General features: G+C 37.9%; 3 protein-coding genes across 3 annotated transcripts in view; 2 read left to right on the top strand and 1 right to left on the bottom strand.

The window, feature by feature from the left end:
* LOC149830753 (derlin-2) overlaps positions 1 to 1,409 on the bottom strand; it is a 19,138-nt gene extending 17,729 nt beyond the window's left edge. Inside the window, exons 1-2 of the mRNA XM_090011864.1 lie at positions 1,130 to 1,409; positions 845 to 944 (exon numbers count right to left, since the gene is read on the bottom strand). Coding sequence (XP_089867990.1) covers positions 845 to 944; positions 1,130 to 1,228 — 199 coding nt within the window. The 5' untranslated portion in view covers positions 1,229 to 1,409. The remainder of the gene's footprint in view (positions 1 to 844; positions 945 to 1,129) is intronic.
* A 20,221-nt stretch (positions 1,410 to 21,630) lies between these two features.
* On the top strand, positions 21,631 to 29,117 carry LOC149830752 (uncharacterized). Its single transcript, XM_090013471.1, has 7 exons — positions 21,631 to 22,062; positions 22,966 to 23,106; positions 23,204 to 23,569; positions 23,944 to 24,189; positions 27,589 to 27,681; positions 27,860 to 28,060; positions 28,659 to 29,117. The coding sequence occupies exons 1-7, from the start codon at positions 21,742 to 21,744 to the stop codon at positions 28,872 to 28,874; spliced, it is 1,584 nt and encodes a 527-aa protein (XP_089869597.1). The 5' UTR covers positions 21,631 to 21,741; the 3' UTR covers positions 28,875 to 29,117.
* Positions 29,118 to 53,912: 24,795 nt separating this feature from the next.
* LOC149830751 (uncharacterized) lies at positions 53,913 to 59,296 on the top strand. Its single transcript, XM_090013470.1, has 6 exons — positions 53,913 to 54,125; positions 55,778 to 56,396; positions 56,869 to 56,969; positions 57,611 to 57,694; positions 58,049 to 58,159; positions 58,964 to 59,296. The coding sequence occupies exons 2-6, from the start codon at positions 55,778 to 55,780 to the stop codon at positions 59,003 to 59,005; spliced, it is 957 nt and encodes a 318-aa protein (XP_089869596.1). The 5' UTR covers positions 53,913 to 54,125; the 3' UTR covers positions 59,006 to 59,296.
* Positions 59,297 to 72,089: the final 12,793 nt, after the last annotated feature.

The raw sequence follows: 72,089 nt of genomic DNA, 5'->3' as shown, positions 1-72,089 counted from the left end.
CCAAATGTGAACTTTGTGTTCGGTATATTTTGACGGTCGATCAATTAGCAGGTGTCCTCACCAAGCCATTGACATCAGTTCGGTTTGTTGCCTTATGATTCAAGCTTCGTATGTGCCACCGCCCATTCAGCTCGCAGGGGCATGTTAGAGGAACCGGATCCAATCCATACCTAAATGGATTAAGCCTACACGATGGGAAAGACCTCTCCCACATGGAAACCTCTATACATGTTGGAAAAGGTTTCTCTCGTAAAGAAACCAATCAAGATAAGAATGAAGAAATTAGGAAGGTTCAAGAAGATAAACAATCCTTGGTTGTTAAGGATTCCTTAGATGAAAGGATTTCCAAAAATCATGTAAACTCATAATTATTTAATGGAACCTCTCCTCCCTCTAAAACTGGTTGAGAGAGAAAGAGGAGAGAACCTTCCCGTGGGCATAGGCCTGACAAGCTGAACCACGTCAAACATTGCTGTGTGTGCGAGTGCATTGTGTAAATGTGTGTGCCATTTCAATAAGTATCGAAAACCCAATTTGCAATTACTTGGAGTTCCGTCCAGAAACAGAAAAGGAGAAACTCCAGAAGAACGCATCCCATGTAAAAGAAAAAAATACAAAATGCAATATGCATGGAAAACTAAATCAGAACAATGTGGGTAACAGGGAAAAAAATGCATCTCCAGATAACATGCATTAAAAATGCCAAATTTTCTCACATGCATCACCAAGAGAAGAAGGTAAAAAAATTAAAAATAAAATAAAAAAACCAATATGCTCAACCAGGAATCTCAACCTTTAGCAACAAAAGTCACGAAGTCCTAAAATCTCATGGAATGGGAATTACCCATCTTCCGGAAGTAGAAGAAATTGGTGATGAGGCGCCAGAACTCATACTGCTTCACGATCAGTCTGGGGTTCAAGTACAAGTTATACGGCGATATGATCTGAACAACGCCAAGAACCCAATATCACAAAATCAACAAAAAAGGGGGGGAGGATCAAAGAGAAAAACAAGGATTCTAGAAGAAAAGGAGAAAAAAAAAACTCAAATTTCCCCTCTTAAACGATCATAAACGAAGCCCAAGACCCACAGAGAAATCCACTAAAGGGCGGGCCGAGAAGAGAATACCTCCAGAGAACAACCGACGGTGGTGACAATGGCGGCAGTGAGGTACGATCGAGTGATGATGGGCATTTGCTTGTACCAATCCTCCACCGCCTGAGCCATCCCTCGATCAAATTAAGTAAGGGAAAATCGAGACAAAAAAAAAACAAAAAGAAAATTCGATCGCCGGATCAGAATGGGGCCTCGGTTGAGAGTGAAGGAATTCAACCAAAGTAAACGAATTTCTGCGAATTGAGAGAGAGAGAGATGCTCCACAAAAAAACGAAATACAAACAAAATAACTGTAACAAAAAAAAAAGAATGAATTTTCATGATCCCATTCCCATATCTTCGAAACAATTTTACCAAAATATTCTCCGAAGAATGCCTTCCCTCGGTGCCAGCTTTGGTTGGTGCGAGGGTGATAACGTCATTTTAAGTGACGAAAGCGCCCCCGTCACTTTCGCAGAAATGTCGTTGAGGTCCATCCGTGACCCACCCAACACTCCAACAGCCAACAGTCCCTCCCTCAAGGCATCGGACCCAAGACCAAAAGAGGCTTTGCTTGTGAGGGTGAGGCTTTGAACGGACTCCCTGTTGGTCAACCGAGTCTGGGTTAGATGAAAAGCCCTAAAAAAGACCCAACCAGGGTCACTGGAATCGCGATGATACATCTCGGAAAACATTTTTGAGACGAGAAACACTGCATTTTTTTAAATGCTTGAATTTCACTATGCATTGTATTTCGGGAATCGAGGTATGCACAGTGAGGGTGAGTTCAAGAGAGACAAAGGATAGATTGTGGTGCTTTAGAATCACCTTGATACACTTATCAATCTCACATCTAAAACGCAGGCATTAGGTTTATCTAGCTCCTCTTAGGTAGTCGGTTATCAATTTAATTGTCTTCTTTGTATTTTTAAATATGAGTTGTGAGTCCACCACTATTATAGTACTCTGGGCCGTTGGATTCTTTGATAAGATTCAAATAACTAACTCTAAATCCACCAATACATGATTTCATACTTTGGATCCAGTATTTAGATCCAAAATACCTATATGATATAAGTTTCATATGCGAGACCCTATAGCTACACTTGATCCAATACCATAATCAAACATCTTTCACTTAGTCATATGGGACGAACACCGACATTATATCATAAATTGTGCATCATGTATTGCATATAACACTTTATGATAAAATATGCATCAAATAAACTTGCACAATTTCTTAGGTTATATTAATATTTAAATATGATATTTTTCTCACATGATATGGGTTATTTTTCACATAATCATGTAAATATTTTCATCGTTTAATCTACGAGTATAAGGTTTTCATATATGTTATAGGTTATTTTTCACGTAGCCATGTGTATCTTTTCATCATTCATAGGCAAGTATAAGGTTTTCAATGATGCTATAGGTTATTTTCCACATACTTATGTGTGTTTTCCTTTATTTTTAAGTATGGTATTTTTCACACATGCTATGATTATTTCTCGCATAGTGATGTAGTCTTTTCATCATCATATGAACCATGATTCTTTTCACATATAGTATGAATTTAGTCATAAAATCATCTTTTTATGCACTAATTTCATATAACTATATGAGTTTCTTATCATGTCAAAATTTTAAATTATAACCCTTAATGTGCAATATTATATTTAAACAAATATATCATATTGGAAGATTAGAGTGAAGGACAAGTTGTCGCGTACTCAGAGTGACTCTTACTCATTACGATCATTGGGGGATCCTGACTTTAATATGTTTTAGACGTGTAAACTTTAAACTTTTGTTTTGGATCATTACTATTTCAATGACTTGTAAATATTTTGGAATGAGATAAACTCGTGGATGTTGTCTTTTCTCTTATGCGATAATTAATATATGATTGTAAATCTCAACTTTTATTTAATTGCTCAACTGTCTTAACCCTTAAATAAATTTTGTCTTTCTCATTTTTATATGTAATTTTTTCTATAGTAATAACCTCAATGGGGTTGAGTCTATGAATGGTTTCATACTGTATCTGATACTGAGAGGCTAATATACGTTCGTGCTTGCACTCAAACGGGTTGTCCAGTATTTAAAATGATTAGAATGTGGCTCTAGATGAACTCATTAACATTTTACTTTTGAGAGTCTTGAGAAAAGTTTTAAAATGTTAGATTTTTTAGAGACGTTACATGATCACCCTCTATCTTGGGGACCTGGCCTATCAGTTGTAGGGCCCAAAGCCTGATGGAGGGCAATCAGGTGCTTAATGTACAAATATTTATGCAATCATATTACTCTTAGCATTGGCAAATTGGTCTGCATTCATGGACTAATTTATCCCTACCCCCTCTAACTAAGAAAAAATGATTCAAAGACAAGCATCAAGGGTTCCTTGAGAATTGGTTTTGTGAATCGTTTAAGCTAAGGGTGTAAATGGGTCAGGTTTACCCAAACCCAACCCATATCAAACCCTATAGGGTCTGATATGGTGATAAATAAGATTTGATGAAGACCTAACTTCGAACCCGAAGGTCCAATTACTCTGCATGGATAAGGATCAAGAGCGACAATTATTTTTCAAAGAGACAAAATCTTGCCGCTATTGATAAAGCAAGAACAACAAGATTTTTGTCTTCACTAATTGATAGGTAATAGTAGAGATATAAATATCTCATCATTAATAGCTTATTAATAACAATGAGCTAGATATCCCCTGGAATGCTTTGCCTAGGCACACATCTCGCCATTATAGGTTTTACTCTTTAATGATAACAACTATGTCACCATTATAGAGTTTATAAATAATGGTGAGAGTACCTGGCCATTAGATATTATTGTTAAAATATTTTATGACTATATTTAATTGTCACAAGATCTCATTGTGACAATATCTTATATACAATGCTCGATGTTAAGAAAAAACAAAGAACAACAAAAATGCATGAAAAAATTTAAGACTCGGAAAGATACGTCATCACCTGCACTTAGACAAAAGTGATGCAACACCAAATAAACTACATGCATAATGCACATTTTTGAGTAAGCATATGAAATTTTTTGATTGGTTGAAGGATGCGAAGTTTCTCGATGATTATGCATCTATCAATGGGCGATGCGTAAACATAAGTGATACTAAATTTTTAGGGATGAAGAGTTATGATAGCCATATCTTCTTTTAGTGCTTACTTCTTATTACAGTTTGTGAATATCTAAATCAGACAACTGGTATGCCTTTAATTTGTTTGAGCGATATGTTCAGATTATTGTGTGTAAGGACGTTGAAAAGTGATGCTTTAATGCAAATAAAGAAAAATATTTCAATAATCTTATGCGCTTTGGAGAAGATATTTTCATATGTATTTTTACCGTCATGGTGCACCTAGCTATTCATCTACCACGTGAAACCGAACTTGCTAGACTAGTACAATATCATTAGATGTATCTAATTGAGAGATTCCTTGGTAGATTAAAGCAAATTGTGATGAATAGAGTGTGTTAGAAAGCTTTCATTGTTGAGGCATATATTTCAACAGAATATGCGACCTTTTGCATAATGTATCTTAGTGGTATTGATAGTAGATTAAACCATTGAGATTGGCATGATGATATGCCCAACATAGCAAGGTCACCCGGTTTGTCTTTATTCTAATATGACATTCGCATGAAATCCGAAGGCGGTTTACCAACTATACTTTTAGATTTAGAACATGCGAGAGCTCATCAGTATATATTGAACAACTGAATTTAATTTGAATCGTATCTAAGAGAATATAAATAGATAATCCATGGCTTGTGCAATAATGTTCAAGAAGCTATAATATGACATGACCAGAAGTTCGTAAGTTAGTTTTTACAAGCTTATAAGGATGCTTCTCTAGAATTACAAAGTCTCATAAGAGAACCTGAGTGTGAATCACAACCCTATCGAACTTGTGATGTGAATGGAATAAGATTTCATACAGTCTTAAGGTCAAGACCGTAGTTTTTAGAATAATGGGGTAATTGTTATATGTGCACGTGATGCAGGAAAGCTTAATATAAAATATTATGGTGTTTTAAAAGATATTATCAAATTTAAATATATAAGACCAAATTAGGTGTATATGTTTAGATGTGATTGGTTTGATAATAGGCAAATGCGTAAGGATGAATACTTTACATGTGTCAACATGTCTCGCTGAGCATATTAGGAGGATCCCTTTATTTTTTTCTTTCAAGCTATGCAAGCATTTTATATTAGAGATTCCACAAATAGCAAAATACATATAGCACAAAAGATAATACCAAGAAATATGTATGAGATTCTATCATTTCCAGCTAAACGAAATGAAGAACAAGACAACGATATGTATCATGAGGTCGATTGCAGAGGGGTTGATTCGTTACTTTACCACACCATTGACGAAGATCTCATGTCATTACACCAAGATGATTCAGATGATCGATTGAAAGAGTTTTGATAGTTAATATTCTTATATGATTAAGAGAATGCCGTTACACTAAGTTTTTCACCAAAGACTATTGGATGATAAATATTGGATATATATTTATAAGTAAATAAATTTTTATAATTTTAGATTTTCATCTATTAATTATTCTTTCTTTAGTTAACAATGAGTGTTGAAGAAAAATTCAACGAATAGAATAAAACAAATGATCCTCCATACCAGTGGATCATTTTTGTACCTCTAGAGGTATCATAAGAGGGTACATTTTTTATTCTATAAGTTTATTTATTTTTATATAGTATAATGTTAATCTAATAAATTCTTAATTTGTTAACGTTCTATAAAAAGATGCACACCAATTCAGATTGCAATATATTCATCTATAGCGAAACAGAAGACACCTTTGTAAGTAACTCACACATTGTTCATGTGAATATTAGAAGTCAATATGTTTATTGTAGACTTGAAGAGAATATAGAGGGTTTGTATTTGAAGTGTGTTTGTTACAGGCTTGGAGAGGATATAATTTCTAAATTCTATTTATTTATTCGTTTATATGAATATTCGAAGTGTATACATTTGTTGCAGACTTGGAGAGAATGTAAGGAGTTTATATTTGAAGTGTGTTTATGGCAGGCTTAAAGATGATACAATTTTTAAATTTGCTTTGTTTACTTATTTTTGTGAATATTAGAAGTGTATATGTTTGTTGCTGGCTTGAAGAGGATGTAAGGGTTTTGTATTTGAAGTGTGTTTGTTAAAAACTTGGAGATGATACAAATTTTAAACTCTCTTTGTTTACTTGTTTATGTTAATATTAGAAGTGTATATGTTTGTTGCAGGCTTCGAGATGATGTAGGGGTTTGTATTTGAAGTGTGTTTGTTGTAGGCTTGGAGAAGATATAATTTTTAAACTCTTTTTGTTTACTTGTTTATGTGAATATTAAAAGTGTATAACAGGCTTAGAGGGGATAAAATTTCTAAACTCTCTTTGTTTACTTATTTATGTGAATATTAGAAGTGTATGTGTTTGTTGCAGGCTTCGAGATGATGTAAGATGTGTAGCGGGTTTGTATTTGAAGTGTGTTTTTAAACTCTCTTTGTTTACTTATTTTATTTTAATGTAGAAAAGAAAATTGAAAACTATTTTTTTATTTTTTTTCTTACAGGTTTATAACCTATAATGGTGATATCCCTATCTTGCCATTATAGGCGAGATTTCTGTTTTGCCAACCTATAATGATGAGTAAATTCATGTCATTATAGCGTATAACGATAAGTTAATTAGCCCCGTTATAGCCTATAATGGTGAGTTAATTTGCCTCATTGCCTATAACAACAAGTTATGGATCTCGCCATTATAAGCTATAAAAGTGAGAGTATCTTGCTGTTAAAACATCTTCACCATTAAAGATTGCCACATCATTATTAGTGTTCTTAGTTCTGACAATATTCTTCACTGGTGTCGGTTCATCCTTTAATGACAAGCTATAAATGTTACTGTTATTACTTACCCAAGATCAATTCTTTTCGGCAACTTATCAGCGAGAAATAGGTCAATAGAGCGAGATATGTCACCACTATTGACCTATATCTTTGTAGTGTTTATACATGGATTCAGGGAGTTTGTAAAATTTTATGCCAGAATTGGGCCCGACCCAAGTTTCAATTAATTATGACCTACAAATTTTCAATGTAAAAATAATAAAAAAATATTATTTTACTGGTTATGGCCCAGGTTTGGTTCATGGAGTTCTTATCGGGTCCAAAGGTACGGTTTCTCTTATGGTGGGTATGATTAGACCAAACTCTGAACCCGATACTATACTCGAAAATCAGAGCCAGGTCTGGTTTCACCTGGTTCTAAACGAAACCTAACCTGTTGACACCCCAGTTTCAGCTGAACACAATTAGTAGGGATGTCTACAATAGTATTGGGAGAGCAGATCCAGCGGCCCAATAAAAAGGATGGCATACATTCATTCATGGGAACCCCTTCCAAAGAATGGATGTATGGCATCCAATGATGGGACCGAGAAACATGCAAGGCATTTGGTCCTATCCACCCGATGGAGCATTTATAGCGCCTAGGTTTCGATAACACGGATCCCATCATTCAATCTTAATCATCCAGCCGTTGATTGGATGACTGGGATTGAATGTATTCCGATTTCAAATGATGGGGGAACCGTGTTCAGGTCCCGGAAAGAAAAAGATAAATGCCAAGAGAGCATCAGCAGATGAGGCCAATTGAATTGGCAGGGTGCAACGCAATCATCCCCACTATGCATCTCACTTTGATGGAGATGTGAGTGGGCCCCACTCTCACAGTTCACAAGTGAGACGTGAGGTGGGTATTGAATGTAACCATATGGCCAGCCAGAGAGGATTGGGTCCAAAGAGAGCCTTGGACAGAAAACACACGAACGGCACCTGAATGCATGCAGTCCATCATCAATCATGGAGATGAATGGCACTCAAAAGGTTGGTTTTTACCCACCAAAATATTCTAATGCCGTTTACTTTATAGATGAATGGACGGCTGAGAATCGCCCCAAGTGTTTGGTGCCTTGGACGGATTTTCTGTCCAAGGCACGCACGTTGGACCTCCTCCGCTCTCACTGATGACTCCCGCTTATATCATCGTTCGTTGATCTATAATTAATTAAACAAGGAGCAGAATGCCAGCAGCTTTCACGTACCCACCACCACCACCCAAGTAACCCAACATTTGTTCATAAGGAGAGAATGTGAACCCTGCTCAACAAAGGAGCATATATATGATATGTTTCTCTCTATTTTTTTGAGAAATCAATCAGAAAGAGGGCAAGTTTCAAGGTATAAGTACCAGATGTTGACAGACTCGGGGTCTTTTCTCACCGTGAGCTTCAAATTTGTAGTGGCGATCAAAATTTAACTTATGACACACCAAAACTGGAAAAAAACAAAAAATAACATGTCTTGCATATGCACACAAAGAAAGTAACCATAATCAGCTTGTCTGCATATTTACAATTTTTGCTTCACTTCATAAAAAATGCATTGTTTAATGTAATTAATTGAACTTAGCATGTCGAAATAACTTCCTAACACCATCGGAATGCATGGTAACATCCGGGCAAGCAAAAGTAAATACACTACAAAAAAAAACGTCAATTAACGATGGTAATTTGCGATGGATTAGCGAGAGAAAATGAGTCATTCCTAAAATTGAAATTACTTGCAGGATTAGCGACAGAATAATATCCATTGCGACGGATATTATTTCGTCGCAAAATATGTCAGAACTTAGTGATGGATATTATTTCGTCGCTAATTAGCGTCGGTGTTGACGACGAAATTGTTTCGTCGTGAATCCGTCGCTATTTTTCGATGTAAAACACCCATCTAGAGTACGAAATTGTGTTTGCTCTCTCTCTCTCTCTCTCTCTCTCTCTCTCTCTCTCTCTCTCTCTCTCTCTCATCCGCGCTGCTCTCCCCGACCACCTCTCTTTCTCTGGCGACCACCCGACCCTCTCTGCACCCGCTATTCCACTGACCACCCCCGCACTGCTCGCTCCGACCACCTCCCGTTCTCCGGCGACCACCCCAGCCACCTCCCGCTATCCGGCGACCGCTCCGTCCACCTCCCGCTATCTGACGACCGCCCTGGCGATCTTCGCACCTACTCTTCCGTTGACCACCCCCGTGCTGCTCTCCGACGACCGCCCCAGCCATCTCCGCCCCCGCTCTTCGACGACCCATCGATAGAAAAGTACGTCAGTGAGCTCACCTCCCATACCCGCACCTCCCCTCTGTCCCTCTTTCTAACTTGTCGGCAGGGGACCCGCCCCCCTACCATTGGTATTTTCCGATAGGGGATCCGGTCCCCCTGCCACTGTTATTTTTCGGAAGGGGGGCAGACCTCCCTACACTTGTTTAAGCAAGGGCGGCAAGGGATCGCCCACCCCCCCTGCCGTTGTTATTTTATGTTAGGGGGGCAGACCCCCCTGCCCTTGTTTAAGCAAGGGCGGCTGGGGATCCGCTCCTCTGCCGTTGTTATTTTTCAGCAGGGGGGCAGAGCCCCCCTGCCCTTGTTTAAGCAAGGGTTGCAGGGGATCTACCCCCCTTGCCGTTCTGTTTGCTCGGCTGGCAGGGGCGGGAGCCCCCCTGCCGCTAGTACTTTCCAGCAGTAGGGGGATCTGACTGCAGGGGCGGAGCCCCCCTGCACTTGTTTAAATCAGTATTTTCTAGCCTTAATTTTTCTCGGGTTTTATATTTCAAAAAAAATTATTTTTTTTTAAATTAGTGACGGATTAGCGATGGATAATTTTAGCGATGGATATTATCCGTCGCTAATCCGTCATCAATTTAAATCAGTCGATGGTTTGCGACAAAATTTAAGTTGTCGCTAATGTTAATCGCCAAATTGGCGACGGACACGTATCCCTCATTACAGCTTAGCGACAAATTAAATTCCGTCACATAACCAAATCAGTCTCTATTTAACGACAGATTAGCGACGGACATGATCCGTTGATAATCTATCGCTAATTAGCGACAGATAAATTCTGCCGCAGTTTAGCGACTAGGATTATGCGACGGATGTTATTCGTCGCTAAGCCACCGCTAAACACGTTAGCGATGGATGTTGCGACGAATAGCATCCGTCGCTAATACGCATTTTTCTTGTAGTGTGAATTTAACTAAGTATAGTGCCTCTGTATCCCTCTGCAACAGTATTGACCATAGCATCTCACCAACACAATGTGCAAAAAGATCCTATTGTAGACTAGGAAGCTGCAAGAAACCTGTATCATTCAGATCTATGCATTACGAATAAATAAAGCCAATGCAAGACTCAATTTTTATTTGTGAAGAACATGAACTGCATGGCTTCTCAAAGTCGAGCATGAAAAAGAAATAAGGAAAGAGAATACCCATCTCAAGTCTCAACCACGTGTTGCATTGGCAAAAATTGTTGCTTATCATTCAATTCAATGAACTAAGAGTCTTTTTTCATCGCTCATCGAAATTGAATTAACTAGAGTAATACAATAAAAAATAAACAATTAAAGAAAAAAAAAGCAAAAAGCACAAAGCATGCTCCCAGTGACTTTCACTATATTTTCGTGGGCATGCATTTGCTTAATTAATTACCGGCTGATTCGATGAGTCAGCTTTAATATAATTTTCATAAATTCACCAATACCTTTGATGGCAATTATCTACAATATCAAAGCCAAAAAGAACAATTAAAAGGAAAAATTGTTTAAATAAGGGGTCTAGGTTGAAGAGGAATCATGTTCAACTTCTTCCGTCCACTCCAATCTGAGTTCGCTCCAAGACTTGGGTCTCACCCCAAACGTAAAGAATATGAGCATCTCCAACAGCTGAAAAAATTTGACCTCATCTAGCAACTCGTTCAAGACACCATTCACTATACAGTAGTTGTTATTGTAAGGGAGCGATGGTGTGTAGCGTGCATGGCACGAGACACCAACAGCCCAGCGTCCTGCAATGACACCACCAAATTTTGGCAAATGACTCTTTGTGCCGTGAGCCCTTGCATGGATCTGCTGGTTGAACATCAAGCACCCTATGCATATCTCAGCGAACTCATTGTAGAGGATAAAGCAGAAACAAACTGACGAGTCGAGTCTTCCCCACAAGTGTGAATCGATGGAAACAATGCAACGATGACAGTGGAAGAAATAAAAAAATAAAACCAACAATGCACACAACGATTTGCGTGGTTCCCTCTCAACTGAGGTACGTCCACGATGACCGATAGGTCAGCACCTTCCACTATCTTCTTACAAAAATTACAAAGTGACCAAAAGGCACAAGCCTTACAAACACACGAGGTGTAACAAATAAACAAGAGGATATACCTCACAGAAGAACAAGAAACGAATAATCTGAATAACCAACTTGACGAATTTGTTCTGAAAGAAGTGAAGCAACACTTCTTGCTCTTGTTCTCTTCGCACCCTTTCGATGCCCTTAAAGTGTTTCTCACTCTCTCTCTCTCTCTTTAATGTTCTGAGTGCACCAGACAACGCTTTGTTTTCCCGCTCATCCATCCCTTAAGTAGAGGATGAGACCCACAATAAATGTGAAAAGACTAAATGTCTTGCACAGCTTACGAAGCGCTAGGAGCGCCAATTGCTATTCCAGCAATATCCGCAAATCACCATGCTGTGATGCCACAAATCGCTATCCAGCGATGATCACAAACCGCCATGCGGTGATGTCACGAACCGACTTCCAGCTGAAGCCACAAATCACTATCCAGCGATACCCAAATCGCAGTCCTGCTGACAACACAAATTGTTATTCCGCGATAACCACAAATCGCTATTCAGCGACACTCCAAATCGTTGTCCTGCTGACAGCACAAATCGCTATCCCGCGATAACCACAAATCGCTATTCCAGCGATAACCACAAATCACTACCCTGCTGACAGCACAAATCGCTATCTCGCGATAACCATAAATCGCTATTCCAGTGATAACCAGAAATCGATATCCAGCGAATATGACAAATCGCTATTCCAGCGAATACGAAGTTGACTTACACAACTCCAAACCCAAACCATAAATCGCTTATCCACAAACTCTGAACAACTGAATCGTCATTCAGCTGAGAAGGACTTCTACAAATCGTTGTACAGCAAATACGAAACCGTCCTCAACAAGATCAGGCGACGTGCTTGAAAGAGACTGCAGCAAATAGGGCTTGGAGTGCGGAGAATCTGAATAAGGAGAGAAACCCAATAATTCTCCCCCTTCTCGACTTATGTGGAAGCTTCTTCCATTCCTGCTAGGAATTGACACTTCTCATGTTTGTCATTGGGCAATGATTTGGTCAGCATATCTGATGTGTTGTCATCAGTATGCACTTTCTCCAGATGCAGTAATTTTTTATTCAAGACATCCCGAATCCAGTGATATCGAACATCGATATGTTTTGATCTTGAATGAAATGAGGAATTCTTGCTCAAGTGAATCGCACTCTGACTATCACAGTGAAGAATATACACTTCTTGCTTCAAGCCCAACTCTTGCGAGATTTTCTCCACCCACAACAACTCCTTGCTAGCTTATGTAATGACGATGAATTTAGCCTCTGTAGTGGAAAGAGCTACACACTTCTGCAATTTTGAGTGTCATGCAACTGCTCCCCCTGCAAAGGTAACCAAATACCCAGAAGTAGACTTTCTACTGTCTACATCACCAGCCATATCAGAATCTGTGGACCCTTCAAGAATAGGTTCACCCTTTCCAAAGCACAGACTCAATTTCGAAGTGCCCTGAAGATACCTGAGAATCCATTTCACTGCTGCCCAATGTTCCTTCCCTGGATTTGACAAAAACCAACTTACGATTCTAACAACATGAGCTATGTCTGGTCGAGTACATACCATAGCATACATCAACGAACCTACTGTCGAAGCATAGGAAATTTTCTGCATCTCGATTCCTTCTTCATCATTTGCAGAACATTGCCTTGAGCTGAGTTTGAAGTGACCTGCAAGTAGACAATTAACAAGTTTTGCCTTGTCCATGTTGAACCTCTCAAGAACCTTTCTGATATACTTCTCTTGCGATAACCAGATCAGCCCATGTGATCTGTCACGAACGATTCTCATCCCAAGAATCTGTTTTGCTTGACCTAAATCCTTCATGACAAAGGTCTTACTCTACTCCAGTTTCAACTCGTTTATCATGCTGATGTCTTGGCCCATAATCAGCATATCATCCATATAAAGTAAGAGAATGGTAAAATTACCAATTGAAAATTTCTTCATAAACACACAATGGTCCGTGGAGGTTCTTGAATATCCATGCTCAGTCATGAAGGAATCAAATTTCTTATACCACTGCCTTGGTGCTTGCTTTAATCCATACAAGCTCTTCTTCAGCTTGCAAACAAGGTGCCATTTACCCTTGTCAATGAAGCCTTCAGGTTGCTCCATATAAATTTCTTTCTCCAAGTCATCATGCATAAATGCAGTTTTCACATCAAGTTGCTCAACTTTCAAATTCATGCTTTCTGCTATACCGAGCACAGTTCGGATGGAGGACATCTTCACAACTGGCGAGAAGATCTCGTCAAAATCAACTCCCTTCTTCTGAGCAAAACCTTTCACTACAAGTCGTGCCTTGTACCTAGGTTGGGAGTTGTTTCCATCAGTGTTCTGCTTGAAGACCCACTTGTTCTTCAACACCTTGTTCCCTTTAGGTGTCTTTACCAGATTAAAGGTGTGATTCTCATGCAATGAATCCATCTCTTCTTTCATTGCCTTAAGCCACTCAACTTGGTTTGCATGCTCCAAAGCTTATTCAAAAGTTTCTGGCTCACCTTGATCTGTAATCATCATATACTCATTTGATGAGTATTTCCTGAATGATTGTTTCTTCCTGGTAGACCTTCTTATCGGAGTATGAGGAAGTGGCTCTTGGGGTGCTGACTCCCCCTCAACTTCTGTCTCAGCACTTCCTTCCTCTGCATCATCCTGAGGAGATGGCATCTCCTCCACAGGATCCTGAACAGCCGATGCATCAATGGGATCTATGTCAACAAGATCACCTTTACTGGACTCTGATGGCTCAGACTAACCAATGTCTTCAATGGTCTGATCTTCCAAGAAGACAACATCTCGACTTCTGACCACTTTCTTATCAACAGGGTCATACAGTCTGTAGCCAAACTCTTCATGTCCTAGCCAAGGAAGATGCACTGCTTGGATTTTGGATCAAGCTTGGACCTCTTTTCCTTCGGAATGTGAACAAATGCTCTGCAGCCGAATACTCTCAAGTGTCTATAGAAAGGTTCTTTCCCAATCTAAGATTTCTCTGGAACATCTCCCTTTAAAGGAATAGAAGGAGACAAGTTAATGAGATAAACTGTTGTCCTCATTGCCTCCCCCCAGAAAGATCTTGACAATTTAAAATGAGACAACAAACATCTGATTCTCTCAAGAATGGTGCGATTCATCCTCTCAGCAACCCCATTCTGTTGATGTGTCATCCTCACGGTCCTTTCATGCTTGATGTCGTGATTGGTGCAATACTGATCAAATGACCCAAGGTATTTGTCATCATTATCCGAGCGAACACACTTCAACTGCCTGCCAGTTTCTCTTTCAGCCATGACCTGAAAATGCTTGAATATATCTAGAACTTGGTCTTTAGTTCTCAGAGTATAAGCCCGGACTTTCCTTGAGTAATCATCAATGAAAGTCACAAAGTACAATGTATCACCAAGTGTCTTGACCTTCAGGGGTCCGCATACATCAGAATGTACAAGATCTAGAACATGAGATTTTCTAGATGCAATGCTTCTATGGAAAGAAACTCGATTATGTTTACCATGGAAGCAATGAACACATGGTTCTAACAATGTACCTGTTGCAACTGTCAGGAGCTCTTTCTTGATCAGAACTTGCAACCCCTTCTCGCTCATATGACCGAGCCTCCTATGCCATAACTCTGTGGATGAGTCAGTCTCTACAGCATTCACAACACACTTGCAGATTTTCGCTTGCAAAGTGTAAAGGGAACAAGCCTTTGTCACTCTGACTACCATCAAAGAACCTTTGGTTAAATTCCACCTTCCATCACTGAAGGTGTTATAGCCCTCATCATCCAACTTTCTGGCAGAGATCAGATTCAGTCGGATGTCTGGTACATGCCTCACGTCTTTCAGCAACAACTTGCAGCCAACGCTTGTTTCTAAGAAGATATTGCCTATGCCAACAATCTTTGACACATCTTCATTTCCCATTCGGACATTTCTGAAATCACCTTGCGAATAAGAAGTGAAGAAATCAGCCCGTGAGGTAACATGAAATGAAGCTCCAGAGTTAATCACCCAATCAGTCTCCTGACCGATCAAATTTATGTTGGTGCCATCACAGACAACCATGAGCTCTTCTTCTGTGACTGCGGCTGTGACACCCTGCTTCTTTTTTGGACTCCTCTCTGCTCTGCTCCTTGAACTTGAGCTTTCTGCACTCTCTATTCATATGCCCCTTCTTGTGGCAATAATAGCACTCGACGTCCTTTTTTTAGCTCGAGTGGCCTTTGGATTGGCCACGGAAGTGCGGGGTCTTGCTCTTACTCTTGCCTCTCCCTCTATTTTCAACCACAAATGCCTCGGAGGTAGAAGCAACACCTGATGACCTTCTTCTGGTCTCTTCATTCAACAGGCTGCTGGTAACTTGGCTCATAGTTACCGTTTCATTAAGTGCAGAGTTACTAACAGTAACCACCAAAGTTTTTCAACTCTCAGGAAGGGAACTGAGGAACAACAAAGCTTGTAGCTCTTCATCAAAAGCAATCTTCATCGTGACCAACTGATTCACGATGCTTTTGATGTCATTCAAATGCTCTGCGATAGAGCTACCCTCTTTATACTTGAGGTTTAGAGGCTTTCGAAATAGAAAAGCTTTGTATACTGTTGTCTTTCTGTCGTAAAGGCTTTCTAGTTTGGTCCAAAGACCATGCGTCAAAGTTTCTATAGAAACATGATGAAAGATATTGTCGTCTATCCACTGCCGAATGAAACCGACCGCCTTTCGATCTAGCTTTTTTCATTAGTCGTCTTTCATCTCTTCTGGTTTGTTGTTGACACCCTTAATGGGTACATCCAGATCTTTACAAACTAAGAGGTCTTCCATCTTAGTTTTCCATGTCATCTAGTTTGTGTCATTCAAACTGATCATATGCCCGACAACGTTGTTCTCCATGACTTCACACACAAATATACAAACCAAAGCTCCAATACAAGATGCTGGGGATAAAGCAGAAATAAACTAACAGATCGAGTCTTCCCCACAAGTGTGAATCGATGAAAATAATGCAACGATGATAGTGGAAGAAATAAAAAAATAAAACCAACAACGCACACAACGATTTGCGTGGTTCCCTCTCAACTGAGGTACATCCACGATGACCGATAGGTCAGCACCTTCCACTATCTTATTACAAATATTACAAAGTAGCCAAAAGGCACAAGCCTTACAAACACACGAGGTGTAACAAATAAACAAGAGGATATACCTCACAGAAGAACAAGGAACGAATAATCTGAAGAACCAACTTGACGAATTTGTTCTGAAAGAAGTGAAGCAACACTTCTTGCTCTTGTTTTCTTTGCACCCTTTCAGTGCCCTTAAAGTGTTTCTCACACTCTCTCTAATGTTCTGAGTGCACCAGACGACACTTTGTTTTCTCGCTCATCCATCCCTTAAGTAGAAGATGAGACCCGCAATAAATGCGAAAAGACTAAATGTCTTGCACAACTTACGAAGCGCTAGGAGCGCCAATTGCTATTCCAACAATACTCGCAAATCACCATGCTGCGATGCCACAAATCGCCATGCGGTGATGTCACGAACCGACTTCCAGCTGAAGCCACAAATCGCTATCCAACGATACCCAAATCGCTACTCCGCGATAACCACAAATCGCTATTCAGCGACACTCCAAATCGCTGTCCTGCTGACAGCACAAATCGCTATCCTGCGATAACCATAAATTGCTATTTCAACGATAACCACAAATCGCTATTCAGTGAATACGACAAATCGCTATTCCAGCAAATACGAAGTCGACTTACGCAACTCCAAACCCAAACCACAAATCGCTGATCGACAAATTCTGAACAGCTGAATCGTCATTCAGCTAAGAAGGACTTCTACCAATCGCTGTCTAGCGAATACGAATCCGTCCTTAACAAGATCAGGTGACGTGCTTGAAAGAGACTGCAACAAATAGGGCATGGAGTGCTGCGAATCTGAATAAGGAGAGAAACTCAACACTCATGCAAACCTGCTTCACCGGGGATCAAGTCCACTAAAACAAGCAAGAAGGTGGTAGCCCGTGCCAGTGCGTAGAGGTTGTTGGCAAACTCACGCCTGGTTATGGTGTAAGGCCACCTGTGGTGACCTTGGAAGGCCTCAATTTGTGGGAAGCAAATCAGCTCATCGTGTCGGGGTTGCATGTGGTTGAGGGAGTGTGCTCGCTGCGCTTGCAAAGTTCGGCTTTGCAGCTGCAGACTATGGCTCGTGGGTGGAGTGCTGGTTGGGGGGTGCCCTGGGCTACGTCGTTGCCGACCTTGGCACGAGCGTGTACCACTGGGCCATTGACAACTACGGTGATGCCACAACCTCATTTTTTGGCTCACAAATTGGAAAGCAGATCGAGTCATGCTGAACATGAGCTTTTTTCTCATGCCAACATCGTGGTCGTCTGTTTGCATTTTGGATGAATGCCACGTAGCATATAACTGTTCTGTTTAACTTTTCAAAATACAAAACGAACGGCCACGATATTGGTACGAGCAAAAAAGCTCATGTTCAGCATGACCTGATTTGCTTCCCGTCGATCTTAGGGAGGGATCGTTGGGCACAAGGCGACGAGGGGAGATGGTGGTGGTGCCAATGGCGGCAAGCCCAAGACTAGGGGAGGCCACAGTTTGTTGTGGTTCACCACGTATTGAAACAGAGGCTCACACTTGTACTGCCTTGCAACAGAAGCAAAAGCGACCAACATGACTGAGCTTAGACTGCAGGCTGCAGTGCTTAGGGGTGGCAATTTCTGACACGACCCGCCAACCCGCCTCTTAGGCGGGTTCGGGTTGGGCTTAAGCCAACCCGTTTAATAAACGGGTCGACCCGCGTAACCCGTTTATTAAACAGGTCGGGATCGGGTTGGGGGTATGCCAACCCGCCAACCCGGCTGACCCGTTTAATAAACGGGTTAGGCGGGTGGGTCAACCCACCAACCCGACCCGCCAACCTGCCTACCTGCCAACCCGATCTGTCAACCCGCCAACCCGACCTGCCAACCTGACCCGCGAACCTGAAAACCCGTTTACCTGACCCAACCCATTTATTAAATAGGTTGGCGGGTCGTGTCGGGTTACCCGTTTATTAAACGGGTCGGGTTCGTGTTTGCCACAGCCGACCCGTTTAATAAACGAGTCGGGTTCGGGTTGAGGTATGCTGACACGCCAACCCGCCAACCCGACCCGATTGCCACCCCTAGCAGTGTTGGACCAAGGAATCCATGATCCAACCAGACGAGCTGAGGTGCCAAGGAAAAGATTGCATATGTATGTATGAATACGAGGGGCTGGCGAAGATCAGGGAGGGAGGGAGGGAGCATGCATGAGTGGTGATAATCAAACCAACTCAACATGACTTGGACTGAAAAAAGGTGAGGCGTCTAGAGCTATACGTTTGAGGATGTGAATCACAAGATATCCTGTGTGGTGCTCCCACGAGCATATGTGGCACCACCTGTGCTTCTCGCAAGGGCCTACAATGGACCAGCGTGCGCAGCATCATCTTATGCAACTGTGTGGTTTAGATACCTCGAGCGAGCATGCGCGTCTCTCTTTTCTCTTCTGTGTTAAGCAATTTGTCCGATGGCATGTCTTATTCGAATATGCCCTCATGCTCAAGCCTATGCCCTTTCCCGTACTGATCACACAAAGTTAGCCACCGCGTCATTATGGCCGTCGATAGGGGTGGGCATTGGGCCCACGACCGGGCTGTTGACCAGACCAAAGGCCTACTTCAGGCCCGCCCACGGCCCTCCAGTTAGGCGCATGCGGCTAATCGTGTCGGGCTGGGCTTATGATATAAAATATAACATATGTTATTTATTATGTTATATATAATGTAGTATAATATTATATTATATATAATAACGGGCTGGACCAGGCTGACTGGGCCGACCCGAAGCAAGTGCCTACCTCTTCTAGTGGTCGATTCGATTCCTTAATTTTGAAGGCCAAACGTACGGTCATCGGAGGACATACATGCATGACCGCAGGATTCGTATATGAAGACTATGGACGCTGGTGATTTTTTTTTTTTGAGACAAGTGAATTCATTCAGTGAAATAGGTGACGAGCAAGAGAGCAATGGACGGTGGTGATTTCAAAACACAAAAAAAATAAACTCACACTTAATGTCCAAAGAGAAAACTTGTTTGGTTCTAATTTTTCACAATTTACTATTCACCATAACCCCCAACTTGTAGCCACTAGCAGCCTTTCTCTTTCTCTCTCTCTCTCTCTCTATTTTTTTTTTTAAAGGCAAGCTAGGATTGGGCAGACCCCTACCAGATAACTCTTAAGTCACCATGTGCCAGAGGGATTCTAACCTGGGCCTTCAGCTTGGCACAGGACCCCGCTTACCACATGGGAAATACCACCTTGGTGGGTACTCTCTCTCTCGATCTCAATTGTTTGAGATTAAGGTTGGATATAGCCAATTAATCAGATGTTAGCTAAACAGATTTGGATGGTGAAAAGCTCATGCCAATTCATCTGATTTTTTTTACGTATAACAGGATTTGGATATATGTCAAAATACAGATATTTTATCAAATTCGATAGCATAAAATCAAAACTATATTGACATCTAATTATACATATATAATCGGATATGGTTTTAGGCCTTTTGGCTTACCAAACCCAAGTAAACGGAGTTGGATATGATCGATATGGGATAGAATTTGATCCATTGGCGTCCTTAAAATACATCGAATCTTTTAAGGCAGCAATAAATCTGAACTTGAAACAAATTAAACCACAAAACGTTATACGGTTTGATCGGCCGCCTGCTGAGCAACGTTAGACATTTCAAGCGTTCTTGCTCATTCCTGGGATCCAAAATTAATTGAACTTCCTAAAAGTAAAAGTAGCAGGAAACACAAATAATTCTCCTATCCAAACTGAGTCAAACAATAGAACATCGCAGGAAGGGCATTTCATAATCTTTAAACTCAGCACAGAATATTACTTATAACTACTTTGCAAACATCTGATTGAGGCTGCTGTTTGTTTGTGGAAATCTTGTTGGCTTTTCTTGCACGTTCCATTCATCAATTTGTCACAATGAGAGACACAACTTTCAAAATGTAGCAATTTTCTAAGACTGTCCTTTCCCAAGAATGTCCACACAACAAAGATACTGTATCCATTATGGGGAAGTTTTTGGTGCGGGCGTGCATACGGTATTAATATGAGTTGAAAAATAAGGCAATACTGCTCATGTGTTTTTTGAGTGAATCTAGTCTTACATTACTGAGCTGCAAGTGAGCCGAGTACAAACAATGGGTACAGGTCAATTGTATTTTTTTTATAGGCAAGCAGGGTTTAGGCAGATCCCCGCCAATTATACAGCCGTACCATTGGGTTTTGAACTTGCAACGTCCCAACACTACTTACTGCTCCTACCAGACAAGTGGAGCCCGCCGTTGGTACATGTCAATTGGTTATACGAGTATGCATGTAACAACAAAAAACAAGACACTTGTTCAAAACTCATTATAGTCTCATCTAAAGGGTAAGGATTTTTTTTGTTTAACGAGCCAGCTCATGTTCGGCTCATCTGACTTGGGTTCGTACGTGCTAGGCGAGCTATGTCTGAGCAAGGTTGGGTGTATATATAATGTGCATAAAAAAAAACCCGTAGGTCCCCATATACACGATGGTTGGCTCAGTTGGGCTCGGTGAATGAGCTGATCGGGCTGGGCATGTGAAAGAGACTCATATTAGGCAAGCCGAGGCTGAATAAGGGCTGGTCAGCTCGGTCTGGCCTATATAGGCCAGGCTGGTCTTGTGACATTACATTAAGCATGCAATGATTTCTTGCTTCACGCAAGGACAACAACTAGAGAGAAAACAATACGCAAAGGAGTTTTGTCAGTCTTTTTTTTTTTTTGTCTTGTCCTTGTTTTGAAGAAATATCTTTAATTGAGCCGTGGGGTGGGGCGTTTGTCTAAATTAACCATGAGCATTCAGATTAGAGACGTTTGACACTCTCACACTACTAAGCCCATCATCACTCCAACTCAAATCTCTAACCTCTTTGAAACTAAACAGTGCAAAAAAAAAAAAAAAACCAATACAAAACCCAACAACTTGTCATCCCCACTTTCTTTCTTTTCTTTTTGAACACCGGCACCACCAATCCTCATCAGTTGTGGTTTGTGGATCCAAATGGTTCAGCTTAGAGAGGGCAATCTCGGTAATGCTTGCTTCTCGGATCCACAAACGTATATACCAAATCTGAAATCTGCCTGGGACTAAAGAGCACTCCCGTTTCCCCTGAGGGCAGGGCAAAAGGAGGTGGAGGAGAAAAATCAAAGGCAGCTGAGTTGTGTGTGCTGCGATGGGCAACGGGAGAGCGTGGTTGTTGTTGTTGTTGATGTTGGCTGCTGCGGCATCGTCCTTCTCAGATGTGTATGGTTACCCTCCAAAACTGCCCTTCCGCCCCAAGGACATACTGCCCCTCTTGCCCAGACAGGTCTCCTGGCCCATCCTCAACACCCTCTACGGTGCGGCCGACCTGCTCCCTTCCTTTGTGGGTGCCGTCTCTTCCCCGAACTCATCCGCCCAATGGAAGGGTGCTTGCTTTTACAAGAACCACGCTTGGATGGAATTCAACAATCGAAGCGGCAGCCAGTGGGGAGGAAGCACTCTCCATATTAAGGTACTCATCCTTTCTGTTTTCCTTCTTTCTTTTTCTCTTTTTTTGCCTGCTGAAACTTAGAGGTTTCGTGTTTTTTTTTTTTTTGTGGGTGGGGGCGGGTGGGGGGGTTTTATTTCCCTTCTTTGAATCTGAACTTTGTTATACTTCTTGGGTTTGTCTTTTCGGTTATCCTAAACGATTCGTGATTTTGGTTTTCGATAGAACTGATGTTTCTGGGCCTAAAGATTGGTTCTTTAGACTAAGATCTTTTCGGAGTACCAATTAAATTCATGGCAGGGCATCTTGGTTTTGGTTGCTTCACGGCGTAAATTTAAAAATTTTTGGGACTAGTAACGGCGGATGGTTGCTTTAGCTTTGATGATGTAAACTTTGGAAATTTATCCTTTTTCCATTGGTTTGGGCTCCTTTTCTGAGATTTTATGAGGTTATTAAGAGGGAAATCATCTCTTCGTGTTTTTTTTCCCTGATGAGGACAATAAAAAAATAAAGCAAAGAATTGGGCTTATCCATTCATGATCTGTAGTTTTGATGTTTATCCCTTATGCACTGGCCCTTGGCTTTGATTTGCTTCAATTCAAGTAAAATTATTATTGGTTCGTTCTTTGATTCTTTGAAGGGGCAGCTATCTGAATCATTCTGATGGGTCAATTATGAAATTTTGGGATGCATATCTAAAATCGTTATGTGATTTTGTAATTAAAAAACTCAACTTGCGAGTCCAAGTTATGGAAAATTGCTATAGTTATTGTGGGAAGTGATTTACAATGTGTATAACCACGTTTCTATTTCATGTGATGCTTATCTGTTATTATTACTACTACTTTGGCTGTGTTAGGACCATGTTTAATCATGTCAATTTTATCTTACAAACTCTTTTTTTTTTCTTTGTTTGTTGATTTCCAGACTAGCAATGCCCACAGTTGGACATGTATGGATCTTTATGTGTTTGCAACTCCATATCGCGTAACATGGGATTACTACTTTCTTGCTCGGGATCATACCTTTGAGTTTAAGGAGTGGGAGGGCGAAGCTGAGTTTGAATATGTAAAGTCGCCACTTTTGATTTGATAGTAATTATAAAAAATTACTTTATGCGATTGCTTTTCCATGACAAGATCTACTATTAATGATTTAAAACCAGGTAAAAATTAATGGAGTCTCTATATTCCTTATGGAATCAGGGATGTTGGGAACCCTTCTAGCTCTTTGGGATGTGTTGCCTTTGTTTACAAACACTGGATGGGGAGAGAGTTCAAACCTTGCCTTCTTGAGAAAGCATATGGGAGCAACATTTGAATCACGTCCCCAGCCATGGGTGTCAAACATCAGTGTTGATGATATTCACTCAGGAGATTTCTTGGCAATATCCAAAATTCGTGGGCGTTGGGGTGGTTTTGAGACTTTAGAGAAGTGGGTTACTGGAGCTTATGCTGGTCATACCGCTGTTTGCTTGAAAGACTCGGAGGGAAAGCTTTGGGTTGGAGAATCTGGTCATGAAAATGAGAAGGTAAACTCATTCTACTGTAATTTTATATCTCTCGGTTCACCATCTATATTGATAATTCCTATCCCATTAATGGTCATATTAAACATACATTGATATAAAGATGCAGTTTATGATAATTTTTATATTAATTAGTGATTCAGTTGATGTTCAGTAATGACCATTGCCCAAGGCATTCTGTTTCTAAAATTTTAGAAGTGGCCTCCTCCTCTTTATTTTGCACTGTGCTTATCAGCTGCTACTACCCCTTGATCTGTTCCTTTTTGGTTGATTCATTAAAGAAGTACTTCTATATGATTGTTGTGACATGCATCAGAACCTTTTACATTAATATGTGTTCAATATCGTTTGTTTTGACTTTGAAAATTTTCATGTAGGGAGAAGATATCATTGCTGTGTTGCCCTGGGAAGAATGGTGGAACTTTGAGTTGACCAAGGATGACTCTAATCCACATATCGCATTACTTCCTCTGCATCCTGATATGAGGGCCAAGTTCAATAATTCTGCTGCATGGGAATATGCATTAAGCATGTCGGGAAAGCCATATGGTTATCATAACATGATATTTAGCTGGATAGATACTGTAGCAGACAACTATCCGCCACCCTTGGATGCACACTTGGTAAAGCAAAATTCATGGACTTTTTAGACCATTTTTCTATACTAGATACATAACACTGCATTTGACACCATTCTATTCAAAAGTCTTGGTTCAACCGCTTAGAACTTGCTACATTTAATGTGAACTTGGCCTGTCCATGCCAAGATGAACCCAACTTGGAACTTGGCTAGACTCAAATAGTCGGTTGTTCTGCTGAGTTTGTTATGGCTTTGGACTCACCCAATGTTAGGTATAGGTCTTTTACAAAGATTAAATATTTCAGGCATGCTTGCAATGCCCTGTGATTATTGGATTTTCTCAAGATCCTATGATTTTAAATCACAATCACCACATTTTCTCAAAGTTAGTTTAACATGAGAAAAGTACAAGCTGTGATTGTGATTGCCATCTGTTATTGTTCATGCATTGAAGCTTGTGAAAGTTGGTCACAAGATTGACCTTGTGACCAACAATCACAGATTCTACTTTCTCAGCTGTAATTGTTAATCTGTGACCAAAGCAAACATGCCCTTAAAATAGAACAAGGATTTGAAATCAACTCAGAACTACAACAAACCCCAAGTCACTTGGTCAGAGTCAATCAAGTCTTGAAATGTCTTATTGTTCACTCTATGTTTGTGAAATAGTTTAGCTCTGCACTGCTTCAAGTTCTGGATTGAGGCCTGAGACCCCATTTGGATGTATTTTTTTGAAAATCAGTTATGATGAAATTACTTCACAAAATTGATTTATTCAAAATTACTCTCTAAAAAGAAATGTGTTTGGTTGGCATACTTGTGTTCTAAAATTAAATTTACAATTTCTAAATAAAGTTTTTCCTGCAGCACTAACAATGCCTGGTCAACCTCCATTAGAGTGAAGCCTTGCAGCAATTAGAATCCCTACTTCATGTAGTGCAGCAATCAGCCTCCCCAACCTAGCCTCATGGACCCAAGTTCAACCAGCAGTCCAATCAGTGTGCAGTTTAGCCACTTGGTTTATGCCATGAACCTGCAGTCCACCTTGAGCCTACCAGAAATAGCCTTCTCGAGGGAAACATTATGTAGGAAAATGCCCTTCCTTCCATAGTTGGCAAACTCGTGACTCGGAGTCGGATCACCCAACCTTTAACTCGCGAGTCAGCATGTCAATTCAGTAACTTGGATGAGTTAGAATTATGCATTTTCTAGTGTTAAAATATTTAAAAAAATCAAAATTCATATTGTATAATCACTAAATTTAGCATGACATCAATGACTAAGCTATATAAGTATTCAACTATACATAATTGTTAATATTTATGATTTAAAAACATTCTTTATAACAAGTATTCTTTTATGGGAATTATGCATTAAAATCACAAAATGCATGAAAAAAACACATAAGAGGCATCTGCATCGGCAGTTCTGAATCGGTGACCCAGTTGGGGTCTGATCCGGGTCGACTCGGAAGATTCCCGACTCAACTCACCGGGTTTGCCAACTATGCTTCCTTCTGATGCCACCTGCAACTGTGGCAGTGATGGGTTTGAGGATAGAGTTATTGGAAGGAATGGGTGCCTTGGGAGGAGAGTGGTAATGGGTTTGGTCGGTGGTAGGGATGCACAATGAACCGAGCTAGTTCGGGCTTGGCTCGGGCTCGACCCGTTTAAGCTCGGCTTGAACTCGTTCAAAAAAATAAATAAGCCGATCTTGAACAGCCAGTCCAACTCGGATAAGTTTGATTAGCCCAATTAAGCTTGGCTCACATAAGTATATAAAGAATTCAGACTTTGTATGTATTATTTTGTTCTTAATAAGGTTTTAAAGAAAGGTCCTATCTTAATGGGTAGGTTGTTGGTCTTTCTTGGAAATGGCCTGAGTTCAAATCTCATTGTCTTCCTTTCCTTCCAAAAAGCTTTTGACATGATTTTTAAAAACTTAAAAAAATTAAATTAAAGGTATTCAGCTCGAGCCGAGCCGATTCCGGGCAAAAGGTGTTCACAGACAAAATTTCTTCTTGAGCTGAGCCGAGCCAGCCTAATCTCGGCTCAAATCTGGCTCGTGTGGGTGGCTGGTAAGGGATGACAGAGTTGCAAGGAGGTGCCATGCGTGAAAAGACACGGTGAGCTGGAACTTATGAAAGGGGCCTGACTGATTACAGCCATTGTAATTTTAAAAGATGACTTGGACAAAAAAATCTTTCTCCCTATGTCACACGGACACTTTACTTGAACCATGTATCTCGTGTTGACATGACATGACACTAGATTAGACACATCAAGATACTTCAATAAATACAGTCGACATTGTGTCGTTAAGTTTATCTATGTCTTTTTATGATATTGATTGTTTATTTTTTGTTATTTGTGTGCTTCCTTTTAAAATTGTTATTGATTACAATATATTTCAACTCTCAAGTTAGATTTATTATTTTAATTTTTTTAATCATATGGGATCCTTGTTCAAGAATTTGCACTGGCTATTCAGGCTAGGCTGCGGACTGACATGGGCTGGGCTGGCCCAACTAAAATGTGTGTGTGTGTCTGGGCTCGTGCCTAAACATATGGGCACGCATGAGTCACTCGTGATGCCTCCCCTGCTGTCGCGAATCAATGTCACTGACCTGGCCCAACCTGGCTCAATTTAGGCCCATTGGCCTAATGGGCAGGCCATGGGCCAGGCCTTAGGCTGAGGCTAAATCTGAACTGAGCTTAAGCCTGGCCCAGTTGGTTGACAGGCCTGACCCATCAACGGGCTAGTCATGCCCATCCAAAACCAGGCCAGGCTGAGCCGGCTCATTCCGTTGTCCAGCCCTACTTAAGATTATACTCATGCTTTATTGCTTTAGATTAAGAATTTTAAATATGTTTATGTGTATATACACATCAATGACAAATTAAAAGTCTAAATCATGTTTATAGTTAACTAAAAAACTATGATCACCAAATATATAGATCGTTGTATCAAGTAGTTGGATCAGTCTCTTACCGTAAAAAATCCTACATGTGCAGCAGCACCAACTATGAGAATGTATCCAAGGAAGGAAAGACCCCATCGTCTCCGCCCCATAGGAACTACAAGATTACCGTAAGGACGTCTTCGGCATTCAAGGGTCACGGACTGACCACATACCCTGTTAAATAAGTGGAATGCATTAGCTGTCCGCTCTCTGGTTAATAGTAGACACTTGATGTCGAGCGTAAACTACAAAACTACACACTGTTTGAAAATTGAATCATAAAATGAACACGAGTTAAGTTCAAAACCCAATTAACCTATGCTTAGGAGCACCCAGTACCAGTGCAAGTACAATAGCAATAAGGCCTGCTAGTAGGAGTGTGCATATTGCATAACATGGCAGCAGTTAGTTGTTAAGGCTTTCTTTTAAACCTTTCTCTGATCAAAAGATGATTACTCATGATGTGTCAATGTTCTATAGGTTGCTTCTGTTATGACTATGTGGAACCGGATGCAGCCTACTTATGCTGCTAACATGTGGAATGAAGCACTGAATAAACGGCTTGGGACGGGGGTAATAATCTCCATTCCATTTTCAAGATGAGTCATTTATATAGAGAGAAATTGATTGTTCTATTATTTCGTCGTCCTCTGATGTTGTATGGCTACTGGTAATCCTTTATCATTTTCTCATCTTCAGACGTGTCTATAGTTACATAAGTGATTTGAATTATTTTTTGTGATTTTTGCAGGGTCTTGATCTTCCTGAAATTATTGTTGAGAGTGAAAACCGTGGGCTATCATTTGATAAGTTGATCACAATTCCTGAACAAGATGATTGGCTTTACACAGATGGGTATTCAACCTCTTGCATTGCCTTTGTTCTTCAAATGTATAAGAAGGCAGGCTTGTTCGACCCCTTTGCAAGCTCCATTCAAGTCACTGAATTTACGGTAAGTTTTCTCCATGAAAAGTGATATTAGCATCATTAAGAATGAGAGAAATGAAGTTGACTAATGATTTGAGTAATCTTTTGAATCTATGAAGCCCTCTTTAGTTATTCAGATAAAGATCTGATATGCTTTTGTTAAGATGAACATACTTGTGGCAACTTTGGTTTGTGATCCTGTCTTTTTTTTCCTTTCTCATCTTTTGCTAGGATGGATCTTTTTGGTTGTAAGCATCTTTGTGATGCTATCCACCTTTGGGATGTGGTATGTTAAAAAAGAGGGTGGATGCATATGACTTGTTTGGACCAATGAACAGTAGCTTGTGTATGTTGTCATGCCATTTTTACACTGCTAAAATAAATAAATTGCTCTATTAATTTTGCATTTTTATAACAATTTGCTCATATAATTTTCCTTTGCTGCAAAGCAAACTAAACAGTGTCAGATTTTATGCTTGGCAATTAACAATAAGTCTGTATTTTTATCATGGCATTTCTCGAGAATTCTCTTGGAAACATTAACCACAAGAAAGTTAATAGAAAGCTGGATTAAAGTGGTGATAAAGATCTTCCGGTTCATGATATTTGTCTCTTTGGTGCAGATAAAAGATGCTTACAGCCTCAAGTTTTTCGAAGATAACTTGAGCCGACTGCCACAGTGGTGCAACGAGGGTGATGATGTGAAGCTTCCTTTTTGCCAAATCCGTGGGAGATATAGGATGGAATTGCCAGGATACAATACTATGGATCCCTACCCTCATATGAACGAGAGGTGCCCGTCCCTACCGCCTGAATACAATAGGCCCAAAAACTGTTGATATTTTTGCTTTGATTAACATTTCACTGCCGCTCGTATACTAGACAAGTGCTTATTTCGGTCCTAGTGTCTAGCTCCCAGTGTGCATTGATCTAAAAACATTTATTTTGTAAATATGGTGATAAGCTAGTGCTGTTTAATTGTAAAGTAACTTCCAAAGGGGAAAATCAGATCGTGTAGTCATCTATATCCACTTTTAAAGATTCAATTTCCTTTTAATAGAGCTGTTTCAATTTCATTTGTAGTGCAAAGTCCACTGCTAGGAACTCAGTCATGGATTTGATTTTTTTGGCATTTCTATGCGTCTTTTTTTTTTTTTTAAACTGTTTTATGATCAAGCTGGGGGATTCAGGGCCCCTTTCCTTTCCAGTAGACAAGCCCTACTGGTGGTTATACAACCAGGCAGTTATTCAACTACCCATACCAGTGGGGTTCGAACTTGCAACGTCCCATCACATGGTGACTTGCAACTAGCAAACACACGGAGCCCTTGTTGGTGTATTTCTATACCTTACCGTCGTGACTTCTGTCAAAGGAAAATTTGATTTCTTAAGCCAAGAATTGGCCGATTTCTCCTCTTCACAATTTGATGTGGACTTTGGTTGGTGAGTAGCTTACCCTAAGGTCTTGTGTGGTCAACCTTTGGATGGATGTACTAAAGCCTTGCCGATATCGTGACAGCATGTTGGCCCTAGCCATACCAGTATATGTAAAAAATTAAGGAAAATAACTGCAATGACTTAAATCATGTCTTCAGATCAGTGTGCGTCTGGATTATCAGGGACATTTGTATAACGATGCAATCATCCATGAGTAAAAATGCTTTTCAAATAGATAAATCACATGGATTCATTTTTTGCCTTTCATTACCGAGCATTTTAGTATCTTGGATCCGAGATTTCAAGAGCTGTCTTGGGTGGGGCCTATGCGCGATCCCTGATTTTTGCAAACAGAAGATCTCAGAGCCTTGAATATGAGATCTTCAAGCCCAGTAGTACCCAGTCTTTGGTCCAAAGGGAGAGGTCAGGCCAGAGATCTTCACTTTTTCACGCATTTCTCCCTCAAACACAGAGATCAGATTACCTCAACTCTGACATCCGAGGCAAGCAAACACAGACGTGCCTTAGATCAAACAATTTTTAAGTTTTTTCCTTTTTTGTTTGGGGGACAAAACGATCTGAATGTCAGGAGCTAATATCTTAGTTACTGCATGTTGGTGCGGTTTGCACAATCACTTGTCCTTTTATGATAAGCTATCTTGATATCCAAAGTGTGAAATCTAAAAGAGGATCTGCATTGCCTAGCAAAATACGACGGCTATATCTGCATGACCTGATCTGACTGAGAGAACACGAGCAGGTAAAACTTTAGTCCTTTCAAGCCCTCCTGTCCGAGCCTCCGGTACACATGCTTACGCACACACTTGCACTCGATGGAAAGAGAGTCTTGGATGACTCTGGAGAAGAACATTGACGACAGAATCACTAGTCCATCACCAATATTTTTTTTTTCAAACCCTCCCCTTTATACTTCACACATAACTAGCCCAACCGAACAGAGGCTGTTCAACCTTGGCTCATGTCTTGTGTCGAGCCGAGCTGAACTTGAGCTCATGAAAAGCCCAAGCTAAATGAGATGAACATGAGCAAGGTCATTTACAAAAAAATATTTATTTATTTTAATGTTAAAAATAATAAAATTTAGAGCCTAAATCTATTAAGCCAAGCTCAAACTGGCTCATTTACGAAATAAAACTTATAAGCAATGGGATTTTAAACTTATTGCTTGCCGGGCAAACACTTCAACCATCTTCATTCTATAATATAAAATATACGCAAAACATATTTATTATTAATAAATGAATCTATACGAGCCAAGCCGAGATGAATATTGGTTGTTCATGCTCGATCTCATCGAGCCTATTTCACAAGTTGGACGAGCTCTTTACAAACTGAACATGAGCCACCAGCAGTCCCAGCCCTACAACTAAGAATCTACAAGACAGAGGCCTCCAACAAAGATACCATGTGCCACTGTATCACTTGGGGGATTCAACAGAAACACCATCCTCACAAGGTGAGTTCCATGGTGTGTCCTCAATGCAATAAAACAACAGCAGTATTGATCGATTGATAAGTGATTCTCAAAATGCTTGAGATTGAACCCCATTGGCTTCAGAAAAAGACCGTATTGTATGACTAATTTGACTCATTCTCTAAAAACCTTATAATTTTTTATATTCTCTCGATGTTCAAAATCACAAATATTGTTAGAACCTTTTTACCTTTCTCAACTTAATTGAGGCATTATTGTGATAGCCCGTTAGCTAGGTCCAACTCCCACTTAATTCTAGAATCGTAGGTTTTTTTATGCGAACCTCGCGATCTTGCATATATTTATTTGTGATTTTTTGGTAAAACTGAAACCATAAAATGTTAAATATCCTATATTTGCAAAACACCTCTCACAAATATCTTATTTTTTTGCATATACTTCTCGAAATCATATAAATTTATGTGCGAATTTTATTATACGTGCTTTTCTTAATATTTGTGATTTTGTCGAATCATATATATAGATATATATACTCAGTTTTTATTCGAGGGTTTTTTCTTCTCATTTGTGTCTGAAAAGAACTTTTTTGCAGAACCCTTGGGTGATTCTTGCATTTCGAAGAGGTTGTGGTATCATCCTTGTGATCAACTTTTCCATCTACAGGTTTGAAATATGAGTTACATACAATATATACATATGTATTCTCATGTGTATTTCTATTTAATATGTCAGCCTACAATTAGAGGTGTGAACGGATCAACTCGCGATCATTGAATATCCCCATGTGTATTTATTTTTTTATTATTGCTATAGATGTTTTTTATATGTTTTTTTATGTTATCATCGACTTCTCTAACCATCGGATTTACCATTTGGGGTTTACTATGTTTATAATTTTTTCATATAAATATATATTGTTGTATATGATTTATGATTGTTTGTTCATCCTTTAGTTAATATTTATTGTTTTTGTGTTAGTATAAAATCTGAGATTTTTTCTTGATAATTAAAATGAATAAATGATGAATTATTGGTGCATTCATGACTATAATCATGAATTCTTGATTTTCTTGATTAATTATGAACCTTTGTCTCAAGTTATGAAGAATATTTCAAGAATAATTGAAAAAGCTAAAATATGTGGATTGAATAAGAAAGTAAATAATTTTAGACTATGAATTTTGGATTTGGATATAATCTTATTGGATTAGACCCATTGCATTAGATGCTCTAAACAACATTATTATTGTTTTGACAAAAAATTGGCTTATCAATGGCTCATCTATTAAATTGGAGTTAACCTTGACATTCCTCATTTGAAGGGCACTGAAATCGATTATCTACATGCCCAAATTGGTGTTGATTTGAACATTTTATTATCAACCAAAGTTCATGCCTAATTATAAGTAAAAAATTAACATTTTTTGACATCAACTAAATTTTTTTGCCAATCCGTATGCATATAGTTAAATATAATACCACAACGATGATTTACGTTTTGAGGGCTATCAAATCGACTATTTAAACATCCAATTCTGATAAGTCTTTGGGTTTGTAGACATCCCGAAAGATTACCATGTCACTAGAGCCTAAGTCTGGGTAAGAAGTCCAAAATTTTCTTTTATAGCTTAAGTAATTTCAAAATTTAATGAATTAGATTTCATAATTTATTTTTTAATTTTATTAATAAAAAAATTAATAAATATTAACATCTTATATTAGAGATGGGTCTCTTGTCTAAGCTCATCTATAAATAGAGGCCCTCATAAGTAGGATTAATAAGGTTAGTTAGTTTTTCTCTCTCTCGCTTTCTTTCTCTTTTCTTTTTTTCTTTTTGTTTTTAGTTTCTTCTCTCCTCCAAAATGTCTAGAAGGTTTGGAGAACTCTAGTGTAGCCATTAGACCTGCACTTATTCGATTGGTGGTAGTGAAATAGGAGTTGGATCATTCATTTTTCCGTTCTAACCATGAAAATATATCGTAGATAGGTAATATTTACGTAGCCAATGTTTTGTATATACTTGGAGCATGTATGATTTAATTATTTTAATTTTCAGAAACTTTGAATATATTCTTGATTTGTTCTTTATGTTTTTATGGTTGAAAAAGTCATTTCTTGGATCGAAAAACTCAAATAATGAGTTTTCCTTAAAAACAATTTTGAGAAACATGCGAAATTAGGGATTTATTATTATTTTGTATTAGATTTAATCATAATATGATTCTTTATGGTGTTATTCATGTATTAACCTGTATTAAGTTAGATCAAACAAAAAATAATCAGATTCTAAAGGTTTTATAATCTTAAAAAAGATTTTTACAAAATCATTTTATGAGAGACCTAAAGCTATGATGCCTAATAAATTGTTTCCTAACCCATTTTGGAAACAAATCAATAACTCTATGAATACCAGTCTGAAAAATCTAAATAAAATCACCACAACTATCTACACATCTTGATCTTGAATTTAGAATCCTGTTTTGCCAGTTTTGGATCTGTATTGATGTAGATATGCATGTTTTAACAAAGCCCTAATTTATGGCTCTGTTTACAGGATGATTTTGATCCATCTTTAATAAACATTGTAAACGCCTTTGAAAATTGACTCCAAATATTTTATAAAAAAATTGGGTGAATTTTAATACCTAATATCAGAATCTGTAAAAAGGGTTTTGTCAAAAACATTTTACAAAAATTTCAAAAAATACCTTAATCAGATTAAAATCCTATAGATTAGGGTTTCGTAAAAGATTTTTAATTATTTGTATATCTATTATTTTTATGAACGGTTTATTGAGTTGTGTTTTTTAAAGGTACAAGTAACCATGGTAAAAATACCATAAATTTATATAAGCTCGATTATTCTCAACAGAATTTATGAAAATAGATCAACAAAGATCCAAATTTTTCTTGAAAACCTATGCTTATAACATGTTAGAAATTTAGGTGTTTAATATGTTTCTGACTTATATTGCATATTGTTATTGTTTATTAATTATATTGCATAAAAAATAATGTATTTGACATGTGAGAAGATTTGAATAAAGGTTTATGTAAATTGTATGCGTAAGATATGACTTGATTCGCATTGTCTTGTAAATAAATTATCTTCATTGATTCTAAAGGCATACTTAAATAAAATATAAATTGTTTGGACTCATATGTCTTGTTTGCTTGAGAAACATGTGCATATAATGTACGTTGAGATGGTTAATAAAATTTTGATGTACCTTTCTTATGCAATTATATCTAAGGTTATATATTGATTTATGTGGTGAAATAATGTATATATGACTTTCATCCTGTGTGCATAACTCAAACTATGTAGGAGTTACATATGTTAAAGTTTAGTTGCTTCGTATTATGAAATATGTATATTCATGTATGCATGCATAAAACTCATATTTTGTTTATGCATGCTCCGATGTTCAATTTACAAAAATACAATGTTCCTTGTAGCGATGATTAATGCGTAGGATAGTATTCTTCTGTATGATATGATTTAAATGTCACATGATGTGAAATTATGAATACATGCAATAAATGTTTAAGTTCAATAGTGAACTATGGTTTATGGAACCTTATTTAGTTAAATATATGATTTTATGATTTAAGTGTTATATGAAGTGATGTATGATGTCATGCATATTGATTGTATACATGTTTGTGCCCGTGTTGGTTGCTATCGACCCTGAATGCGGTCAATTATATTGATGCATGTATGACAATAGTTTTCACTAAATATGATACTCATTGAGAAACAGTTCCCAAAAGATTCTTTGTGATAGTGTGTATGACCATATCAGGTAATCCAATTAGAGTGATAAGTCCTTGTGAGGAAGTCCATTGTCCATGAGCAGGTAACCTGCAAAGACGATATATTTCTGTGAGGAAGTGCATTATCTAAGACTAGATAGGCTATTTGTTTATGGCAGTAACTCCTTGTAAGGTTGTACATTTCCTAGACCAGGTGATCCAGCATGGATTTTGTAAATCTTTATTATGAATAAATAAAATATTGTGATAAATGGTGATGACCTTCTGAGCTGATTGAGATAGCTAGTTATGAACCTATAGATTTGACTTTTCTTTTGTAGCATGACTATATGTTAAACTCAGATGTGATAATCAGATCCTTATTGATTTTAGATCTTAATATGAGGTTATGATTGTGACACTTATGTTAGCGTATAGGTGAATGACACATCATGCCTATAAATGACTAGGTTGACTTATTAGGTGAATGACGCGTCATGCCTATATATTTTTGTTGCAAATGATTGCATTATGATTATCCAATTCAAATATATTACACTTATGTATCATGATTAATATGTATCATGAATATCTAACTAATTTACTTAGAAAATATGTGCATGTGTTTCACGCTTGAATGACCAAATATGATTTGACCTATTATTTATAAGAATTATGAATGCATATAAAAATGATGCAATGATTTGAATGTATGAGAACAGAAGTGAGTGATCATGATCATCGTTGTGGCGCAAGCTTTATGCCTTAGAGTAGAAGTTCTCTCGTAGCGGCCTATTTTATAGCATTTTAGTTTAGAATTTAATTTCCTATAATAAGATTCTTGCATGTCTTTCTTTTAGATTTAATTTTTTTTCTTGCAACCTAGCATTAGCAAGATTAGGAAATCTAGTTGGTTCGTGTGTCTTGTGCTTTTGTGTTTTGCAAGTGGGTTTACGCTTGTTGATAAAAGCGCAAAAGCAAGATTTATGCTCGTGTGAATGAGGAAGGCTAGATCGTGAGGAAAAGAACCCTGCAGATTTTTGTTTTTCTTTATTTTTAGTTTTTTAGATGCACCCATTGAAAATAAGATGCGAGAGAATCGTTTACGGTGGTTTGGACATATTCGGCGAAGGCCTAATGATGCTCCAGTTAGAAGGTTGGAGAAATGGGAAAATATATTAGTTAAAAGAGGTCGGGGTAGGCCTAGGAAGACTTGGATGGAGATGATAGGAAAGGATATGAATGCTTTGAACCTCACCGAGGACATGGCGTTGGATAGAAATGATTGGAGGAAAAGGATTCATGTGGAAGACCCAAAATGAATTTCTTTTTTGGTTCATATCGCTGACCCCAATTGTTTTGGGATGAAGGCGTAGTTGTTGTTGTTGTTGTTGTAGGGCCACTGACTATTTTAATTCATTTGGAGTTATAATAACTTTTATTTTTGCTCGAACTTTTGTAATAGGGTAGAACGATTTACTTGCATTTAATTTAAGAAAATAAAGCTTGTTATTGTGTGGAGTATGAAATCTTTAAACACGTTTCACATGTTCGATCCGAACTTCACGGCTAGTGTGAACCGATAATTTAAAATTTGATGCATGGTTTACACAAATAATTTTTAATGAAAAGTCTCTTTTAAAAATACTTTCAAGAAAAGTTGCATCACACTCTTTGTATTTGTAAGCGTTGTGCTTCTCACCCGGTCCTTAGTTCTCGGAGTTAGGGGGCCAAGACTACCAAAATGTTCTAGGTGGTAGATCATGTCTTCTGCAAAAGCCTCGAGATTCATCCTATTTTTAGTTTCTGCCATTGGAGAGTACCCTGTCGATCATAGATCGTACCCTTTGGGTATTTGTATGGCTAGTCACATAGATTTTTTGATAAAATCATAACAAAACCCCGGGTGGTCTCGGTTCACTACGATGTATGGCGTCAGCAGAATTGGAAGAACTAAAGAGGCAGATGCAAGAGTTAATAGAGCATGAATTTGTGTGACCAAGTGTATCACCATGGGGAGCGCTAGTATTATTCATAAAAAAGAAGGACATGTGCATGAGGTTGTGCATCAACTACAAAATACTTAACCAGGCTACGATGAAGAACAAGTATCCCTTGCCCCACATAGAAGACTTATTCGACCAGCTGTAGAAGGCTAAGGTCTTTTCAAAGATTGATCTATGGTTTAGTTACCATTAGCTTAAAATCAAGGATGGAGACATTTCAAAGACAACATTTAGGACGAGATACAAGAATTACGAATTTGTGGTAATGCCATTCGAACTCACAAATGCCTCAGTTGCTTTCTTGGATCTAATAAATCGAGTATTCAGGCCATATGTGGACACTTTTATGATTTTTTTTATTGATGACATCTTGGTGTACTCCGAGAATGTAATGCAACATCAATAACATTTGAGGATTGTCTTGGGAACCCTTCGAGTGCATCAATTGTATGCCAAAATTTTAAAACATTAATTTTGGCTCAATGAGGTCATGTTCTTAGGACATGTAATATCAAAAGATGGGGTCTCAGTGGATCCAACAAAGGTGATTGCCTAACTCTACTGAAAGTTTTATTTGCTATCTCATCATTTTAATAAATCTTGATAATTAAACTTTAATTATTTTAATAGGTTGAAGCAATAATGAATTGGGTACAATCGAAAAATGTAAGTGAGATTCAGAGTTTTCTCGACCTAGCAGGTTATTATAGGTAATTTATATAAGACTTTTCATAGATCGCTATGCCCATGACGAAACTCCTAAGAAAGAGAGTGAAATTTCAGTGGATTGAAAAACGTGAAGAGTTTTCAGAAGTTGAAGACGAAACTCACTACGACACCAGTACTGACCTTGCCATCAACAAGCGGTGGATTTGTATTATATACATATGCATTTGGTACTGGCCTGGGCCGTGTACTAGTGCAGTATGAGAAAGTTATTGCATATGCATCACGATAGTTGAAAACTCATGAAGGGAATTATCTGACTCATGATCTGGAGTTAGCGGCAATAGTATTTACCTTAAAGGTTTGGATACATTATCTGTATGGAGAACAATTTAAAGTATTCACGGATAATAAAAGTTTGAAGTATTTGTTCTCACAGAAAGAACTAAACATGTGGAAAAAAAGATGGCTGGAATTCATAAAGGATTATGAGTTCACCATTTCTTATCACTCTGAGAAAGTGAATATGGTAGTCGATGCCCTTAGCTGCAAGGCTGGGGGTACATTGGCCAGTTTGGTGAGTATAGGGTGGAATCTGGTAGCAGACTTTGTTGAGTGAAAGCATTTTTAGACGAGCAAGGTGCAGTGAAATTAATAAGCCTGATGGTTCAACCAGAAATCTAAGAGAGAATAATCACTAAGTAGAAATAAGACCCTTGGTACGAAAAAATGGGGGGGTTTACTCAACAGGTGAATACCTCATTCCGGCTCAAAGAGGATGGAAGCATATGGATGCAATAATGACTATGGGTGCCAAATGATTCTGAATTGAGAGAAGAGTTACTAGAAGAGTTTCACAAGAGTAAATACATAATCCACTTGGGCAGTACCAAGATGTTCAAGGACCTACAACATGGGTACTAGTGGAAAGGCATGAAACAGGATGTCGCTAGGTAAGCTGACTTTTGGACAAATTGTATGGTGATTTAGTAGTTTATCATCTTTTTGACTCAAATTAACAATATAAAACTTGAATTATGCTTTCAAATATGTCTCAAAATGCTTAACTTGCCAACAAATCAAAATTGATCACTAGAGACCAGGGGAAACAATGCGGTTGATGGAGATTCTCCAATGGAAGTGGGAGGATATTATGATGGACTTCATGATGGATTTGCCACGAACCCGTAGACATCATGATGCTATTTGGGTTGTGATCGACTGGCTTACCAAATCAACTCATTTTTTGCCTATTCAAAAGTGACACTTCCTTGAGAGTTTGACGGATTTATACATTAAAGAGATAGTTTGACTACACAGAGTTCCTGTATCAATCATTTTTGACAGAGACCCCTCGATTTACATCTCGACTTTGGGGTCAGTTGCAGAAGGCCTTAGGCACAAAATTGAAGTTTAGCTTGACTTTTCATCCTCAACCCGATGGTCAATCAGAAAGAACGATGCAAGCTCTAGAAGATATGCTATGTGCCTACATGTTGGACTGGAAGGGTGAGTGAGATGCTCACGTATTGCTAGCCGAGTTTGTATAAAACAATGGCTATCACGCAAGCATCATAATGACTTCTTTTGAAGCATTATACGGGCAACCTTACAGATCACCGATAACTGGGATGAGGTTGGTGAGAGGATGATGGAGTCACCGATGATACTCCAACATTATACCCAGCAAATACAGATGATACGAGATCAATTGCACACTGCTTAGAGTTGGCAGCAAAGTTATGCTGATCAACGATGCAGAGAACTCACCTTTGAGGTGGGGGATTCTGTAACAACCCCGATTTATAACTCAATTTTTTTCGTAAAAATATATTTTTTTAACAGCGGAATATGCAAATTAAGATTATCACAGTTACCGTATCAAACCATACACTTAACTAAATTATAAAAATCAAAGTATATCAACATCAGTTGAATTGAATTAAAATAAAGTTCATATGATTCATTTGTCCGGTTACGAAACCATTCTTAAAATCCAATGTTCAAGCCAACCAAACCCTCAAAAACACAAGAAACCAAAACCACCACCTCAGCAGACAATGTGTAAAGTCTGTGAACAGCTGAACAACGTAGTATCACTCGGCCTTCTCAGAACCTAATTTTTTTTCAAGGAGTCAGACAACCCGAGTCTGAATAGGCAATAACATACTTGCATAATGTACGATATCAAAATACATTCAAACACAACCTCAAATATATCAATCATGTCATATAGATCTGATGCAACTTTTTCAATAAAACATTTGAAAATAATATTTTCAATAAAAATGTTTATGCAAACCGTGCATCAAATAATAAAAACTGGTTCACTCTAGTGGTGAAGTCTAGGTCAAACTCAGGGAATGGGATAAATACTTTTGTACCCCACACAAAACTACTTTTGTTGCCTTAAAAAAATAATAATTAATTAATTAACTAAATAAAAGAATGGGTGATGCCCTCTACAGAGGACTTATAAAAAAAATAATTAATGGTTTTATTACAGATCCAATTAATTAAATAAATCCTAATTTAAAAAGAAAAGAAAATGTCTTCAGTGCTTAGAGCTTCTTGTCCCTGAATTTCTTCTTCTACTTGCTAGTTGATCTCTGAGGGTTTCCTAAGGGTCTCTGAGAGGCCTGAAGGCCTTTTAAGGAGTCCTTTTCAGGACCTTAGAGGGCTCTTCAGGAGCTCTTTTGAGGGCTCACCGCATGTCTGAATGCTCTTCTATAAAAATAAAAATACAAACACAAAAACACGACGAAAAACTACGCAAAGATCAAAGGTTAGTATGAAGAAAAATCACAGAAACATTAAACAAACTAACACGAAATGATAAAATGCACTACAAGACAAAATAACATAACTAACTATTTAACTAACATGAACTAAGTTATGAACTAATAAACTAACTACCTTTAACCAAACAAACAAAAAATTTAACTAATTGATTTAACCACTAATTACGTGAAACAATAAAATGACATCTAATACTTTAATTCAAGCAATAAAGAGAACATGAATAACAAGAATTACTTAAACTCACATGATTTAATATGTCTAACTCTAAACAAATTTTTAAGGCATGGAAAATAAAGAGACTCAGAGCACTTAACTATGCAACCACCCATATTCTATTACTAAACAAACTTAAACCAATTAATTTTCTTATACTTGAGTAAAGATGATGTTAGATCAAATTAACGACTAAGGAAATAAATCTAACGAGAGGCACTCCACCTTACGCTACCTCTAATTACCAATAAATTATAAACTACAAATAAATTGTAAAGCACACTACTCATGATTGAATAAAATAATGAATTCTAACTGACTTATAAAACCAACCTAACCTACAACTCGATTACCCTAATGTATGCACCGATTGGTAAAGGCAAATATATGTTGGTGTTATCATCGCAAAATTTTTCTCCTCCCTTGCGAGAGAGAAACGAATTTCGCGAGTCAAACTCGACCAAAGTTTTGAAAATGATTTTAAAAATTTACTCGCCTCCGTTTTGAAAATTTGTGGGAAAATTTCGTGGAATGGGATCCGCCTGTCGGTACGAGGTTCAACCGTTCATGGTGCCTTTACCAGGGGTAATTGAACCAAGGATCAATTACATGCTTTAACTTGACTCAAATAGCTAAATTATGCTCTATTTTTCCTAGAATGCACAAAGAATCAGGCTTGTGCTATGGAATTTTGAAAAATGCAAGTTTGAGAAAATATGATGTTTGCTTTGGAAAATTAAAATGCATTTAGAAAATGACTGGAAAATGCTTGAAAATGGAATTCATGGAAAAATCATTGAATTTTATTGGAAATAAGAAATTTGCATTGGAAAGTGATTTCTCAGGAAAATTTGAACTTTAGAAAATCGATTTTGAAATTTGGAATTGCTTTTCTGAGAAAATGGATTTGAGAATTCTGAGAAAATCTAAGAAATTCATTGGAAAATGACTTTTGAAATAGAAAATGAATTCTCAGGAAAACTGGAAAATATGAGAAAATCGATTTCTGAAAACTTGGGATTTTGAAATGTGAGAATTTAAAAACATAGGAAAATCTTGATTTAAACTTGGGAAATGCTTTGAAATGTCATTTGAAAACTGAGAAAATCAGATCCTGAGAAAGACTTGGAAATTATTGAGAAAAATGAAATTTTTTGAAATTGAAATTGGAAAATGAATTTGAAAACATGCAATTTGAATAATATGAAAGAATGAGTATGAATTTGAAAAGGAAATTTCATTGAGGAATTGAGAAATCCTTTTGAAGTTTTGAAAAATGCAGTGCATTTTTGAAGTTAGCCTAAGTGTGTAGGCTGAATGTGGCTAATATGAAGATCATAAATCTTGGTTTTCTTCGTATTCTGACTATGACCATAAATACGAATCCCACCGAGTTTATAAACTCCATAATTGCTTGTGCACGTGCCATTCGTGTAAACCATAGTGAATTTGAAATAATGTGCATGAATGATACATCACATATTGAAATTTGCATAAATTAAACTATATGCAATGCAACCCTATTCTAAGCAGAAATGTAACTGTTATTCCAAATTATTATATTTGATGTTACATTGAATTGAAATAAAATAAGAAAATAAAATCTTCTTCTTGAATATTCCTGCAAAACTAGAAAACAATGTTAGCACAAAAATGTAGGTTTTTCTGAATTTATCCTAAAATATGGGAAACTATCGGATATTATTCAGATATAAACCCAAATTCATACCCCCTTTTGATATAAACATGATAAATCATGAATAAATTTCAAAAATAAACTTGAAAATTCGAAATTGGGGTCAAAATGACCAAAATACCCCTGATGACCTTGAAATCAGGGTTTTCTGAAAGAATTTTTATAAATTTTGGAAATTTGAAAATCAAATGAAATAAATCAAACATAATATGATGAAATATGATTATATGCATGAAATTTTGGAGAATTAGAAATTAAAATTTCGAAATTTAGATCAAAATGACCAAAATACCCTCGATAACAAGACTATGGCCTTGAAACCAGGGTTTTCTGAAATAAATTTTGCAAAATTGAAAAATATGAAATGCAAAAGAGATTGAAATTGACCCTAATATGATTCTACATGCTTATGTACATGATAAAAACCCTAAAATGGCGAAAATATCATAAATATCAAATTTAACCTGATTTTCACTTGATTTTCGCTTCTGAATTTAAAGATAAACTAACACATGGAGCAAATGAACTTGGAATTAAACCAAATTTGGCATGGACACCTAAAATAACCCTATAAACATAATGGAGCTCTAAAATCTATTTTTTTGTATTTTTAAATATGGAAATTCAAATAAAAATCCTAAATTTTGTGATTTTTGCCTAAAATGTTGATTCTAAAGGGGATTTAGGATATCAAATTTCCATAACAATTTCCCAAATTTTATGAGGTGACAGAGGACAGTAATTTTGCCTTTTACACTTTCTGGTTTTGACCTATGGTCGGAGCTGTGCTACTCCGGCAAGTCGGATCGGAGTCCGGCGACTCTAGGATTTAGGGGAAACAGACAGGTTTCGGTAGAAAACATAGGAAAAATAGAATACAGATGGGAAAAAGGCTGAAATTATGGGAAAATGTCCCTGACAAACAGAGGAAGATTTTATATTTTTACACTATTGGGATTCAATTTATGGTTTGGAAAAGGCCATCTTGTTATCAGAGACCTAAATCTCTGAGATTTCTGGACATTGAAATCTGTTAGACAGAAAGAGAAAATCCGGGAAAAATAATGAAACAGATTTAAAAATTCCCACATTTTGGGAAATGACATAAAATTATGTTAGAAACAACTTTCATGTTGAAAGTTTTTGCAGACGAGTTACAGATTTGATGGACTCAGTGCATTAGGGTCTGTCTATACCCTGACAAAAGAAAATCGATATTTTCCCAGGGGTCTGAGAAATCCGAGTTTTTACAAAGAGCAAAACTCACTGGAAAAACCTAAAAATTTCCAGATAATTAGTAGATTCAATCATTAATCCACCGTGATTTTTGGAGAATGATCCGAATCTCCCACGATGGTGGTGTCGGAGTTTAAAGCCTGCTAAAGCATAAACTGGAGAATCAGAGAGACAGAAAACCCGATGTAAGATTTGATCGGTTTAGATGGATTCCAAAACCCGGATTGAATCAAATTTTCGGCAAGAAAGCAAAGACATCCAAATAAAGATACCACAATTTTCTTTTGGATTTTTGAATAAAAATATATTCATAAAATGATGATTGGACTTTACCTAAGACTGAAATTTTGTAAATTCTAAACTAGCTATTAGTAAGACTATAGAAAATGAAAGAACATGCATAATAAAATTAAATTAAATGTAATATTTGAACATGAAATTATATCAAATATGAAAATAAAATAAAAAAAAACTAACAAGGGTATGACTTACTTTGATATTGGCTTTCACAATGATAGATCCAATCCATCGAATGGATGGATCTATCGCTCTCTTAGCCCACGCATGTAATACACATGCATCTTCCATCAAAATTTCAAATAACAAAAAGAAGACTAAGTAGAACAAAAAAAAAGCCTTACCTTGGATCAGTTGGATGTGATGCAAGGTCGAGGAAGGGAGGTTTTGACTGCTTGGAGATTGATTGGCTTGTAGGAGAAGGAGCTGATGAAGATGTATGAACCAGCTGAAGGAAGTGGCAGGCTTGGAGTCTTGCTTGGGATGGATGCTGCTATGGAGATGTTGTGGCTGGAACGAAATGGCTGGAGGTATTGAAGTTGGTGCTGGAAGAAGGTTGGTTTAAGGCCCTGCAGGTGGTGCAGTTGTGGCTGGAGGAAGGAATGGATCGGCTGGAGCGTCCCTTGGAGGTGGAGATGGTAGCCGGCTGGAGATGATGGTGATGCTGCTACAAGGCTAAGGAGGGCTGCACCTTGGTGTGACTGGCGTGAGGTAGATGGCTGGACTGTGTTGAAGATGGCTGTTGGGGCTGCAGCAGCCATGGGGAGAGAATGAGAGAGCTAAAGGGAGAGAGAGAGAAAGAGAGAGGCGTGAAGAGGTTAGGAGGCAGCCGTATGGCTTATTTCCTCTTTTTTCTTTTTTTGTGGCTGGACTTAGGGCTTAATGCCTTCAATACTTAGGTCTTCCTAGGCTTAATGAAAAGAAAGCCCAAAAAAAGTTTTACGTGAATGGTTGGGCAAGAGGGAAAGGAAGGGAGGAAGGAAGGGAAGAAGGAAAGAAGAGGAAGAAGAAAAAGAAAGAAAAGGGAAAAAGAAAGGAAAGAAAGAAAAGGAGGGAAAAAGGAAAAGAGAAAGAAAAAAATGAGAAAAAAATGGAAAGTGGGGCTGGAGGCTTGGGTGACCACCTTGTGGGTCCCACCTCTCTAAAATGCAAAATAAATAAATAAATAAAATGAACAAATAAAAGAAAATTGAAAGGAATAAAAGAATATTTTTTTTTAATAAAACAGAAATGTAAATGAGTGGGCCATCTCAGAGCGGGTCCAAATTCTACTTTTGAAATTTATTTTGACGATTAGAGGGGTAAAATAGTCTTTTCAGAAAATTTCCACGCGAAACGAGCTATTTTTGCCAGTTTTTAAAACGAGCTCGGATTTTGAAGTTCAATACCCCATCGCGAAGCAAATCCAGTGTAGAATTTAAAATTTCGATTTTGAAAGAAATCCAGATTGTTTCTCTCAAGAAAATATTTCCAAACGAAACGAGCTATTTTTGGCAATTTTTGAAACGAGCTCGGATTTTAAAGTTCAATACCCTGTTGCGAAGCAAATCTAGTGTAGAATTTAAAAATATAATTTTGAAAGAAATCCATATTATTTTTCTTGGGAAAATATTTCCAAATTTAGACTCTTGGGGGTAAAAATGTTAATTTTGGAAACCCAAGGTTTGAAATTGATTTCTGAAAACTTTAAAAACTCAATCTGGATTGAAATTTATAAAACTGGAGTTCTGGACTTCGAAAATGAAATGAAATGTGATGAAATGCTGAGAAATGATGAGAAATGACATGCGAAATGCAGACCCTTAATGAAGACTTTTAGATGTTAGACCTCGATTGGCAGTTGTACCAGTTTAAAAAGCATTCAAATTGATAAAATTTGCAAAATAGCTCAAAAACTGGTTTTCGGGACTCTACTGTGTCAGAGTGACACTGAAAATTGGGGTTTGAGCTGGATTGAACTGATATGAGCTAGATTGAGCTAGGTTTTAGAGTTTCAAGACTCAAATGAACTCACCAGACACTGACTCAACTGACCTTTTCAACTGAATTTTCAAGAAAAGCTGTCATTTTTAGAGAAATGGTATGGAATGATCATTAGAATGAAATGAATTACGAACCTGAACTGGGTTTGAGCTGAAACAAAGGTCAGTAATACTGAGGTGAACTAAAATCAAGGCTCAAACACTAGCTCAACTGACTAAACTCGGCTCAATTTCAGCTAAAAGAGTTGAAATGGACTAAAATGGGCTCCTGGACACTTGGAAATGGTTTTGAACTGAAACTGGAGCACTTGAACTCCTGGTGAGCTCAAGTTAGACTTTGGGGAATATGACTGACTGTAAATGACTGACTCAGAGACAATTGGCTTGGATTTGAGTGAGAAATGAGCTCATTTCTGAAGAAATGATCTCATTTTGGCAGGAATGGTCAGAAATGAAAATGGTCTGTTCATTGTGAGCTCAGATGAGCTTGAAATGATTGATATTCTAAATGTTCTAAAATGACCAATGAGCTTGGTTGACTCCGACTGACTGGGGTCCGGGATGACCTAGGGGTAAAATGGTAATTTCCTAATGAAAATGGGTAAAATGGTGATTTTCTGAAACTGACTCGAGGTTTGACTCCTACACTGACCTGACAGGGTTGACACTGCTTGAGGAGGATTGTTTGAGAATGGATGTGGAAAATTTGGGGTGTTTACAGCTGGGAAGTCATTGAGAGAAATTATATGTGCATCGTGCTCTGTGTGATCCAATGCATGTTCAGCTCAAGAATCACCCAAACCGTGCAAGTTGCAGCTGCGTTTCAAGTTGTGTGTGGGCCGATCTTAACTAGATTTTTCTAGCATGACTTAATAAAAATAAAACAAAACCAAATCATGCAAGACTCCAACTATTATCCTATGCTAAAAAAAAACAAGCACACATGAATCAAATAAAAGAATCGACATGATTAAATAAAAAAATTTCTTTTCTTTTTTCTTTTTTTATGTATAAGTTTTTTTTTACGTGCAGCTAGGAGGAGGATGACAGCCTATCAACCCAGCCATACCCTGGTCTTGTTTGGAGATTCGATTCATCAATAGAGGTAAGGGCATTCTATCCTTATGCATATGCCTAGTGATGTGTTGTACATGTATTCATCATACTGTCTGAATATATGTACGAAAATACATATACTCAGCCATGGGTTTAGCCATGGCAGATCCAAAATCGATTCAATCCCGGGGTATGTGAATAACGTGCAGCATATGGGATTATGCTCGAACACGTTTAGGTATGTGTATCAATCTACTCCAAATAGTGGGATTGATAGCATAAGCCTTGTATCAGATTCACGTAAATATGCGTGTATAACATGATGGAATAAGGATTGAATTTTTATAAATGCATATAGATTATAAACGGTCCAAAAGAAAAAAAATCGGTGATGCATATGTTGTTCGAGAGTGAATCTGGGATGCGTGATTTAAAATTTGAGTTCTCAAAAGAAAAGAAATATATATATGGATATATCCGAATGTATTGCTTAGATGTAAAGTATTTCGGTTATGAATCATATATATATATAGGTCTTACACGGTCATGTAGTATACCTGTTAATTTGGGGTTCTTGACACACTTTTTAGTCCTGTACACGTGCACTCAGCCATAGGTTAGTCATGGATGATCTAAGATAAAGAAAAAAATCTGATGATAGGTTAAAAAAAAGAGAAAACAATTTGAAATTTACTTTTTGGAAAGACTCGTGTGCATATTATGTTCTTTTGAAAAGGTATCAGCATTTTTGTGATACAGTATAGGGATATATATTGTTTTGTTTGTACATATATGAATCAATATCTAGTGTTTGTTGTTACACATGAATGCATAATTCTCATATTATATTTTGTTCCATTCCTCTGCAATATGTATGCACCTAATTTATGCAATGGATTTTTATTTATGATGGTTAGCAAGGTTGTCATGTAGGGTTGAGAGATTGGTCTGATATGGCTATTATGTTGTTTTTGTTTGAGCATATTCAAATCAACATCACGAGGTCATTGTTATGCACGAAGATAAAATTTTCATATTAAAAATTGGTCTAGTTTCTTTGCGATAATTATATTCCTAGTTTATTCAATGGATTATTATGCGTGAAGGTTATCATCATCGTTATGAAGTGTGGTTATCTAGATCTGATGTAAGTATTCAGTTACAACCATACTCGTGATTGGTATGAGGTTTAAATAAAGGGTTTACTTCAAAAAAAATTTGTTAATTGAGAACACGGTTGCAACGGGCTGCAAACATGACAACTTTGCAATTTCGTTCTTGACTGACCAGTCATGTCTGGTAAGCCTGATCGACCTGGCCAGGGCTTGTCGACCCTACACGGGCTATGCGCTGCAATGCATTTGACGCACAACCAGTGTAGGGTATTCCTGCTGGGTGCTACAGACCTAAACATCACTGCAATGTTGTCTCAATTGGGGTTTGTCGCAGCCCCAACTTATCTTTCAAAAGCTAATATAAAAAAAATAAAGATACATACTTGAGGCTGACCGGTTGGGCCTTTCAACACCCAGCCAGCTACCTGCATCTTAATAGGTTTCAGTGAATCTTTGTTGCTCACAGCAGACATGTGCTGCTATGATGAACAGGGGTCACACCAGCTGCACACCACATAGGTGCAGTCAGTGATTGGCACTACATATGCACCGGATTGCCGGAGTTGGTAAGTGATGTCAGTGCAAGTCACTTTAGGGTGAGACGATGCAAGTTCAAAACTAGAGATGCAATTAAGAACAGGTGGGGGTCTGCCTAACCCCAGAGTATCATTCAACATAAAGAAACAATAAATAAAAATACATAAATATGTGGGATAGCTTACCTCCCATTCAGGACGGGTGCAGGGATAGACCAGAGGAGGTTTGTTATAGCCCGGTCTGCATAAGTCATGTAAATATATATATATATATATATGTATGAGAATGTCACACACACACACACACACACACACACACACACACACACACATATATATATATATATATAATTTGAATGAATTTGCTATTCGCATCTCAAGTTACGAGTATGCACATGAGATATAAATGCTTCGAATATTAATCATATAACGAAAATTATAAATTCACACCTTCCAGTGGTATAAGTATGTAAAATGATACTATATGTGTCCATCCACACAAAAGCGATGCATGTCTCGCACAAAGAGAATATGACCATGTCTCATTCATATACCACATCTTTGGATAATGTTAATTCTGAACCAATTGTACCCTAATGGAAATTCTTGAGTCTTGCTAGAGCTCGAAAATGAAGGTGTGGTTCCGCAAAACCTGTATGGTGCCATAGGAGCACTTGCAAAAATTTATAGGATATGCCATGGTCATACTGAAATATGTATATCTAAACTTTTAAAAGGACTTAATATTAAATGCTAGAGTGTTTGTTTCGAATATGACCCTGTGATTTGTGGATAAATGTCCAAGTGCCTTATGTGCACTAGGTCAGATATGCTTACACTTAGATTTCACCCGAGTGCAGGTTGGGATTATGATAATCCTTTGAGGTGTTGTGACTCACACCAAATATTAAACAAATTAATATGTGCACTCTTAGCATATTTTTGGGGATTTTGGGTATACCTGAAAGACAATATATGTTACTAGATTTCGTGGGTTTTGGGTACACTTGAAAGATGGTGTATGTTACTGGACCCGTGGTCTACCTTGGAGAGGGTAGATGTTACAAGCTCTATGGTACACTCTTTGTGTTTGTGAGCACTAGGTTTCTCACCCGGTCCCTAGTGCTCAAAGTTAGGGAGGCTAGGACTACCAAAATGTCCTAGATGGTAGATCCATGTCTTCTGCAGAAGTCTCGGGATGCATTATATTTTTAGTTCTTGCCATTGGAGAGCACTCTCTTGATCATGAACTGTACCCTTTGGATATTCGTACGGCTAGTCACCCAAATTATTTGATAGAATCTTAACAAATCCCAGGGTGGTCTCAGTCTGCTATGATATCAAAGCCTGTGCGTACCCACATAACGAGTTAATAAGAGAAATCTAAATTTTTACTTTTAAGTTATAGTTATACATGTTTGTTTGAATTTAAACTATGGTATAGAGATTTCAATTAAATTCTATAGTGCATAGCTCTAGATGATGATTTAATTTGCTAGATGATAAAATTGTTTGTGTTGAGAAATTTATAACTTGACTTGTATGAATTCTGTAATTTTATACCTCTATATTTTGATGGTTTGTATATTTACTTGTACATATGGCACTGCACACACACATATTGATAGTATGTTGCTTACTGAGACGAAGTATAGTCTGACCCTCTCAATTATATTTTTTTCAGGAAGTGAATAAACTTCGTGGAGCAATTGTAGGTATCATAGCGGGTGGAGCCATGAGACTGCATAATTCTTAGAATGTCCTACGAAACTCTGATAGAACTTATTTGGTATTGATTATGATTTTCATGTAATAATGCCAGACAATTATTTTATTTTGTCTAATGGAATGGAAGTTTCTAGTAATTGCCTGTAACTTGCCTGATCTATTTAACTAAAGTTTTAATAACAAATTCCATTGTGATTTAAAAAATCACAAATTTTTGAGATATATTTTGGGACGTTATAATATCATTTATCTTAACAAATCTACCAACCACTTTCTCAACATCGATGAAGTAAACTCTTCTATCCATACTTGGACAAATTCGTAGTCATCTATCTTATTGACATCCTGGTTTATAGTAGCAGCTTAAAGTAGCATGTTGAGCACCTATGCATTGTTTTCAGACCATTCAGGACTGACTTGTACATGAAAAAAGAAAAATGCTTGTTTGGCAAAGAAGATATTGTATTATTGGGGCATTTCGTTGGTAAGGGTCAATTGCACATGGACCCTCAAAAGATTAAAGTCATTCAAGACTAGGAGGCCCCTACCAAGATTTATGATTGTCAGTCCTTCCTTGAGTTGGTTAACTATTATCGACACTTCATTCAAGGTTACTTGCTCGTGGTTGCCCCTATCACCAATCTCACTAGAAAGGATTGGAAATATGTTTGGATGATAGATTTTTAGGTCGCCTTTGACAAGCTCAAAGTCATCGTCACAAGTTAGCTAGTTTTATGGCTGTCGGATCATTCAAAATTGTTTAAGGTGTGCACCAATGCCTCAAATTTTGCCATTGGGGGTGTTCTCTTGTAGAAGGGACACCCCATTGCATTTGAAAGTAGGAAGTTGAATGACATAAGAGTGTCACTACATGTATGAATGAGAAATGACAACCATAGTCCCCTACCTCAGGATATGACATTACTACTTACTGGCCCCCCCTTCATGATCTACATGGACAATGTAGCCACATGTTACTTCCAAACTCAGAAGAAGCTGAGTCCCAAACAGGCATGATGACAAGAGTTCAATGCCAAATTCGATATGACATTTCTCTATAGGTCAGGGAGTACCAATCATGTTGCTAATGCACTCAACATAAGGGCCGAGCTAGCGGCCCTAAGTGAAGAAGAGTCCTCCCTTGTCCAACTGAACAACGATCTCCTTAACCAAAATCATGAGGGTATGTACTACAACCCCATGGTCTCTCAATTGTGTGACCTAATCTAAGTCAACAAAACAACAAAGTACACCTTTAAAGATGACCTGATCTTGAAGAAGGGTTGAATCTTCCTTTGGAGCTTATTGTGGAAGATTCTCATGAAGGAGTGCTATGATAGCAAGTGGACCGGGCCTAATGGCCAACACCACACTCTTGCTCTCCTCAAAAGGGTTTACTACTGACCCCACATGCACAACGATATTTAGGAGTATGTGAGGACTTGTCTCATTTGCCAACAAGGAAAGTCCAACAACCAAAAACTTGGGGTTCTTCTTTAGCCTCTGTAAATCCCCAATTGTCTGTGACAAAGCATTTTTATGGACTTTATCTTGGCGCTTTCGGTCATCGATGGATACAGTTTCATCTTTATAATGGTGGACAAGTTCTCAAAGTATGCCATCTTAACTCCTGCTCCACTTATGTGCACTGCAGACCACCTTTCCTAGCTCTTCATCAAAAAATATGGTAGAACATTGGGGATTATCAAAAGATATTGTCAGTAATCACGATCCTTGCTTCAGTGGCAAATTTTGGATCGAGGTGTTCAAACTATTAGGGTTAGAACTCCATTTCTCGACTACATTCTATCTTTAAACAGTTGGGCCAATCGAGAGAATCAATGCACTGCTTGAAGACTATCTGAGGCACTTCGTTAGTACCAACCAAAGAGATTGGGTGAAACTATCAGACGTCACCCAATTCAGTTATAACTTGCAAAAAAATGAATCGATAGGATATAACCCCTTTAAGCTTAGTACTGGCCAGCAGCATCTGATGCCTCACACCGTGGCTATCTTGGGCAAGACTCTCCTTGCCATTTGTTCATGATTTGTAGGAAAGAAACAAACTTACAAAAGAATTCCTATAAAAGGCAGCTATGCACATGAAGAAGTGGGAAAATCCAAAATGTCGACCCTTGGCTTTCTACATTGGTGACTAAGTAATGGTGAAGTTTAGTGAAGATCAGATCTGTGCCTTTCAAAAACTACATAAGGGCCTCGTCCACAAGTATGAAAGCCCCTTTTCCATTATGAAGAAGTTAGGCAACCTTGCCTACAAACTAGATCTCCCCTCACACTTCAACTTGCATCCGATCTTCCATGTTAGTCAGCTTAAGCCTTACCGTGTCGATGATGAAAACCTTAGTAGAAGCCAGCCGATGTGCCCCTTAGCACCGCTATGAACTACAGATGCCAAGGAAGTCAACTACATCCTCAATCATCACAAAAACTCTCGCGATGGCTATAAAGAATTCATTGTCAAGTGAAAAGATCTCCTGAAAGCTTAAGCAGCTTGAGAGGACACAAGAAAACTATCCCAATTTCAAGCAAAGCTCGACGAGTACCTCATTTGACTATAATAGTCATCGAGGACAATGGTGATTTCAGCGGGAGAGAATGTTGCACACATGGTGCCCAATGACAAGCCTTCAGGAGACGTTGGGGCAACATGAGACATGGCACGGTAAACGGGCACCATTGAGCGGAAGTGACTATCGCAAACCACCACATGGGAGCAGAGAGCCCAACCAATGCTCACAACACTTGGGAGGCCCAACGAGGCAAGAATCTCGTGGGCAAGCAGCAACCCAAGAGGGATGGCCACACACGATGCCACAAAGCCAAGTGGTGTGGTGGGAAATCATCGAGGGACTCCGATAACCTACGAGAAACAAGCAAGCAGACCACAGTGTGCAATGCGACACCAAAGAAAGTCAATCGAATGGGGTGAAGGCACAATGTCCAAGAAGCAACTTGTATTTATAAGTTGGCCAAGCAGCACTTACAGACGTGACTCACCGTTGGGCAATATGAAGTGGGATGGTCTTGGAGAGTGTGGGCCTTCGAGGGGAGCTCTACCTACCAACGAGTTTTCCGCTATAGGTAATTTAGGTTCTATCCTCCTCCCTCCATCCTCCCATGGATAGGAAGAATCCGAAAAACACTTGGGGAACCATAAATTTCCAAGAGAGGTTTCCCATAGCCATGGGTGGAAGCTTGGCAAGGGGCTTCTAGCACCACGTCTCCGCCTATGCTAATTACAAGGGCACAATGGCCCATTGAGCCACACAGCACTTTAGAAAACTAGTACAAGACTAAAGAAAGAACAAGACCAAGCTACGGTTGTGGCATGCACTAGGAGAAACTAGGAGCACGTTTGGAAGCAAAAAAAAATGTAGGAAAAGTGATGCAAAATGGAAAATTTGTACAAATTTTCTGACCCTTCCAATCGAGAGACTTTTTCATTGAGAGAGTTTTTCTAAAAAATACACTTTCTGATAAGAAACATTCCTCCATAGAGAGTAAAAGAATGCTTCCTACCAAGAGAAAATTTATTGTTACACTCCTCATCTCACCATCACCACCACCCACCATCTCACCCACACCCTCTAACTTCTCTCTAATTTTTTCACATTTTCCCACTATTAATTTTTCATGCTACACAAACAAATTGAAAACTTTCTTTTGAAAGACTTCTCATATCAAAAACTCTCATGGGCAAAGCTTTCTTTTCTTAGGAGAGTTTTTCTCTCTTACAAACGTGCCCTAGGGAGGGTGATTGTGGGTGGTGTTGGTGGGGGTCCGGGACAGTCAATCAGCAAGAGTATAACTCGTAATTTTTGCAAGTCATAGGGTTAGTTAAACCTCAGAAACCCTGAGGCCATAATTCTGCACGCAAGCAGAGCGTCGTTTACCCCTCCCTCTTGTGCTTCCGCTTCCGTGGGAAAGCAAAAGAGAGCGAAATCAGGGGCCCTTTATCCCTCCTCTCTCGGAAGCCCTAGAATCTAGGGTTTTCCTCACTGGCTCTCCGCCGATCTACCGGATCCGAAGCTCCTTGACTCCGTTGAAGCGAGATCTCGGCCGTTCATAGGGTTCCGCTGTCCTGGTGAGTGATCGTGATTCATTAAGAGAAGAACCAGCGAAATCTGATTATAGTATCTCTCCTTCATTTTTCATGCCTCTCTACGTTTCCTACTTTTGTTCGCGATTTTTCTTCTTCGTTACCTACTACTCTTGACCCATCTTCTGATGCCTCAGAAAAACGATTCGAAACTTAGACACACGTCCTGCCTCTTTTAGGCCCTTTTATTTTTTCTTCTTTTTCTGTCTTGTTTGTTCTCCGGTTTCCATCCTTGTTTTGTCATACATACCTCCTGCTTACTGCTAAATGTTTTATACCCGCGTTCATCTTTCTTAAAGACATTGGATTTTGAACACTGTAAGCGTTCACGATTCAGGTTGTAACTTGTCTTTTGTAGTCTTTGGGAAATATGTATTTGCCATTTTTCATGTTTTAAGGGCTTTCTGGTTGGTTGGACCAGTAAATTGAGTTTTTGTCAAAACCCTTTCTCGCTACTTCGCCATTTGTGTTATTCTACTAATTATAGAAAATTTCTGCCTCATTTTGTTAATTAATTGGATGCCGACCCTACTTTCTTGAGTCTCAACTTTCCAACGGCAATTTTTTGTGCGGGCGTTGCTGGGGAAGGGTTGTTGACTGTGTTGTTTTCCTTTCGGGAGATTTTTTCGAATGTCGGTACTCGGATAAAATTACTTTATTTATTTTGTGTCCTTTTTTTTGTCAAGAATTTTCCGTATGTTATTCTCTTTCATTGTTCTCCCAGAATTAAGTTTTCTCGGTTCATCTTCTCTAGGGTTCTCTTTCTCATTTTTTGGCTTGATGTTCTTCGGAAGTCATCCATTGAAGAATCCATTTTCTCTCCCTTCTTGTTGTTCCTCACTTGGTTTCTTATACGTCATTTTGCTTCCCTTTCTTCTAGTTCTTTGGTATTTTGCTTCTTTTTTTCTTTTGTCATAAGTTTGTTTTGATTTCCTCTATTTGGTATAATCCGCTTGAACCCAGATCTAATTGAATGGTGTTTCCTTCATCATAACTAGGAGCGCTTGCCTGTTCTCGTACTTTGCCATCTCTTTTGTTGTATTGTCCTGCGTAAAATTTAATTTAACTGTAGATTTGATCGCTTTTCTTCTTTCTTATGTGTGATATTTTCTAAATCGCAAGTAAACTGTTTCTTTTTCTGTATATTTGGCTGTGTTGCATCTCTTCCATGTTTTCTCCCCAATTCATATATTTGAGAAATCAATCTCGTGATAATTGGAAATGTGATTTTACCGCAAATCTTATCTTGCTGCCCATTGTAGGTTGTGTGGCTATGTTGGCGTCTGTCCCCTATTCTATTTGTATTTGATAGTTTTTGGCTCGACAGTTGCTATAGTTTCAACAGCTATTGAGGTCGATACTTGTGTTACGAACAAAGGGTGTTATTTTTTTTTCCCTCATTAGTTGACTTCTCTTTTATGGCCAACCTTGAGTAAAAGTTTGGGAAACACAACCAATTTATAGGAGGAGTACATGTTCGGCCATCTTGACGCAAATGAAAATACTTCACCTTGTTGTTTGTATTTGTTTTGAGTTTTTTTTGCATGTGTTGTGTGTGAGCATGCACGTGTTGCCATCTTTTCTTTTTTCCTTTTGGTAGTTGATGAAAGTATTTTCCTTTTATGTGTTCTTTTCAGATGGCCAGCCAATTCTCCTTTTGGCAGTTGGGTGATGAGCTACGAGGGCAGTCAAAGGTTTCTGAAGACCATAAATGGCTGATGGTAGCATCCAAATTAGCTGAACAGACAAAGATGAAAAGTGAAAGGAACAATCTTGATTTTACCAAGACTCCGTTGGAGCCAAAAGTGAAGGATAAAACCCGATCTCAGGGTGAGAACAAGTATGAAACCCTTAATTTTGACTACTTGAACTTGGACAGCAAAACAAATGATTCTGCCTCCAAGAACCCTTTCCGAAGTGGCCTCTACAATATGAACACTGTGTATCAGAAAATTTCTAGCAACAATAATCTCAGTAATGGTATTTGTCACATAAATAGTATTGTTGGGAAGAACAAATACAGCAATGACAACAATAATAAAAACAGCAAAGATAGCAATGGTCGGCAGGAAAGCAACACTACCAACAATAACACCAATACCACCAACAACACCAACAGCAACATCAATGCCTTTGACAAGCGATTCAAGACACTGCCTTCAACAGAAATGCTGCCACGGAATCAGACTCTTGGAGGCTATATTTTTGTTTGCAATAATGATACTATGCAAGAAGATTTGAAGCGGCAACTTTTTGGTATGCGGATAAGTTTCATTAAACTAGATTTTGTATTTTCTATTCCAATGTTGAAATTTTTAAGTTTTTGTGGGAAAAGATCCCTTTTAGCAGTTAGCACTGGCCAACTTTATGCGATTCAAAAATTACAAAGGATTTTTATATGTTATTCAGGTTAGGGATGATTTCATGCATGCAATGGTATCTAATATTGTCCTTGAGGATTAAACATTTTCCATAGAAACTGTTTAGAGGTTCAAAGCTGCTCCTATAATTTGTTGTTTGAATGGTAGGAAGCTCAACCAAGCTGTTGCCCTAAGTTCTCATTTGCTGGATCTTTTGAACCTCACCTGTCTTTGATTAGATGGTTAGGAGACATTTATTGAGGACATGCGCAATCATTTTTGCACAATCTCATTAACCAACTTCAAGTGCTTGTTTTCATTTTTGAATAACTTCTTAATTTTAAAATATAATATTATTCTCCTTGTAGGCCTACCTCAGAGATACCGTGACTCTGTTCGGGCAATTACTCCAGGATTACCACTGTTCCTGTATAACTATACCACCCACCAGCTACATGGTATATTTGAGGTCAGTATTGTTTTTATTTTTATTTTTGTTTAATGCTGTCTGATGTTGTTAACGTGGTGTGCTCATAGTCTATAATGGGGTTGCACAATGAATAGCTAAAATATAACTTATTTTAAATTCTCTGTCTCTCACTCCTCTTTTATTGCTACTAAAAACTTCTAATGTCCAATCCATGAAAAATAGGAGAATCTGCTTAATGATGAATTGATGGTTTGCTTGTACTGCAAATTAGTATTCTATCAGTTATTGACATATGTTCTTTCTTTTTCTAAAGATTGGTTGTCTTTTCCAAGAGATCTTCTGTGGAAGCGTCTTTTCTGTTTATTGCTTTGTGGATGGGATTATTTCTTTGACGTTTCTACTATTTGTGTTTGTTTGGACTGAAGTTCTATTGATGTTAGAGTTGGCTTATGACCCAGAGTGCCCTGCGTGAGGGTAGAGCTAACTTCTTTGCAACTTGATGAAGCTCATGGGATTAATGGAGTATTGTTGGAAATGAAACCGCTAGTTCTAACTCAATGAATTTTCAAACTATCGTTTAGGAAATACTGTCATCTTATCTTGTTCCCTTTTTTTCTTATTTACTTTGATCTGCCTCAAACCCTTTTGTCTTACCATATTGTTTATTGGTTCTTGTATAGGCTGCCAGTTTTGGTGGAACTAATATTGATCCTACTGCTTGGGAAGACAAAAAATGTAAAGGCGAATCAAGATTTCCTGCACAGGTAGAATAAGCAATCAACAACTAGCCCCATAGGGATTTGGTGTAGTGGGATGGGGCCTAGGCCGCTAGGCAGGCGGTCTAGGTTCAAATCTCATCGGCGTCACCCCTTGTGCAGGCCGAAGCGTGGTGACTCCCTGAGGGCAAGGGGTAAGCCCACAGAGTTTTATGCTCCCAGGACAGAGACTGTAAGTAGGTACGCAAAGCCAGCGTGGCTAGGTCTCTAATCTTGGGGGCAGTTTCTCCATGTAAATATAAAAAAAAAAGATATCAACGAGTATCTATTTTTCTTTTGTTATCATACATCATTTATCAGTTAGTAATATCTCCCCGATTTGGTGTCTCCATAAATCAACAGGTGAGAATTCGTGTGAGGGAGCTTTGCAAACCACTGGAGGAAGACTCATTCAGACCTGTTCTGCATCATTATGATGGCCCCAAGTTCCGTCTTGAGCTCTCTGTACCAGAGGTAATGTACTGAAAACCACTTATGCATAACATCTTGAAGTTCAAGTTTGTTTAGAATGGCAGGTCTGTTTTGGTTCAACTCTACCTGGTAAATTGTTGACTGAAAATTGCCATTATGCACAACATCTTGATCTACCAATTTGCTCAGCTGTTTGTGTGTTTCATCCTAGCTGAGGGATTTGTTGGCAAAGCTGGGAAGTTGTTTGTGGCATTTTGATTCCACATGTTTGTTTTTTATTAGGAAGATTGGTTTTGTTTTTCTTTTTGTTTGAAGAAAAGCGCAGGTACTCGTTTTCTCTAAAACAAAAGGCGGATGCATGAAATCCAGAGATTTTTGTCACTCCTGTTCAGGAGATTCCTTATAAATATTTTGTTGACATGATTTTTCATGTGTTTTCCTTTCATGGTTCTGTGTTTTGGTTGCTTAGATGCTTTTTGAACCTCAGTTCATTTGTATTATGTGAGAATGGGCATGCTGAAAATTGCTTGGGTATCTTTATAAATATCTTTGTTTTCTAAAGTTTTTTGTCTTTCTACAGTTTGATTACGTGGATGTACCCGGAGATGATAATTTTTATGGAGAACTCCCATTTCTTTCATTATGACATTTCTTGCGTTATGAACTTCTGAAGATGTTCTTCAGATTCCTTTTTATTTTTCTTTTGTTTGGTAGGGGTTTGGAGGGTAATTTCCTCTTTATTTTCTTTTCTTCTCATGACATAGCATGTTTGCACACATTGCATGCATGGTTATAGTGGAATTGAATGTCTCACACATTTGCTTCGTATTGGTGATATTTCATTAGACACTGGCCTTGTTGGACTTGTGCGAACAAGAGAGCATGTGAGAGACGACGAATGCCGGTAGCTTTGATGCCTACAGTGAGTCATAAAAAGGGCTCTATGAAGATATGTTTGAGGTGTGTCTCGGACCATCTGTGAGCAATGCCGTCCTGATATTCCATGAAGCGCAAGCTTTGGGAGATGTTTGTCAGGTGGTGTATGTCTGGTAGGTACGTTGAATAATCTTCTGTGGCTAGTCCTTATGTTATGTCCGGATAATGGATGTATTTATCATAATATGATGAAAGAACTAAATGAGAAACTAAAGAAGGAAGTGTGTGTTTCAAACTTTTCAACAGTATTTGTATGTGCTTTGTGATGTGCATGTGAGTGGTTTGCTTGCGTGCTTGTACTGCTTGCCTGCCTGCCTTTGCTTTGCTTTTCTCGTTGCGCTAGAGGAATCATATGGTACTCTCTCTCTCTCTCTCTCTCTGGGTGTGCCAACAACATGGTATCCTGGTGAATGGCATTGGCCGTGACTACAATTTTCACTAGTTTCTTTGATAAACAAAATCTGCTATTTGGGTGGTGGAGGTTGGATGCTGTGTACTGACTTGGAGTTTGTATGGGCGTCTGGTAAGTGTCGTGATTTTTCGTTTGTGGTTAAAAACTTGAGATTACGGAACTTGCATTTCGGAAAATTAGATGAGCTCTCTTAGTGACTCGTGGATGTGATTGTATATTTAAGCGAGCCCCTAAAGCCTTTGGTGTCATTCTCAAAGTCAACTATTCTTATGTATGATTAGCCTGTTCTTGTTCTGTTTTTCTTCATGTAGCGGAAGGTTCTCTCACATGCTCTCCTTTTAGGTTTTACTTGAAGTTTGAAGGTTGATGGCAGGAAGGAGTGACTTTGATATGTAGGGTATTGGCGATGCACTTTGGGAATTGGAAAGTTTACAGATTTTGCTCCATTTTGGACGGAATGGATGTATTGCTTTGTGGTTTCCTTCTAGTTGAACTCCTTCCTTTTAAGACCCTCGGCTTGTGTGGAAGATTTCCATCTAAACAGGGCCTTCACACAATGGGGATGTTTAGACTGGCCAAGGAGTTGGTTGGTCAGAATTACGGCAGGAAAACGAGATGCGCTGCTTGTGGTTTGGTTTGTGCTTTGTTCGTGAAGAGCTTGTTCAAACTGAAATGGGCTTGGCAAGCTTAACATGAAAAATAGGTGTTTGGCTTTGATAGGTTCATATGGTTCATTAAAGTTTAGATTGTTGAAGTGTTTGGTTTGTAAGCTATAAGCGTAGAGTTTAAATCCTATTGCATGTGATAGAACCCATGGATGCTCGGCCTTTGCAAGCGAGCGTATTGTGTCTCACTGGTTGAAAGAGATAAATGTGTGTGTGCGGTGTGGCGGGGCTTATGGTGACATGCGTTGCTAAGTGTAAATCTCATGTCTTGCCTATGGCATATGGTTGTGGCATGAGGCAATGCAACATTGCTTGCTTGTTTGTAACTCAATAGGCAAGTATTAATGTGCATCTCAAATCTTAAGTGCATCTTCTCAACTTCATGCTCTATGTTATTAGGGTCTTTTTGGTCACCTGCAATTATGTGCCATGGTTTAGGAGTGCTATGCCACCCGTGACTCATCTCAACTTCAAGCCTTTAAACGGAAGATATCTATGTAACATTCATGTGTCATAATTGAGTATTCTCCTGAACAATTATATATGAAAAACATGTTAGTGAAGTCATAACACATAAATGAACTATTTTATTTGGAGGTGTCATGTCAATGCCCATGTGGGGCCTGCTTGAACTTTGGAGTTGCATATCTTTATGCACATTGAGAATTATCGATTCAAGATCGAAATTTGGCCGATACATTCATATGTGGGGAAGATCTTGGTGCGGTTGTTTCAGCGAAATATGAAGTTTACATTTTGGAATTTCATTGAGAACAAAAATGATGTGTTTTTAAAGAATGTTAGGGTTCTTATTGGCGGGGGTGGGTCAGTTCTCATAACACCTATATAAGGGACTTTGCTCTTGATTTGCATTAGTGCAACACCATGCAGTTTGGATTGGGCAACCCCTATATCTCACGAGTAGCACATTGGAGTGCAAAGGGGTGCTTATGAGTATGCAAATTCTCTATGGGCATCTTAAGCATGCATGGAACCTGTTCTTGTTGCATGCCTTGCTGCTCAACCTCGTACTCTTACAATGGACTCGATGAGTGCATGTCGAGCGACAATGATTTCTCTTGGTTAAAGAGTTTCACTATATCATACTGGCACTGACTTAGGCTATGGGCCGAAAGAACTCCATTGCAGCGGGATGCTACCCGTGGGGTGCATGATGAGACTTAATGGGTTCCTTGTAGATGGATCTTGATTCAGGCTTGTAGGGTTGTGCTTATCGTGCTCAAGTGTGGGATGCACGAAATGAGTATACAAAGAAAGGCCAAAATGACTTTGATCTTCTTGCACCCGGCCTCCAGATCTTGGTGTCCTTGAGAAATTTGCAAGAGGATCTAGCCTTAACGAACACACACAAGATCTTGATTTGGGCTTGTAGGGTTGTGCATATCGTGCTCAAGTGTAGGATGCACAGAATGTGTATGCAATGAAAGGCCAAAATGACTTCGATCTTCTTGCACTCAGGCTCTAGATCTTGGTGCTTTTGAAAAATTTGCAAGAGGATCTAGCCTTACAAGAGTGGCCTAAACAAAAGAAAATGCAAAAGAGGCCGAGAAGGGGTTTCGTCTAGTTGATTGCTAGTTCTTACAAGTTCTGATCACAGACGTGTAAACCCGGGTTACAGATCTTAGATGAGCCTCAAATTTGGACATGGAGGTCCTTATACATTGAACTACTCATAGAATTTCAGCAAAAACACGAGTAAAAATGGTAGTTCTAGTGTAAATTGATAATTCTGCTCGGCCGATCACATGCGTGTGCACACGCACAAAACCGTGTGCCAAGAACCTTCCCAAGGGGGGTTTATGTGCAATTGATAATGCATAAGCCTAAGAACCAATTACACGATCCTGATCCTGCGTTTTATCAAGAATGCACGTAGTAAACCTTAATCAAGATTTGACTGAATTGGCCTCTCGTATGCGGCTATGGACTCGTGCAAGAAGTGGCTTCAACGGGGTGTGAGGCAATGCGTTGCGGCTGCATCAACTAATCTCCGATTCACCGATCAAGAAGATGAAGTTCAACATCAAGAATATGCCACTCACGTCTACAATCGTCCCAAGCTCCAAAGAAACCGAGGATGATAGTGAAAAACAAGTTTGATGGATGGATTCAATGGAATTGATTGAACACTTAAAAAGAGATCCAAGGTACTCACGAATTCATCTGGCAAGCATTGCAATCTTGACAATATGTTACGGTGGAAATATGTTGAAATGGATAAAGAAAGAACCACTGTGTTGGCTGCACCCTCACAAGCTCCACATGTGGGTTGAGCTCGCCAATGTTGCCTACACTCGTCGATTGTGTGATGAAACACTTGGTCGCAACTAAGTGTTCTCTCTAAACTCGCCAAATCCTTAAGAGTGGCAAGCTGGCACATGAATCTTGAGTAGACCAAGAATGCCAACACTTGAATTCTCATTCAAGCAAAGAGAGGAAAATCTCCACAACTCATAAGTTGTATTCCTTAGAGAATTCTTCGCAAATGACAAAAAGCTTCATAGCCTCTTCACACCTTGGCTTATAAAGGCCCACCAAGGTGGTTACAAAAACCAGAAACCCTTAGTGGTTTGGCAACCCACGAGTGGTATGGAAATGGGCTAACTTCTTGACAAGAGAAAACAACTTGGCCGATGTAGCATGCACGCATGCCTCATGCATTGCGCATGGAGCGCATGGTATAGGGCATGCATGCATGTGAGTCGCATGGCATTTTGCATGTGTGGCCTTGCATGTGCATGTGTGGGGCGCATGGCGCCTTGCACTCGTGTGCGGCGCCCATGTGCGCGGCACTCGCGCATGGCGCTCATGTGCTTAGCACATGTGTGACATGTGTGTGCGTTGTGCCTATTCATTGTGCAGGTGCTTTGCTCCATCTGCTCCTATGTGTGTGGCAGCCATGTATGTTGCACATGTGAGAACGCATCAGACCTACCTAGGTGCACATGGAATCTCCATAGGCTTGAGTGTGCAATTGTCAATGCACACCAACACAGAGTGGTAGTTAAGTGCTATGCTCGATTGTGCAAGTGTAACCACGGCCTGTGTGCGTGTTCGGAGACCACGTGGGATGTGTGCTAGTGCGTCCAACCTCACAAACTACACCACAAAATGAAATACAAAGCTGAGAGTGGGGTGCAGCTAGCTCTAAAGCTAGTTTACAAGGCTATGTCAGAAGTTCGGCCCTGAAAACCCTACTTATAGAATTCAGCTGAAGCTTAAAATTGGGCACATTTAAATGTATTGTCCTTAGCACATGTAAATCAAATTTCAACTCAAATGTATGCGTGGATTTTTCGAAAGAGCTTGCACAAGTCAATCTATCAATTATGGACGCGCACAGTGACTATGCACGCACTAAGCTGACTGCACAAAGATGCAAAAACTCCACCAAACTCCATTGCACACTCTGATATATGGAATGCTCAACATTCCTTAGGAAGGATCTCACTGGTACTAGCCGCACAAGATAGATCTACTTCAAAGGGTCTTCGGGCAAAGGGGAGTCACCGACTCTGCTTAAAGCTTTGAGATTATTCTACCCAAGGTGTGTGCAATGAGGCATACTCAGCAATATAAGACCCACAAAATTCCTTAAATTTTAATCAAAATAAAGAGAAATTTTGGTGTGAAAAACTCAAGTTGTGAAAATATTGACTTAATATTTATATTGGCTAATTAAGATTTATTAGTATTTGTAGATCTAGAAATTAAGGCATTAATTAGTCAGAGTAATTAAATTAGTGTTTATTGGTTAATTAATCACAATTAATTATAAACTATGTCTAATTAACCTTAAGTGAATAACTACACTCAAATAATTCATTAAACTATGAAATTAAATTAAGAAAAAATTTGTTAAAGTGTTCTTGTAGAGTTTGAATCTAATTCAGATTTGGACTAGATCCAATTGGGGTCTGATCCAACTAGAAGATCCAAAGTAGAAATTATATGATTTAGAGTTTTTAAAAATACAATAAGAACCAATATGAAAATTTCATAATTTGAAGTTCCTAAAAGTAATATGAAGAAAAAGTGAAACTAACAAATAATAAAATATACCAAAAAGGTAACTAGTAGTTAAAACTAGTTGGAATGAAACCAACTAGAAGCTAACCAAGGGGGGCACAATTTTGGCCTAGTTCCTACCTTGGTAAGTGTAGCCAATGGGGTTCCACATGGATCCCAAGGTGAAATCTCTACAAATCTTAGGAAAATCAAAAATCAAAAATGTTAAAAATAATAACATTCTTGTAGCTTACCAAATTTGTAAAGGTCTTCACATGAGTAGAGGAAGTCAATGGTTATACTTGAGAACTTTTTTTTCAGAAGAGAGTTAGACCAATCTCAACCCTCCATCTTACATGAAATTTAAACCACACATCTTACCTACTCATATATTTTTGCCTATAAATACCTCTCAAAAAGTAGAAGAGAGGCATTACAGAGCATTTTCTCTCTCCCTCTCTTCGAATGATTTTGGAGTTTTCTCTTTTTCCACTCAAGTGTAATGTAGGGTGACCTAGAGGAACTCTATTCTGGACAATTTATAGTTGAAGAACAAAGTTTGAAGTCGGATTCAAAGTTTCTTTTCAAGAAAAAAAATTAAGTTAATCTTCATCTCAGCATTTTGATTTTTATTTAATCTCTTCTTCTTCTTTCCCCAATTGTACAAACATGCATTTTCATAGTGTATGTGGGTATGTAGAAGGAATCTTCATAGATTAAACCATTCTTCTTCTATATGCTTTTTCTCTTGACCCATATACGATTTTGACATAAACCCATGGTCGAAAATGATGTTCACCAAATCTAATGGTGTTTCATCATTTCGAACCATGTTTCATACTAAGAAAAGTGATTTGCATTTTATTTTGGTTGTTTTATCATTCTTGAAAAAATTATTTTTATATTTCATGAATCATATCTCTTCTTCTAACACATTCATGCTTGAAAATGTGATTCTCATCATTGATGACATTTTCATAACTCTTTCATAAATAAATGTGTCTTTTCCACATGTCAAGCATTCTAGTATTTCATTGTAGTTAAAATATGGTTCATACTTAGGGTTTGTGTTTCCTTAAAAAAGAAAAGTGATTTTATAGCTATTTCATGGATAGAAAGATCAGTGCCTTAAGGTTATGAAATTTTGAAATGTATTCATAGAAAAAATATTAATACGCATTTTTGCAAACTCATCCATGATCAAGAAGGTGATTTATAACCAATATCAATTTTTTTAAAAGAGAAGTGATTTTGAAACATGAGCATAAATTTGACTCACACAAGTAGTAGATTCAAGCTCACTCATGGTTAGAAGGATGCCTCATTTTCGAAACACCAACCATAAACATCATATGGTTTGTTTGAACCTTCTCACTACATGGTAGTTTTGTTCAAAACTTAGTTATAACACCTAAATCGCTTAAAACACATATGATATCTAATATTTTATAGATTAAAAGTCACATATACACACCAGCCATATATGAAACATTTTTAGAAAAAAAAATGGGTTTTATATATTTTCGGTAGGGCATTCATCCTTGCTAGACAGACCCAACCTGAATCGTGCCCACGGTTTAGACCAGGTTTGATCCATGCTCAGACCTGACAGGTCTAAACCCGATTGTGGTTCAGACCTAGACCAGATTGGTCGGCCAGACCGACCTGAACCAAGCCAAGTGGTTCAGGCACGACCTGCGCCTAACTGGGTTAGACCGGTCGAACCGAATGGCTCAGTTCAGCCTAAGTCTGAACCCAGGCCTGCCTGACTGGCCTGACCCAGACCCAGACCCAGTCCACGCTGGCTGGGCAGACCAACTAACAATCCAGACCTTGCAGAAAAAAAAGAAATGAATCAATTAGAGAAAAAAATGAGAAGATAAAACCTGTTTCTAAATATCCACAATGTATAGGCTTAATCCCCATGTCTGTAAACTGGTACATTAGAGCATGTGCAGTATGTCTGTATGATTAATGATCTAAGTATAATACATGTAAGCATATACGTGATATGCTCAAGTGTCTTAGCAAAACTGATTTATGCACATACTTGCAAATTGATGCATGGGTGCAAACTTACGACACATATGTTAATGTTGAGCCTAACCTACATGGACCACGTTATGCATAAATACATTCTCATATTGGGTGTATAGTGAGCTATGCTAAGGAATGCTCATGCACATGAATGTTTGCTTATAAAAATTTTGATAAGTGTATATGCATTGTTTTATGCCTAATGCAATTACGATAAATTGCTCATGAACTGTTTATGCAAAATGCAGATATGATGAATTGCTATGAAAGGATTATGCTTATGCCAAATGCAATGTGATAAACACATATGAAATGTCTATACTTATGACAAATGTGAATATGACAATTACTTGCGAAATATTTATGCTTATGACAAATGCAATATGACCAATGCACATAACATGTTGATGTCATGTTTATGCTTATGCCAAATGCAACATGCATATGAAATGTTTATGCTTAAGCTGAATGCAATGTAATATAAAATATTTATGTTTATGCTATATATCAAATTTGCATATTAAATGTCTAAGGCTATACAAAAATGCAATGAGATAAAATGCATATGACATGAAGGATATATTTGCTTCAAAAAAAATGTATAAGCTTACATAAATAACATATGATGCATAAAAGCATGTCATAGTGATGTTCTTTGTTTCTAACCTGAATTGTTCAGGTAATATGTTGCCTCACGAATTGACCATGAAGCCTACAAAAGAATGAAGTACATAGCATGTTGTAGATATACATTTATAAGCATTTGAAAATTATGTTTCATTATGCTAGAATATGAAATATTGAGGCATGAGTGAACATCATTGGACTTGTGTGTAGATATTATCTGAAATATAAACTAACTTTGAATTGAATAGCTAGATAATGCTCTCTTGTGAGCTTGGATGGGTTGTGACCTCACAATTGTGAGAGAAAGTCTTACTTTGCATGCATACATCCACATATTAAAGATCCTTGTTATCGCCTTCACCGACGAGGTGCTCATATATGCTAAAGGCGTTAGAGAACGTGAATTGGATTAGGCAAAAAAAACTATGTCATGACATGTATACAACTTTGAGGGGAGTATGAAGGCTATTGAGCCTATTTGCTTCATGAAGCGAGGGCATGGAGTACTAATTACCCTAATAAAGATTATATTGTCCATGTAACTCATTCACACTATGGTCCACCTTAGAGAGGGTGAAATGTACAACTCCGAGTGATGATGTCACATGTAGGTTTGAGCTACATGTCATATCAACTTGAATTAAGGAGCAAAGGCTTCCTTGGACCTTCAGTCACTCGAAGTTAGGGAGGTCGAGGTTGCCCAAAAGTAGTATACTTTAAGCTACTACAGTAGTAGTAGACTGCAATCCAGTTTTTCCTTGCACAGAAAATCTCTCAGTCACAAACCACTAGCTTGGGTGTGTTTATCTAGTCTGTAGGTACTATGGCAAAAATAAAATTGGCATAATGAACACCATAGTATACTCTAATAGGCACGATGACAATTACCTCTGCGTACCAAGAGGTATAATCATAGAGAAACAAAAGTTACTAACACTGCTAACTGACTAACTTTATTAGTGCTTTTTCATGTTAGCTATGATGCTTATTTACTTGAGATTTCATGTTATGATGTTTACATTCACATGTTGAATTATCTGCATTTATATGACTGCTAGAAATCATGTTATGATGTCTATGATAGATGCTTGATATTTATCATTATGCATATTATGTGGCTTTGCTTACCAACTCACAAGAGTTTTGATCTCATTTCATAGGGCATAAGTGATGAATGAGGAAGCAGTGCGAAAGCACGATGTGGCGGCGAGGCTAAGAACCATCATTTTCTAATAGTTTTGGCGATCTTAGGACAACTCTTGGGTGTCTCATTCTAATTAAGATTTTTTAATCTTATTTTGAAACTTGTATTTAAATATTCAAAACTATGTTATGAAAATTGGTTTCTTTCATTTTGTGAGTTAGGGATGGATCTGATTCTAATAGAAATCGGGTCCTGCCTCATTCAATTATTTCATTTCTGCAACTTGCCAGAATTATCTAACTTTTTAAAACCCAATTATATCTATTGTGATACCTCTATTTAAAAAAAAAATGGTCAAAATTTTACAGTTTCAAAGTTAAAGATTTTGGGGCGTTACAACTTTGCTATCAGAGCCAGATTAAGAAAAAATGGTTCAAGGCTCATCAAACATCGGCAATCACACTGTAAGTATCACCAATTATAGGTTCATTACTTTGTTTTATATTAAGTGATTGTGATTTACTTATGATGAACTTAGTAGATTAACTTGTGTTTAGATGTCTTGGAAAGAGTGATGCAATACTATGATAGGGGCATTGCAAGACCTAGCTCAAGGTGCTGAACATTTAAACCAGGTCATTCAAACGGTCTTATACAACATCCAAATGCTCATACAAGAGGTAGAATCATATAGAAAGTTCCATATGGACCACGCAGGGCAAATCTATCTGCGTGAATTAAGCGAATGTATATATTGTGGTATGAGGGGACATATAATATATGAATGCCAACTGAAGACTAAACATGAAAGGTGGCAAGGTAATGCAGGAATGTATGAGGATGTACTATCCTAAGTCAGTCTAGTACCAATACCTCTAGTGGTAGATGATCCAAATCCAATAGTTTGGAAAGCAGGACCAGACTCACCCATCTACATATTGACATCCCCTGAGTACTCCCCAACAACATTCACTACTCTCCCTGGATCTCCATAATACACACCAGCATCACTACCACACTCTCCAATGTCTAAGCAAAGGCATACCATGAATAGGCTAGAATACCGTAAGTGCTACACCAGTCGTCCATAGGATATAGAGACATCCAATTTTTGTAGGAGTTAGAAACTCCAAAGTTTTATGATGAAATAGGTTCAAAATTTTGCCAGCATTGCTGTTTGTTTTCTGACTTTTTGTGAACCTATAAAATAACAAGGCATAGTAATACATATAACATGTTTTGCTTATTACTGGTATGAGTAATTGATTATGCATATGTTTTTGCATTTTATTCATTCTATTTTATACATGATCCATTGAAAATTTGTGTTAAAACACAGTCTTATCGGTATTTTTGAGAAACTGCATTTAAATTAAAAATAAAGAAAAACCATGTTTTTAAATACTTCCCTACGTTTTTCAATGTTTACTTTTGTTTAGGACATTTTGATTAGTGTTTTAATTAGAGTAGAAGTGTCTAAGTCATAGTCTTTTTGGTTTAGGAGAGGTAGTTTTGTGAAACATGTTTTTCAAAAATACTGATTTGAAAATTTTAAAAATATATTAAAGTTTTCTAAAAAAAACGTGTTAACCTAATTCTCATAATATAAATAGTGTTTTTGAGAGAGAGAAAAATGTTTTTCCTCCTATGTAGCATGCGCCCTCGTCTCTCTCCTCTATGCCTCCCTTTCTTTCCTTTTTTTCGATCGACCAGTTACCTACCTTGTTCTTCTTGCTCCTTATGCTTTTCACTCTTTCTTTTAAACCTCGTCATCGTCTGTTCCTAGCACCCCCTCTGTCGGAGAGAGTGGAGTTCGTTCGGTTGCACAGGTAAAAACCAATTTCCTCTTATTCTCCTTTCTTCGTAGTTTAGTTTCATAGCATGCATTGTAATTAGCTTTTCATCATTTTCATGGCATATTGCATGATTTAATTTCATCATATTATATCATTCATTGTTTCTTGTTTTCGAAAAAAGAAAATAAATAAATAATCATAAAATAATCATTTTTTCTCAATTTGCATGCCAATAGATATTCATTTTTTAGTTGTTAATCTTGTTTCACGATAGTTGTTGCTATTTTCCTAGATTTAGTTAGTTTAGTTTCAGAAATTAGTTTAGTTAAATTTAGATTAGATTTAAAAATATTAGCCGATTAGGGTTTTTATTTTTTTGTTAATTTATGAATGGCAGTAAGTAGATTTAATCGTTTCTTGTGCATTTTCTTTCATAAACTTGTTTATTTATGTCGTTAATCATGACTTTCATTATTTCCATCATGTTAGATTAGTTAGTTTCGCCTTAATTAATTTTTAATTCGTTATTCCATTATATTAGAAATTGGTAGGTAGAGTAGATAGTTAATATTTTTTTAGCAAATTAGAGTAGAATTAATTATTGTTATCAGTAGTTAGTTGAGTTTATTTACAATTCAAGAATTTATGTTTTTCGTATTTAGATCATAATTTAGTTGTTAATTAATTATCAATTTTTCGGTAGAAATCCTCTTAGCCGATTTAGATAGTTTTAATTTTTTCTATTAATTAGTTGATTTTTAATTCAATATTAAATCTGTTTTTATCAGCAATTAAATTCATTTAGGTTCAGTTTTCTGTCATTAGAATAATTAGATTTCAATCATTTGATTTGAATTACATTAGCCAATTTTCATTATTGCATTAAATTATCGATTTTGGTTAATTAGTTAATTTGTTGATTGCTTGCTTAATTAGTTGATTAAATTCCTTTTTAGAATTCGGTTAGTATAGCATGTAAGTTAAATTAATTTAGTTTATTTTAAAGTTCACATTTTCTTTTAGTAGTTAATTAGTTTGGTTTATTTCTTGTTATTTGCATTAGTGAATTCCATAAACTGTTTCTTGTTAGTTAGTTAATTAGTTATGCTAATTTGTCTTTTAGTTAGTTGATTCATGTTAGTTCTTAGTTAGTTATAGAATTAGTTATGTTATTTTGTCTTTTAGTGTAGTGTTATTCCATAGTTTATTTAGTGTCTTTTGTGATTTTTCGTAAAACTAACCCTTAATGTTTTTTGTAGTATCTTTGTGTTTAGTTTGTTTATTTTTGCAAAAAAATGTTTAGACGTGCGATAAATCCTTAAATCTACCCTCGAAGAGCCCTCTAAGGTCTCCCTCAAAAGGCCCTCAGGGAGCAAAAGTTGAAGAAAACAAACATAACCTCAAGGGGACTAAAAGCTTAGAGCATTGAAGACCTTTTCTTTTCTTTTTAGCTTAGGGTTTTATTTTATTTAATTTAATTCAATTTGGGTTTGTAATAAGGCACTTTATTTTTATTTGTTTAAGCCCTCTGCAGGGGACCACACTCTTATTCAGTAATTCATTTTATTTTCAAGGCAATAAAAAGTAGTTTAGTTATTTGTGCAATACAAAGTATTTTTCTTGTTCCCTGAGTTCGACCTAGACTTCACCACTAGTGTGAGCCGGTTTTTATTATTTAATGCACGGTTTGTACAAACGTTGTTACTGAAAATATTGTTTTAAAATGCTCTATTGAAAAAGTTGTATGAGTAATTATGAGAGCAACCTTATTAAATGCACGACATCAAGATCAAACCTACTTTAACTTCTAAAAATGCTTTTTGCGTGATCATTAGATGGTTTGACAAGGAAGGTACAACACCATCATGGACACCCTCAACAACCTGGCAGGAGTTGTAGGGTAGGAAGTAGAAGCTATGCGCATGATGGGGGGCAACCTCCAACAAGTAGTACATGATCGCACGACATCTATACCACTAGCGATTGGCGGAGCTTCGTACAAGAGGTTCATGGACATGAATCCTCTTTCTTTCAGTGAAAAGTCTGACCCTGAAGCTGCAAAAAACTGGATTTAAGAGATCAGAAAGGTCTTTAGAGTTTTTTGAGTCCTTGAGGATAGAAAAGTGGACTTCAAAACTTACCAACTCAAATAAAATACAGAAAGATGGTGGGCAACGACCCTAGAAGTCTAATTTCTCAATAGAACAGTGCTATGTGAACAAATCATCAAAGTATTCTATGCAGCTTACTTCTCAAAGCATGAGAAAAGCCGAAAGATGAAAGAATTCTTTGATCTACAGCAAGGAGGAGCAACGTTGGTGGACTA

This window comes from Nuphar pumila, chromosome 7 (assembly GCF_984573655.1).
Source record: "Nuphar pumila chromosome 7, dmNupPumi1.hap1.1, whole genome shotgun sequence".
NCBI lineage: Eukaryota > Viridiplantae > Streptophyta > Magnoliopsida > Nymphaeales > Nymphaeaceae > Nuphar > Nuphar pumila.
Note: the sequence above shows the minus strand (reverse complement) of the source record. Positions and strands in the feature narration are given on the sequence as shown.

Excerpts from the sequence above, each read along its gene's own strand:
- LOC149830751 (XM_090013470.1), top strand. The coding sequence starts at position 55,778 with ATGGCCAGCCAATTCTCCTTTTGGCAGTTGGGTGATGAGCTACGAGGG. Across the intron at positions 56,397-56,868 it reads TTTGAAGCGGCAACTTTTTG|GCCTACCTCAGAGATACCGT; the intron begins GTATGCGGATAA and ends TTCTCCTTGTAG. Across the intron at positions 58,160-58,963 it reads TTGAGCTCTCTGTACCAGAG|ACACTGGCCTTGTTGGACTT; the intron begins GTAATGTACTGA and ends ATATTTCATTAG.
- LOC149830752 (XM_090013471.1), top strand. The coding sequence starts at position 21,742 with ATGGGCAACGGGAGAGCGTGGTTGTTGTTGTTGTTGATGTTGGCTGCT. Across the intron at positions 24,190-27,588 it reads CACCCTTGGATGCACACTTG|GTTGCTTCTGTTATGACTAT; the intron begins GTAAAGCAAAAT and ends AATGTTCTATAG. Across the intron at positions 27,682-27,859 it reads ATAAACGGCTTGGGACGGGG|GGTCTTGATCTTCCTGAAAT; the intron begins GTAATAATCTCC and ends TGATTTTTGCAG.